Source organism: Vigna angularis, chromosome 1 (assembly GCF_016808095.1).
Source record: "Vigna angularis cultivar LongXiaoDou No.4 chromosome 1, ASM1680809v1, whole genome shotgun sequence".
Lineage (NCBI taxonomy): Eukaryota > Viridiplantae > Streptophyta > Magnoliopsida > Fabales > Fabaceae > Vigna > Vigna angularis.
Window position 1 is genome coordinate 44,906,299 of NC_068970.1, and position 72,089 is coordinate 44,978,387.

The 72,089-nt window shown below is 35.8% G+C and overlaps 1 protein-coding gene across 3 annotated transcripts; it reads right to left on the reverse strand.

Moving 5' to 3' along the window:
- Positions 1 to 3,808: 3,808 nt before the first annotated feature.
- LOC108347860 (protein CHROMATIN REMODELING 4) lies at positions 3,809 to 32,425 on the reverse strand. 3 transcript variants are annotated; one of them, XM_017587306.2, is made up of 13 exons: positions 31,973 to 32,425; positions 31,235 to 31,284; positions 29,442 to 29,691; positions 22,103 to 22,204; positions 21,227 to 22,000; positions 19,843 to 19,953; positions 19,690 to 19,720; positions 16,943 to 19,554; positions 16,066 to 16,223; positions 8,006 to 8,120; positions 7,478 to 7,560; positions 6,108 to 6,744; positions 3,809 to 6,003 (listed from the first exon to the last, which is right to left on the reverse strand). In XM_017587306.2, the coding sequence occupies exons 3-13, from the start codon at positions 29,673 to 29,675 to the stop codon at positions 3,979 to 3,981; spliced, it is 6,882 nt and encodes a 2,293-aa protein (XP_017442795.1). In that variant the 5' UTR covers positions 29,676 to 29,691; positions 31,235 to 31,284; positions 31,973 to 32,425; the 3' UTR covers positions 3,809 to 3,978. The 3 variants fall into 3 exon arrangements, with proteins under 3 accessions (XP_017442795.1, XP_017442791.1, XP_017442793.1); XM_017587302.2 differs by having other exon boundaries at positions 16,943 to 19,720; XM_017587304.2 differs by lacking the exon at positions 31,235 to 31,284 and having other exon boundaries at positions 16,943 to 19,720.
- Between the last annotated feature and the right edge of the window lie 39,664 nt (positions 32,426 to 72,089).

Consider the following 72,089-nt stretch of genomic DNA (forward strand, 5'->3'; position numbering starts at 1 on the left):
AAAAGTTAAAAAACTTTAACATAGGATATTTTTGGAATAAGAAAAAATCTGAGGAGGTGTAGGAAGCAGATGGGGTGGTGGAGGGAGTAACACTCATAAAGGACCCTATGTGTATATTAACACAAGGGAGATTAATCCCATATATAATTTTCAATATATTCAACATGGTATCAGAGTTATGGTTAAAGTCTATCCTAACGATATTTGTTGTTTGTTGGGTACATTGTTTCACCCGCTATCGAGTCGTTGTCGAACCACCCATTAATGTCTAGTCTCACGCTCGAGATGTATATACCTCGACATCAAGGAGTGTGTTGGAAGTTTCATATCGACTAGAGATAAGACCAATTAAAAGTATATAAGTGGGTGTAAATCTCACCTTACAAACCTGTTTTGTGGGGTTGAGTTAGAGTCTATCCTATATAAGTGGGTAGCCCGTATTCTTTTATTATAAATAAAGGACCCTATGTATATATTCAACACAAGGAGATTAATCCCATATATAATTTTCAATATATTCAACATGGTATTAGAGTTAAGGTTAGAATCTATCCTAGCGATATTTGTTGTTTGTTGGACATATTATTTCACCCGTTATCGGGTCGTTATCGAACCACCCATTAATGTCTAGTCTTATGCTCGAGATGTATATACCTCGACGTCAGGGAGTGTGTTGGAAGTTCCATATCGACTAGAAATAAGGCCAATTAAAAGTATATAAGTGGGTGTAAACATCATCTTACAAACCTAATTTGTGGGGTTGAGTTAGACTTAAAGTTCGCTCCTTAACAGTATAGAACTCAATATTAGGAAATTAGGAGTCTTTTGCATGTCATTGTGACTATATGAAAATGTTCGTTAAACATGTTGATAGCATTTTATTTTACCAAGGTAATTTTTTGTGTTAGTTTTAACTGGACTAAGGTTTGACTCTATTTTGTAATACTTGCAAACAAAAGATAGTACTTCAATTTTATTTTCTTTTCTGTCACGACCAAAATGTAATTTTTTCAATATGATTTCAAATACTTTATTAAGACGGTGTCTCGTATAGAATGGTAAATTTTATATAAGTATTATAATTTAAAGTAGTGAGAAAATTAGTGATTCTTCTTTGCCATTTATTAATTTAAATTTGACATGATGACTTTTTAAGATGTTAATAATTGAGAGATTCACATCACTGGTTTTCTTAACCTTGTGGTCGTGGGTTCGGGCCCCACGGTGGGTGCCATTTGTTTCGGTTTAATTGGGGTTCGAAGTTGTCCGTCTTCAATGCTAGTCTCTTCTGCCTGCAGATATGACCTTCACTATGACAATCTGTTCAGTGTTTAAGTTGTCTTCCCGGCCAGGAGTGGTCCTACAAAAAATAGTCTGACGCTCAAGTCAGAAAAAACTGTCCCTTGTGTATTCTGATGGTAATTTGGAATAAGATGATTTTACCTTAACATTAATATCGTATTTATTGGCCTCATAATTGTCCATTAATATTGTATTTATTGGCCTCATTATTGTCCAGCCCATTAATTATATTAATTATTCATTAATACAATATATTTGTGCAATATAATCTGTCAATCACCCATAAATACCATATACTTGTCTTTGATATGGTCATTAAATATATTAACTGGCCATTAATGACATTCATCTTACCTTGTTAGTGTGGATGACACTTCCCTCAAACGGTCGGCTACCCGAATATATTACAGAAAACAACAATCATACACAAGTGTAATGTTTGTTTATGCGTAATGCTTACAAATACTGTGATCAATTATTGTGCCAATTTTATAATATATAAACCAACAAATTCTTATCCAAATATTATTTTTTAATCTTATTATTATTATTTTAATTATTATTATTATTATTATTATTTTAATTATTTTAATTATTATTATTATTATTATTAAGTATTATTATTAGTAGTAGTATTAGTATAATCTATTACAGTTATTAATAGATATTATTACCTAATGATCCTTTATATTAGTTTAAAAAAATCAATATTATAAGAATTCTATTTATTTTTAACTAATTTATTTTAAAAGTATATCCATAATTAATTATTTTACTTCTTTTATATTATCTAACTCTGTATTTAAATATTATATTAATAATTATATAATTGTTATACTTAAATATAATGACATAAATGAATTATTTTTTAAATATAATAATAATTAATTAATTTTTTAACAAAAATTTAAAAAACTAACAGCAGTGTGTGGAGTCTATGACTAGTTTACAATAAAATGTCTTTTTTTTCTATTTATTTTATAGATCAGTACGATTATGTAATTAATGGAGGTGAAAAATAAAAAAAAAAATACGATGATTAAAAAAGTAAACATAAATTTACACATAATTGAATTGTAAAATGTGTAATTAAATTTATTTTATGTACATATTTTCTGAATAATGAGATCTACATGAGAAAATTAAGTAGAATTAAACTTATTAACCTGAATGAAAAAATATGTAATGAAAAAATTACAAAATTAATTGTTGGTATATCAAACAAATAACATTATATTTAAGAAAGAAATAATTTTAAATTTTTTTCTAAAGTTTCCAAGAAAACAAGAATGAACGCCAAGTTTAAAAAAATGGTTAAATATGTTTTTAGTCTCTAAACTATTAGCCGTTTCTGGTTTTCGTCCCTCTTTCAAAGTAAGGTACAATTTGGTCCTCATTCTTTTCAAAACGTTCGTTTTAGTCCTCGAAATTTTGGTTTTAGTCCTCATTTGTTGCTAAATGAAGACCAAATTTTTAAACAGTGTTTAATTTTCGAGGACTAAAACGAACGTTTTGAAAAGAATGAGGACCAAATTGTACCTTACTTTGAAAGAGGGACGAAAACCAGAAACGACCAATAGTTTAAGGACTAAAAACATATTTAACCCTTAAAAAAATGTCCTTTTTATTTGAATTAATAAAAAAGAATAGTGAAAAGATAGAATTTATAATATTTGATGAGAGGATGCAATAACAATAAAACATAAAATATAAGGTTAAGTCACATAAAGATTTATATATATTAAACTTTTTAAATCAATAAATTTATGTTTTTTATTCTGTTCCATTTTTTCATATTTAGTTAATATTACTGCCATTTTAGTAGAATGTTTTTCAAACTAAAACTAAATAAATCTTGCCTAGAAGTAACAATTTTTCAACACACACCGAATGGAATATTAACTTCATTATCAATTGAATAAAAAAATCAAACACAATTATCTACAATAATTTTGTTAAGTACTTTTTGCATATTAAAAAATCCAAAACTAAAAAATTATCCCAACCTAAATTTGCAGTTAATCATCCCCTGATAAATAATTATTATTTCATAATATATATGGATATAGGGTCCAGAGAATTTGAAATATAGTCCATCTGGGAAACAAAATTCAGAAAGTTTCTTAGTGATTAAGTCAATTCAATCAGATAGACACAAATAACAAGTTAAAAATATTTCTAGATCATTAATTTTGAAACAAAAATTCTATATCACTAAATATAGAAAAGTAATTGCTTTTAAATTCTGATTGAACATCAATGGAACTGAACTCTTGGTCAAAGATGATGGCTTCACGCCCTCACCTCCAAATTACTGTTGATGAACACGGCAACATTTGACCATGTCACGGCAGAACCATACTAATGTTGTTTTCACCATGCTTCTTACTCCATTCTTATGAAGCAATGGAGTAGTATGCATTGTAATAATGAATTACTATATTTATATCTGGTTCGAATAAAAAAAACTGCCATGCTAGACAAAAAGGGCAAGACACAATATCCAGCAAGCAACACTATATTTCATTTCACTTGGAGAAAAAACTTTACATGTTCTCAACAATCCTATATTTGCTAGTTCACTCACTGTCATACCTACAAAAATTCTAGCGCATTGGTGAAAAGGCTTCAGCAGCAAGAAAGAATTGGTTTCATCTTTTATCCAAAATACTACAGTTATGTTTCCTGATCTCTCACAGCATGGTCTGAGACAGTTCCCTCAGATGACACCTCCACTTCATCGGGCCGTTCAACCCGAGAGGGATCCGACTGAGTCTTGCTGGAATCTCCACTGTCAAGGTCGTGTAGTTGCTCTTTAGGTGGACACCAAATTTTTGGTGAAGCCTGCCTAGGATTCTTATTTTTAAAGGCACCTTCTGAGTCTTTGAATTTGGCCCTGCCAACAGGCCTTGGCAATGGATGCTTGCTGTCAAGAAAGTTTGAAGAACCGGTGGTGATCGGTGGAAGATGGGGGCCGGGAGCAACACAGGATGCAACCAACTGAAGAACTTCAGGAGATGGAGACATCCCTGAAATTGCTTTTTTTGAAGAGTGCGACGAGTTTGCCACTTTCAAATTTAGGGAAGGCAAGTTAAGGTCAGATTCAATCTGCTGAGGTCCTAGAGGTCCTGTCTGAGAAAGTAGAGGCAATGGCGGGCCCGAAGGAATTGAGCTTGAGGCACCATTATCAACATGGTGGCTGCTATGCAAGTCTCTGCTGTTTCCAGCAAAATCTGGAAGACCCCGATTGAACTTATGTGATCTTCTCTTCTTTTTCTTTTTGACACTACACCTGGGGTCCTTTGGTACGGAAGGAGGTGGTCCAGGAATCACAAATGGAGGAATTGTGGGCTTATCTTCCCCATATAACAGACGAACTGATTGAGCAATGGCTGAAACTGTGGGTGGCAGTTCAGGATTGGGAAGTTTGGCGGGGGAGCTAACAGCTTCTCGTAACCAGTGGGGAAGCTTGTCTTTTGAAGTACTGCTTCCACCCACTTCCTCTACTTTTGAGTGCAAAAGATCAGATCTTATGGGGTTAGATAACAATCCAGAGCTAGTAGATTCGCCATTAGCTACATTAACATGATTATCACGCATATCATTTGGTGATCCATCTAGAAGTATGGGCAATTTTCCACGCTTGGTGTTTCCTTGGTCATCCTCCTTCTGCTGTGCATCAATGCTGCCTGAGCAATTCAAACCTAAAGAGCCCAAGGTACTGGTTCCAAAAGAATTGAGCAGAAACGGTCTTTCAGTCAGTACACTGGAAGAAGTACCTGGTCTATCAGATGTTTCAGCAGAAGCACCTTCAGGAAATTTAGATCTGTTTTTATCATAACTCCAAGATGGAAGAGATACAAAGTGATCATTTTGCATACTAGGTCGGTCCAATGCACTAAAATGTGACAGACTAGATGCAGAATCACCTATCCCTAATTTCATGTCAGTCAGATGGTTATGAAATTTTGGTGGCAAGAGAAATTTGCTTCCATGCAAGGCCCTTTCCATCATGCCATCAGAGATTGGAAAATGTGCTGATTTGGTAGACTTTGTCATCTTGGAGGATCTTTGCGTAGGAAAAGGAGGCCCCTGAAAGACCTTTACCTGTTCCTCTTCCCACCTCACGGATAAATCCTCGGATGTTTTATACTTTGAAAACTTTAATTTGGGATCTCGGATCATGGCATCCCAATTACCTCTTCCGTGCCTACGAACACCAATCCACAGGGAATCAAGCTCATCTTCAGACCACCCATCGGATTTTGACTTCTTTTTCAATAAATTACTTGATCCAGATCCGGTTCTCATCATTATGTTTTCAAGCACCTTTCTATGGTTCTCTGGGAAAGATGAGAACGTGCTTGACCTTTGTCCCAAACCCAAAGTATGGGGTACATCCCTGTCTTGCTGATTATATCTGAATAAATCTTCAGGGGGTATTTTGAAATTAGGCAATGCTGGCATTGTCGGAAGGTCTTGCATAGATCCATTCAAAGATTCAAGTCTTCCTCCTATAGACAAATTAGGCAAAAGGTCCAGATGTGAATTTGGTATGCTCTTGGTTGTAAGTGGAAACCTGGCCAGCAACCTTTCATCAAATGGCAGGTTTGGCAATGCCACCTTCTCCTGAAAATGAGAGAATCTAGCACCTGAATTCTCAAATGCATCAGATTCCTTTCCTTGCACAGAGGGTGGAAACTGCAAAATAAAAACAAAAAGAAAAGGATACAAATCATAAAGACACATCCGTAATGCCAACTACAATTGACAATGAAATCCACACATGTATTAAGAGAGCATACTGGAGCAAATGGGAGACTGTTATCAGGGATGGTATGTTTGAAACTTGGGTGTAAATTTTCTGTAGATGTATCTGCCAGCTTGGTATTTGCTGCCACTTCCTTAATTCTCACGTCAGCATCCATTGATGCAAGACTGAATGGAAACTCTTGTCTGGATCCATGTCTATTTTGTCTCCAATTTAACTTTGAAGTATTGGTTTCTGATGACTCTATTTGTTTTGCATTGGGAGCACAAAGCCCTAGTACGGGCAATAAATTGTTGGTGGACATATTGTTCGTCATGCTCAGCCCCCCCTTAGGATGACTTGGAAGAAAAATATCAGGGAGAGAACGGCCTAGGTTACTGACAGAAGCATCAAAGTAACTGCTCATTTTATGTTTGGAAAGCTTGTCAATCCTTGATAAAGAGTCCGTGTTGCTATTCTGAGCTTCTGAAAGTTGTGTGTATTTGCTGTCCTCTAAGTTTATAGAAGTCAACTCTTGAACTGAGTGTGTTGGTCCAGCCGCTAGATCCCCACCTTTGGCAATGGCTGGAGAATGTGAGAGTAACTCATTACTTAGAAGACCCTCAGGATTTGCTTCTTTAATCGCCTTCCTTCGGGCAAGTACTTCCTTTTGCCGAGCTCGGAGTTTAACACTGTAAAACAAGAGTAAGTGAATATTCAGCATCAGAAGCCCATTAATCATAAAAGCTTACTACTGGTATACAGAATCTATCACTGCTGGAGGAAATATCTTGGTCCGCTAGTTTGAAAATAACTGATTAAAATACTTGAACCACAACTAAATAATCACATCAGTAGAGATAGTTCTGAAGAGGAACACCAATATACTATAAATTGTTTAGAGGAAATTAAAGCATGGGTGTTGAAACTACCATAAACAATTTATAAGCAGCATGTAGGACTTGCTTAGAGCTCTAGGTATATCTTTTCCAGAAGTTAAAATTAAGGTATTGGAGGATTATATTTACATATGAATTAAACAACTCCATGAAAAAAAAAGAGGGAAAAAAACTATATGCATTAAACATCTACTATATAGAAAAAAAAGAAGGAAAACAAACACGGAGGAACTCCTTGACAATTTATTAGAGCACACAGAAAAACAAACTTATTAATAGAATAATGCATTGTAATCACCCGCACATTGTCAAAAGAAACACTTGAAAGAATCCTATGTATTAGATCAAAACGAGGTCATACAGACAAACTAACCGTACCAATGACAGACACCCATTTCAAAATTGTATAAAACGAGGGGCTAGAGGAATGATGATAATAGATTGAAAAATGAACATGTATACATTTCCTTTAATAGTATTCAATAACAGTGAAGTAATTCAGAAAGTTCAAGAAACAAAGTCATACTATTTTGTCTTATGGGCCCGTCCTGCTGGTGTATATTCACGCTCAGGCTCTGGTTCTGGCTCTTTTTCCTCTTCACCGCCACTCTGGTTGAACAAGCACACCATTAGAAAACATTAAAATAATACCAACAGAGTTTCTAAAAGAGTTAAACTAAACGTAAATGAGCTAAAGTGATAAAACTGATTAACAGAAGAAAATTTCAGTAGTTAAAACATCTTTTTATTTGCATTTCATTATTTAAAAAAAAAAAGAAACTTTGACTTCCTATTTTTTTTTATCTTATTTTAATCCCTCGTTATTGAATTTCAGGGAAAAATGCTGAAATGAAAGTCCAAAACCCAATTAAACCAACATTTCAGTTTTATTAGCTTTATATATCTGATAAAACACATGGGAGGATACTTTTAGAAGTATGAGAAACAAAACTTCATCTCCCATCACTAATATGCAGAACCAAATACATAATTAAAAAATATTTATCTTGTAAACTTGAACGTTATACTGGTGAGTAGAATCAAAGCAAATCACCTCACTCATTGTTTCACTTGGATGTGGAGCATATACTTCCCTATAAGAAACAGCTTTCCTCTGCCGCTTCCCTCGGCCAAGAGCTGCTTCCTCTTCATTTTGATATTTCTCCCACCTACAAACCAAGTTAAGACAAAAATTGAAGGTAAAACATGTTAGTCATATCACTTGATAGCTAACTATGTCGTCAAATGCTTGACCATATATGAATTTAAAAAAATGTACTATCATCACTTGTAGAGATAAAAATTAAAAAAGTGGCTTCCAATAAGCATAGCTCCTTTAATATCATATGCTCAAGAGTTCATTGTCTGCTGCTTTAGTTCTTATAAATAATAATTATCCTACTATGTTAGAATTGTAGTTAGGATTTACATGGGTGCCTAAATCCTTTTTTAGTTTACAATGATATGCAATATTTGTATGCGTGAGTGTTGTGCCGCTTCATATAACCAAGACAAGACTGTAGCCAAGAACCTGTTCTTTAAAGATTTTAAAATGTTATTCTAAGTTACAAAAGGCTGTCAATTAAACTAATTTCATTTAAATTCATAAATTCCTCCAAATTTTGGAACAGGAAGGACATGCTGAATGGAAGCGAGAATTTCCACTGAGGATGAGAAAAAAAGTGTCTTTAAAAGAGGTAAAACGAACTGACATATTGGATCTTTCGGTAGTTGGAGAATAGCATTGGGATCTTTTTTGAAGGTGAAAATATTCCATAAAAACACATTTAATAGCCTTTGTAGAGAGTTTGTCTAAACCTAGAGAGACATTATCACAAACAAATAGAACCAAACACCACCCTAGGAGAGACCTGAAATAAAGGAAAATTTGGAAAAATAATGAAGTGACGAATTTGATTTTCAAGAGAAAGAAGGCATTCTATTTATTAGAAAACTGGCAGTGAGAACTACATCTCTCCAATGATACATAGGAAAACTTGTATTGAACATTAGAGAGTGTACAGTTACAATGAGATGTGTTAAAAAGTAGACTTTAAGCTTAACTTAACCCTATAAAACTGACTTGTAAAGTGAGATTTACACTCACATATATACTCTAAATTGGCTTTATCTTTAGTCGATGTAAAACTTCCAACACCCTCTCCCCTCATGTCGAGGTATATACATCTTGTGTGTGGGAATAGAAATTAAAGGAATTCCTGGAAAAGGTTTGTTATATGGTTCCAATAACTATACAAAAGTTGTTTGCTATTTAGATACTGATTAGGCATGATCTCCTTCTGATAGAAGATCTACCTCCGAATATTGTGTCTCCTTTGGTGGTAACTTGATCTCTTGGAATAGCAAGAAACAAAATGTTGTGGCAAAATCCAACGCAGAAGCAGAATAAAAAGCTATGGCCTCAGTCACTTGTGAACTTGTTTGTTTTAAGAAATTGCTTACAAAGTTACAATTTGAAGATGTCACTAAAATGACACTCATATGTGACAATCAGGTGGCTCTTCATATAAGTTCTAATCCTGTCTTTCATGAAAGGACCAAACACATTGAGATTGTCATTTCATTCGAGAGAAGATTGTATATGGAGACAATCAGATTGAGTTTGTTAACTGTTGTAATTTGAGATAATATCTTTAGAATCTTCCTAATTAGAGGAAATAAATATATAATCTTTTATTTTATTTTACTGTCCTAGTTTCCCTATTTCCATTTTTAGGAGAATTAGATTATTACAAATAGAGAGTATCAGAATGTATTTTTTATAATTGAGAATAATAAATCAGTCTTATTTTTCCACTTGGTATCAAAGCTTGTCTGATCCGCTTCCGCTGTCTCTGCTGTCTACCAGCCGGCCGCCATAGCTGCTGGTGGCCCCCTTAAAGTCTCTTCTTTAACATGTGTTTTTAATGCACTTCAATTGCCCTAGTCAAGTTCTGCCTTAGAATTCTGGCCTTTTTTGTCCAGTATTACCCAATAGAGAGTTCTTGTTTCTTTTCTTCTCCATGACTTCATATCTCTCTTGGCACATATCAGTCAACCACGCGCCAGGGCTCACCAAAAGTAAGCTTCTTTGGATGAGTTTCGCCCTCTTTTTGGGTCGCTGAGGAAGCTTGCACCCCTTCATGGCCAGAAAATCTTCCTCTTTCTCCTTGCTTGAAAGAGTGATGTAAAGCTTCGGCCACACTAGGGCTCGTTCCTCGCCGTTGTTACCTTCGCCGGCGACTTTTCCGCTCTCCTCAACCGAACCCCTCGTCGTGTAGTACCGGTCCTCCTTCTCTGGCGACGCTGATTTCCTGGTCTCGCCGACCAATGACCGGATCTCTCTGTTGTGCACCGCTGCTCTCCGCTATCAACCACCGTCTGCCGCCGGCCACCGTTGCACTTTCGTCCGATGACCAGCGGATCTGGACCGCCTCCTTGAGCGACAACCAACCCCGCCAGAGTCAGGACCAGACTCCGCTCAAGTCTTTAGCTGGTCTCGGGTGCGTGTTTGTCATGCGCCGCCTTCTCGGTGTCGGAATCGCAAGGCGCCGTTACCGGTCGTGTCGCTGGACCTCCATCTCTCTGTTCTGACCCTCCGTAGTAGCCATGGCTACCATCTTCGTTGTCTTCACAGCATCTTCATCTTCTCGAAGCACACTTCTGCATCGCCGAACCTCCTCTCGTTTTTTGTGTTATGGTTTGGTCTTTCATCCTACCCTTTGTCGTCCTCTCCGCTTCTTTGATGCCGCTGATGCCACAGTCGGCGCCTGCGCAGTCAACCGCTGCTTCCTTGCTGCTCTGCTGATTCAACTTGTGAGCCACTGATGTGTCTCCACCATCTGGTTACAACTCCGTGATTCTCTCTTGCAAGTGTTCTCCTATCACAGGAAAACAGACCCGGATGTTTCCTGTATGCACCACTTAATTCACTTTCTTGTCGGGTTGACGTTTTCAAGGTTGGGGGATCTCATTAGACCCCGGACTCTTTGGACGCCACTGCCTCACTTCATTGGTCTTTTGATGCCATAATAAGTTCTAAGTGTTTTGCTTTCTGCCATGTGAAAGGATCTTTGCACCGTCAATGCCTTGTTGTAACAACTCACTGAGAGTTGTTCTATGAGACCACCCGCTGATTTGACTCGTTCGATGTTAGGGGTTTCAGATTTGTCCCCAAGAAGTACGGATCGGTTCTCACTAGTTCTTCCACCTACACGTTCTGTTGTTCAGTCGTGAGGAGGAGAAAGTTCCAGCCGCTACAGGGTAGTGTAGTCTCTGCAGGATTGTTGTTGTTAGCCGCTACAGAGAAGTTCAGTTCTTGCAGGTTTGTTGTTGTTCAGGCAGTTAAAGTCCCTGAAGGTTTGTTGTTGTTCAGGGCAGTTAAGTCCCTGAAGGTTTGTTGTTGTTCAGGGCAGTTAAGTCCCTGAAGGTTTGTTGTTGTTCAGGACAGTTAAGTCCTTGAAGGTTCATTGTTGTTAGGGTAGTTAAGTCCCTAAAGGTTCGTTGTTGTTAGGGCAGTTAAGTCCCTAAAGGTTCGTTGTTGTTAGGGCAGTTAAGTCCCTAAAGGTTCATTATTGTAAGCCTTTGAAGACCTCCCATATGTTACTCATGGAAATCAAGTTCTTGAAGCTTTGTTGCTATTTGCCAGTATTGACGGCAATTTAGTCCCTGCAGTTTGTTGCGATTCACCACTACAAGCCTTCATCCATTCTTGCAATTTACTGCTGCAAGTCATCATCCATTGGTAACGGAAATCTCTCTTGTCCATTGTTGTCAGTTTCATGGTGCTAGTTCGCTCTTGTCCATCGCTGTCCAAGTTGAAGTTTCATGGTGCAAGTTCACTCTTGTCCATTGCTGTCCAAGTTGAAGTTTCATGGTGCAAGTTCACGGTTGTCCATTGTTGTCCATTATCTATGATTGGGTTTGTCTATTCCAAGCTTGGTTCATACAATCTTGTACCAGCTTGAGGGGGAGTGTTGTAATTTGAGATAATATCTTTAGAATCTTCCTAATTAGAGGAAATAAATATATAATCTTTTATTTTATTTTATTTTCCTAGTTTCCCTATTTCCCTTTTTAGGAGAATTAGATTATTACAAATAGAGTATCAGAATGTATTTTTTATAATTGAGAATAATAAATCAGTCTTATTTTTCCACTTTAACAAAATGATTAGTTACTAGATATTTTCACTAAGTTTTAAGGGGACCAAGAATTGATTAAATTTGTAATAAGCTTGGTACATACAATTTATACGCACCAACTTGAGAGGAAGTGTTAGATATATTGTGTTTTATGTTAATTAGGGAAACATACAACACAATATATCTAACAAGATATATATTCTTCCTCTATGCAATGTCATTTTGTTGAGCTGTGTGGGGATAGGTGATCTAACACAAAATACCTTGTAAGGACAAGAAAGAGAAAAAGGTCAATAAAAGGACATTTTTTTAGCATTGTCATTCCAAAAGATTTTAATTATTTGGACATGAATAAGGACAAAAATTCATGTACGCCTTTCATTAAATAAACTCAAGAACAACATAATAACTATTGTAATTAGAGGAAATATCTTCTTAATTAAAGAAGATATCTATAGAATCTTCCTAATTAGGGAAAATAGATGTGTAATCTTTAGTTTCCCTATTTTCCTATTTTAGAAGATTAGATTGTTACAAATAGAGCAAAGGAGAATGTAATTGACATAATTGAGAATAATAAAATCATTCTTATTTTTAACATAGTATCAGGGCTATGGTTAGAGCCTATCCTAGCGATATTTGTTGTTTGTTGGGCATGTTATTCCACCCGCTATCGGGTCATTATCAGACCACCCACTAATGTCTAGTCTCATGTTCGAGATATATATATACCTCAGCATGAAGGAGGTGTGTTGCAAATCCCACATCGACTAGAGGTAAGGCCAATTTAGAGTATATAAGTAGGTGCAAACCTCATCTTACAAGCCGGTTTTGTGGAGTTAAGTTAGGCTTAAAGTCCACTTCTTAACATGGTAACTAGAGCTCTTCTTTTTCAAATGTTTGTTCCAAAACATTACTAGGGAGAAGTTGTGTTAATTGCCACATATCTCATCAACAGGTTACCCACTCGTATCTTAAATGGCATTAGTCCTATAGAATCTCTATTGTCTTTTGTTCCTTCTTCTCCCCTAATGACGAGTCTACCTAGTCGAGTCTTTGGATGTGTTGTTTTTGTTCACTCTCATCATCTTAACCGTGGTAAATTAGATCCCAAAGCTCTTAAATGTGTCTTTATTGGGTATCCATCTAATAAAAAAAGGTACAATTGTTATCATTCTCAGAGTCGTCGCGTCTTTATCATCATGGATGTCACCTTTCATGAAACACAATCCTTTTATGTCAGTCCACTACTTCAGGGGGAGAAAGCACTTGAAGTGGAAGAACTCTCCTTGTCATTACCATATTTGTCTTTGCAGAATGCCCAAGATCTGAGTAATGAAGCTACGATAGTCCACCGTGAGGAAGAAGAGGAAGAAGACTTTTTTTGGCAAAAAAATATGAAAGAAGAAAACAACCCACTTTGACTCTCGAGCAAGAAAAATTGTCTAATCTGGAGGTGAGGATCCCTGAAGATATCAATGAGGAGGTAAGTATCACTGAGGATTTACCAATTGCATTGAGAAAGGAAAGAAGATCATGTGCTAAATATCCTTTTTCTCAGTATGTTTGCACTAACAATCTCTCTGATGAGCACAGAAGTTTTATTGCTGCCATTAATGCCACAAAAATTCCTACCTCAATCCAGGAGGCCATGAAACTTAAACATTGGAATCAAGCCATGAAAGAAGAGATGAAGCAATAGAAAGAAATTCAACTTGGGAGATTGTTGATAAGCCAAGAGACAAGAAGGAAGTAGGGTGTAGCTGCATATTCACAGTAAAACATAAGGTAGATGGGACAATAGAAAGATATAAAGCTAAATTGGTGGCAAAAGGATATACCCAAACATATGGGATTGACTATGAGGAGACATTTGCCCCAGTGGCAAAGATGACTACAGTTCGAGTTATTCTCACTTTGGCTGCTCATTTTGGATGGAACTTGCACCAACTAGATGTGAAGAATGCCTTTCTTTATGGAAATCTAGAAGAGGAAGTGTACATGGAGGTTCCCCCAAGTTTTGAAGTGAAAAATGAAAGAAACAAGGTATGCCTCCTAAAGAAAGCATTGTATGGTCTTAAGCAATCCCCTAGAACATGGTTTGGAAGATTTACAAAAGCAATGGTTTCCTTGGGAAACAGACAAAGCCAAGGAGATCATATTGTATTCATAAAGCACTCTTCTATAGGTAAACTCACTCTATTGCTTGTCTATGTGGATGATATAATTATTGCAGGAGATGATGAAACAGAAAAATTGGCATTAAAAGATAAATTGACTGCCTAATTTGAAATGAAAGACCTAGGAAAACTCAAATATTTTCTTGGAATAGAGGTTGCTTACTCCAAGACCGGGATTTTCATCTCCCAAAGGAAATATGTACTAGATCTCCTCAAAGAAACAGAAAAGCTGGGATGTAGAACCTCAACAGTTCCTATAGAACAGAATCACAGAATTGGAAGTGAGGAAAGTGCTCCTATAGAGAAGGCCCAATATCAGAGATTGGTAGGAAAATTGATCTATCAATCACACACAAGACCAGACATTGCTTATGCAGTTAGTGGAATGAGCCAATTTATGCATGATCCAAGAGAGAGAGACATGCAAGCAGTTGACAAAATTCTCCGATACTTGAGGTCAAGTCTAGGAAAGGCGCTATTATTCAAAAGGGAAGACACATTGACTATGAAAATATATATTGATGCTGAGTATGCAGGTTCTATTACTGACAAAAAATCTACTACTGGGTATTGTGTGTTACTTGGAGATAGTCTGGTAACATGGAGAAGGAAAAAGCAAGATAGAGTATTTCGTTCTAGTGAGAAGCTGAATTTCGAGCTCTTGCTCAAGGAATGTGTGAAGGACTCTAGATGAAAATCATTTTGGATTATCTTAAAGTCGATGGATAACCCTATGCAACTACACTATGACAATAAGTCTGCCATGAGCATAGCCCATAATTCAGTACAACATGACAAGACCAAACACATTGAGATTGCCAGTCATTTCATCAAAGATAATCTAGACAGAGGCTTTGTGATTACAACTCATTCCTACAAAATTTCAAATACCAGATATTTTTACAAAAGGGCTCCCTCCGGGTAGATTTCAAGATCTTATAGGTAAGTTGAGAATAATTGATATTCATTTACCAACTTGAGGGGGAGTGTTGTAATTAGAAGAAATATCTTCTTAATTAAAGAAGATATCTATAGAATCTTCCTAATTAGAGAAAATAGATGTGTAATCTTCTAGATTATTTTGTTTTCCTATTTCCCTATTTTAGAAGATTAGATTGTTACAAATAGAGCAAAGGATAATGTAATTCACATGATTGAGAATAATAAAATCATTCTTATTTTTAACTATAACTAACAATCATAACAAATGCAATACCCTTCTAACAGAATTGTAACAGAATGAAACTAAGTTATTGGCTGTCACGTGGCTTCCTTATTGATTTCCTATATCAACAAGTTCTGCCAAAAAGACGCTGACAAGACCAACAGCAGTGGTCCAGTGTGATTCTGACATCACAAAGGCAGCACACAGGACACACAGCCTACTGATGGGCTGACAGAGATCAGCATATGACGGTCTGTCATGAAGCTTTTGGTGTACCAACCACTGGGGATTGCTCTTGCCGCTCAAGGCACACTTAACCTTGACTTTTCTGGACAAAACAGTGGTGGATGGCAGCCGGAAACAGTGGACAATTGATGTCTGATGATAAGAGAAGATAGATAAGGCCCTCTATACCAACTTGAATTAGGATATGATAAAAATCAGTGAATACCTTTCCCAGCTGATGTGCATTTTATATATACGGAAAAGAATAATATAATACAAGGAAAAGTTATATATATCCTATAGCACTCAACTCAGTTACATATACCCAAAAAGAAGCATTATAGAAGTCGTACATTATAATAACAATAATAATTTGAACAGAGACAATAATGCTACTTACCTCACACGCAGTAGTTTGTCCCATTCATTTTCTTCATTGACATTCACTGTGTTATCCTCTCTCTTCTCAGAATTTTGTGGACACATGTCATCAGTCCCATCAGGAGGAGATTCACCCACTACATGCTCTTCAGTTGGTTCATCATTCCACTCAAGGGCCTAAATAAGAAATTTTAAGTCACAATTGGGGCAGAGCTTAAACATTCAATTATATCTAACCACAAGAGCACAATGACACAATTTAAGAAAAAACAAAAGGGAGGACTTAATTATTCAATTAACGTGATAGAATCAAAGCTTATGAGAGAAAGAAACTTGAAGAAAAAGGGAAACACAGTGCATGAGGCTCCCAACAAGTGCAGTTTGGGGAGTGTATACATGCACAGTCTGACTCGCACAAGTAGATAGATTGCAGGATTTAAACACATGACAACCATTTCACCAAGGCTTGCCCTTAGAGAAAGAAATATGTATCATATTAAAAATAAATGGAATAGATTTCATAGAATTAAGTACACAGGGGAAAGAAGCATCAACAAATTCTTAGTTTAGATTGTTTACATGTTAATCCTATAGAAAACTAAAAAACCATGTATAGGGTAAAGTATAACCATTAGTGACAACAGGAAAACTTCAATCATCATATAAGCACGCAAACTTTAAAGAAGCTTTTACAAAGCAAAGGTACCTAATCTAAGAAAGGGAAAAAAATAAACCCCCCCAAGAGAAACAAAAACACAGGATAACGAACAAGAATCCAAGAATGCCCAAAAGGCCTGCCACACGACTAAATTTATTGCCCCATTGGTAATATTCTAGCTTCTACTGAAAGTCCAAAGAAAAATACTTTATCAACTAGAGTTAATCAATTATCTCACCTTCACTGAACCCAGCATATCATTCTCAGAATCCCCTTCAGCATTATCAGTTGAACCATCTTGAAGATTTGAACGATCAAGCAATTTTAAAATAGCATTTTCATCCCACAAAATGTTGCTGTTGCTATCAGTACACTTATCCTTGTATACATCTCCCAGACCACCAGTCCTCTTCCTATGCTTATGTTCTACATCTGCTACAGGCTCATCTTTGCTACTATTGTTGTTTTCACTCATGTCTTTCCCATTCAGTCCTGGAGAATCGTTGAAGAGTTCCTCAGTTCCCCACTTTAAAATATCTTCTACTTCTTTTTGTGATCCAGACTTATTTACAAAAAGCTGGTCAAGCATCAATTTCTTCTTAGCAAGCTGCAAGATGCGCTCTTCAACACTAGCACGAACCACAAGCCGGTATACCAAAAGCCTATTAGATTGTCCAATTCTGTGTGCTCGATTCATTGCTTGGATATCTGCATGGGGGTTGAAATCAGAATCATAGATGATGACAGTGTCAGCAGTTGCCAAATTTATTCCAAGTCCACAAGAGCGAGTGGATAACAAGAAAACAAATCGACTTTTGTCTTGGTTAAAGCGTGAAATTGCTGTCTGGCGATCAGCTACAGAAACAGATCCATCTACCCTCTCATATGTTTTAGGCCCAAATTCTATAGTCAAATAATCCTCCAGAATGTCAAGAAGCTTGGTCATTTGAGAGAAAATAAGAACTCTGTGACCTTCCTTGTGTAAAATCTTTAGCATAGAATGTAGAAGAGTCAACTTAGCTGAAGCCTTTATTCTCATTTCATGAAGGAACTCGACAGAACCAGATTCAGGCTCAGTTCCTGGTATGAGGTATGGATGATTACAGACCTTCCTCAATTGCATCACAATGTTCAGCATAGACTGTTGGGCAACCCCTTTTCCAATATTCCGCAATATCTGATAATTCTTTGTAAGCATTGCACGATAATATTCAGCTTGGATGGATGACAACTCAACAGGAACCATTCTTTCTGTCTTGGGAGGGATATTTTGCATGGCATCCTTTTTAAGTCTCCGAAGCATGTGAGGAGCAACAAGTTTTTTCAATTCATCAACTTTCTCTGCAGTCGTAAGATCATTAAATTTCTCCTCAAAAGAAGATAGAGAAGGAAATGAAGCTGGCTGCAAGAAGTTGAGCAAGTTGTACATCTCGCCGAGGTTGTTCTGGAGAGGGGTACCTGTCAACAGTACACGGTGTTGGAAAGAGAATGTATTTAGCAAACTGAAAAGCTTACTTCCAGAATTCTTCAGTCGATGGCCCTCATCAACAACAAGAACTTCCCAAGGAACTCCACGTAAATGGGAATAATCAGCAAGAACCATTTCATATGTAGTTAAAAGCACATTGAATTTATAGGCTTCAGTTTTCTTACTCAATCCACTTGGATCATTAGCATGCCATTCATACTGGCGAATTATGGCTCTAGCCTTAGCACAGCCATGATATTCAACAACGTTCACATCTGGAGCCCACAGTGAAAATTCAGCAAGCCAATTAGGCATTGTAGAAAGTGGTACCAAGACCAAGCAAGGAAGTGAAACTTTGAATTCAAAATACAACGATGAAATAAAAGCACAAGCAGATACTGTTTTCCCAAGTCCCATCTCATCAGCAAGTATCACATTTTTGGACTTATACCAGCATTTGCGCAACCAGTTCAGCGCCTCAAGCTGATGAGGAAACAAAGAACCACCTTTCAAATCCTTAGGTTGCTCTGTAAGATTGAAAATATCATTTTGATGGTCATTGTTTCTCCTAGTTGAATTTTCCTTTGAGGAATCCTTTTCCAACGTGAGAGTTTCAAGCTTATTAAAAAGTGTAATCAAATGAGAAGAATTTTGAAGCACTGGTTCATCTAAACTTTCCCAAGTGCATTCATCATAAGGCAGTCCACTCCACTTTACAAATGCTTCAGATGTTCCATGTTTGGAAGTTTGAAGGGCTAGCACCCGCTGAGGCTGCTTCCAGCGCTCCTCACAAATATTAATTATTGCCATCCCATACTTTGCCTTATAATTTTCTAGTTTTCTCTTTGCAAGAACTTTTAACTGGGATTCAGAAATCCAACTATTATGAATATGAGACTTTCCTACCCATTTAACTAAAAATTCATAGAAAACCTCCTCTCCATTTGGACCAGCACAATCAATTGCATTAGCATCCTGAGCTTTTTCATCAATATTGCCAGTCATCCCCTTCTCCACATTCATTTCCTTTTGTTCTGTTTCAATAGAGACATGTGTTTCACAATTTTTTGGAAGCTCGCTGTTATCCTTGCTTCCTAAAGCAACATTAATGTTCTCCTCTATCTCAAGCTTGTCATTTGGTTTTTTCAACTGTTCAGCAGATACAGCAGAATCATCTTGATCTATACCATCCCTGGCACAGGAACCTAAATCATCAGTGGCTTTACTCAATGAATCAATAGGATTTCCTTTCTTACTTTCTTTCGTTACTGATCTTCTGTATACATGAATTGTTTCCACTCTATTAGTGTTTATCAACATTCCTTCTTCATCAGAAATCTTGACGACATTTTCACGATCATCAACATGATCTTCAGTTGATTCTGCATCCAAATCATTAGCACAAGTAGAATTATCCTCTAAAAGCCTGGTCTGATTTTCGGATATGACCAGATCACCAGAAGACGAGCCACCCTCAATGTTCAAAGACAAATTATTTAATGAATTTGTATTCTCACCATGAATTCGACACCCTAAAACCCGATCAACCTGTGAGATGGATATGCAAGTAGAGTGAGTTATGATAATCCCATAAAAGGTGCCAGGTGAGGTATTTTCTTAAACATACAAAAATGCAAATCATCAGACACAAGATCTTTTTAGAAGGCTACCTGCAGAGACTCAACAATGGCGGTACTATTTTCATGCATCAAAGTTTCATCTACACGATTTTGTGCTTTATCCAGTTCATTTGATGTGTCTTTCATTACCCGAAGAAACTTCTGCATCCAGGAGAAAACAAATCATGCCTACAGTGTAATAAAAATATAATAGAATCTCAACAATTATAATACTAAACATATTTTAGACAGTATATTTAATATAAATCAAGGATAGGAATGTAGAATTTGTTGTAATTAGAGGATATATCTTCTTAATTAAAGAAGATATCTATAGAACCTTCCTAATTAGAGAAAATAGATGTGTAATCTTCTAGATTATTTTGTTTCCCTATTTCCCTATTTTAGAAGATTAGATTGTTACAAATAGAGGAAAGGAGAATGTAATTTACATCATTGAGAATAATAAAATCATTCTTATTTTCAACTAATACATTAAAATAACAGACTAAACATAGCTGATCTGGTACCTATAAAACACACAACTACTGTCATCCTAAATCCAACCCAATGTAGCAAAACCTTGCATACTTTGAGAAACACTTATGCCTCATTTTTCTTTTTTTTTCTGCAGTGTGTAATACACCTAAATTTTGCTCACAGAACAAGTGTCTAAACGGAACAATATTTAAAATTTATCTCCTAATAAACAACAGTACATTTACACAAATCGTCTAATTCAATAGTCCTTTATCATATCCTAGTATTTGGCCAACAGTAACGTCACTGTCAGCCTGCACCATTATTCCTTATGTTTGTATTCGCCAATTTTTCTTTTGCATTTCCTAGCTTATGGCTTACAGTGGCCTAAGAGATTTGGACAATACATATATATAAATGAAATGTTGGCTAAAATTACCTACTAAAATGAAATTTGAGTTCAGGGTGAGTTATGCCTTGTAAGGGTTTCAAAATGCCACACAAAAAAACCTCTTCTATTGCCCATTTGAATCACCATAATTTAAGACTACAATAGTTAGACCCTTTATCATTTAGACGTTATAATGTATCTGTAATTAATTTCCAGAAGATTCGTAAACTATAGAGCCACTAAACCTATGTGATAATTTAAAATAGTCATGCTTTAACAACAGCACTGTTTAATATAGTATATCATGGTCCAGAATTGATGTCAACAGAGACAAAAACAAAATGCTCAAACTCAACATATTTTAAGATAAAATGGAAATTTGAAATATAATATGAATCAGATTAAATATGTTAAGTTGGTATTAAATATACAAACATTTTTACTCCATAAATATAAATGTCAATATTATTATGACAGGATTAGTCACTGTCAATATTATTAAAATGATATCCATATTTAAACTAACAAGTAAATAAAAGTGTTTAATAGAGGAGGAACAGGTACCTCATCTTTCTGCTGGACTTGAGAATTCTTGTTTCCAACATCCTCTTTTGGTATAGATGCAGAAATGCTATGGGTTATAGACTTCTGCTTCTTGTGTACTTTATTATTCCCAGACTTGGACTTTGTAGAAGAAGGATTGACAATTTTTTTGCCCTTTTCAGTCTTTTGCTTTTTTTGACTAGTATTATCGTTAACAACTTTATTCTTCCTTTTTCTCACGTCCTCTCCACTAGCAGCAATAGCAAGAACAAGTGTTTTCCTTAAAGGAATCTTATTGCAAGGTGAAGAAGTCTTACCCTCTAGTTGTTCATCATTTGCTTCTAAATCAGTAATTTTAGAGAGCGTTAAAACTATCTTGGCTGGTGAAGTTGACTTCCTGTCTACAGGGGAGTCTGTTGGGGACAAGCTGGATTTCTTTTCATCAGCATCCACACATGACGAAGTTCCTTCCATAGGACTCCCAAGAGACGGGTCAATAGGTTTGTCACTACCAGTTTCATCAACTGAGGAAGACAACAATTTCTTTCCAAAAAATTTGACTCCCACAGTTGAAATAGATTTCCCTTTGCTTGAGGACCTTTTCTTTGAAATAAGTTTGCTTCCAAAAAGTCCAGATACTTTTTCAAGGTTAAGTGAGTTGATTTGGCCTTTTGATTTTGTAGGGACAGTCTTTGTCCTTGCTCGTTTTGAAATTGGATCCAGGTGGTTTATGGGCTTTAGTTGATCCTTTTCTTCAAAGCAACTTGGACATTGCCACTTCCCATTAGGAATGCGCTTCAAGAGATAAAATCACAAATGGTCTCAGATTCAAAAAATCCCAAGAATCAAGACTTTATAGTGAAAGAAAGCATGGCATGAAACCAGAATTGAACATACCTTAAGAGGGGGATCAAGACACTGTAAATGATATGTGCGAGGACAGCTATCACAGCACAATAAGTTGCCACCAACATCACAGATCACGCATTCATAGTAATACTGGATCATAAGTTTATTATATTATGTTAGAGCAACTAAATGGAAATAATAATAAAAAATTCTAGATTGGAATCCCAAAATATTCTTCATATAATAAATAAAATATTATTTAAGGAAAGTATGAAAATTGGAGACTGATGATAACGCAATACAATACAAACATATTATTGAGATGACAATAACATCCAAATCCAATCCCATTGTATATATCCCAAAGATATTTTACTAGAAGAGATTATGTGAGAATGATAATAAAGAGGCGGAAATAACAATACATGCTCTAAAAGGTAACAAGAAAGACTAGACAAACATAATAACATAAGGAAAGCAAGTACACCATGGCCCTATGGGCCCATCTGGTTAAACTTCTCTATATGCTTTTAGGAGAAGAAAAAATAAATAAACTTCTCTATAAGCTAAAACCAACTTTGCATAACTGAAAATATGATTTTGGAATAGCTAATATGCAGAATATACTTCTGCTTCAAATATTTTTTCATGTAATTCTTAATCAATATCAAATAAATGCATAACATTGACACATACATCTTAACTAAATCTTCTAAGCTATACAACGAAAATTGTATAAGGGTATTTGAGCAACATGATACAATCCTATAAAAATTAGAGAATATGCTGAATTCTGCATATCCAGGTAGCACATTGATCTCATTTACAATGTTATTACAATCAATCAAGAAGTAATCAAACAGCTGATTAGGATCTATTCAATAATTAATTGACAGCAATGACTGTAACTAAAGGTGACCATATATGTATATACACACATGCACTAAATACCTGTATATCGGCAAATCTAACTGTTAGATATATTATATCTTTTATCTTTTAGTTAGTTTGTTATTATTTCTCATTTGTATTTTGGGCTTAGCCCATATTTCTTCTATTATAAATAGAGAACCCTATGTGTGTATTTAACACAAGAGAGATTTCTCCTAATCTTCTCCACTATATTTAACATGGTATCAGAGCAAGTTCTCTCATCTTCTTCTGGTGGTTTCTGCTGTTTGCCAGCGGCCGGCCGCCATGGCCGCCAGCAGCCCTAAAATTTCAGTGGGCAGTCTACTTCTTCTCTTTGTTCTTAAATCTCAGCACCCAGAATCAAAGAGACCTAAAGCCTCCTGGGAACAGTCGTCGTGAGCCACAAGCCAGACCCAGTGTGCCACTGCTGTCGCCGCCACTTTCCGCCGCCGGCCACCGTCACAGTTTTAACGGGTGACTTGCAGATCTGAAGCGTCTCCTCGAGCGACGGCCAACCCCGCCGAAGACAAGACCAGACTCCTCTTCACGCGCCTCCTCTTTCCGGCAGATCTCGAACGCGTGTTGCACGCGTCGCCTTGTCGCCGGCCACCGTCAAAGTCCCGTCCGGCGACCACTGGATCTGGTTCGCCTCTTCGCGCGACGACCAGCCCCACCGGTGTCGGCGTCTGATTCTTCCCCACGCTCCGCCACGCGCTGCTTCTATGTGCGCTGCGAACAGGCGCGTACAGCCCACGCGCTGCCCTCTGGCCACCGAAAAGTCTCCGCGACACCTCCATAGCCGTCGTCTGGACCTCCTCTCTCTGTTCAGACCCTCCAGAGCAGCCATTGCTGGCATCTTCGTCTGTCTTCTTCTCCGCCATTTACCGCTGTCCAGGTGCCGTTTGCCGCTGTCCAGGTGCCGTTTGCCGCTGTCCAGGCGCCGTTTGCCGCTGTCCAGGCGCCGTTTGCCGCTGTCCAGGCGTCGTTTGCCGCTGTCCAGGCGATGTTTGTCGCTGTTTGACATAGTTCGTCATTGTCTGCTGCTATCCGTTGTTTCCCACCTTCCGCAGCTGTCCGTTGCCGACCACCTTCCGCTGCCAACTACCGTCTCAGACAGACGCAACTGCGTCAGTTCTTCTTGGGCTAGAGTTTAGCCCGATCTTCTTGTGATACACGGCTAAGTATCACCACTTGGGAGTTGTCCAGCAAAGAATTTTGGACCTCCAACATGTCTTTAAATCTTTGATGCCTTTGTTTCAGCATTGTAGCTTAATATTTTGTTTTGTTTTAGTGGTCTAGCAACTGTGATATTTCACATTTCCGCCCTTCACACTAAGGGGGAGTACGTTTCCAAGACACTGCAAGTCACATAAATATGGGTGTAGTCCCTTCAGTTTTGTAGAGTTCAGCTACTACTGTTGATCCCGTCACCCATCCATCATTGATGAGGATTTAGTGTAGTCCCTGCAGTTTTGTAGCTCTTAGCTTTCAGCTACTACTGTTGATCCCGTCACTCATCCATCATTGATTGGGAATTAGTCCTTGCAGTTTGTCATTGTCCACCACTGCTCTCCTTCATCCACTTTTGAAGTTGAAGTTTCACGAGCTGCTGTTAGTCCATCTATGTTTGCCTCACACTCTTGAAGACAAATCATCTAGTTCAACACTGAGTTCATCTATTCCAAGCTTAGTTCATACAATTTGTATGCTCCAGCTTGAGGGGGAGTGTTAGATATATTATATCTTTTATCTTTTAGTTAGTTTGTTATTATTTCTCATTTGTATTTTGGGCTTAGCCCATATTTCTTCTATTATAAATAGAGAACCCTATGTGTGTATTTAACACAAGGGAGATTTCTCCTAATCTTCTCCACTATATTTAACACTAACATAACATTCCTTTTCAAGCAAGAGCATGCATATAATGTATGTGCTAAACTTGTTATGAGTAAAAATCAACCCAAGGCTCTCTGTGACTAGTTTTTTTTATCAGTCTGTGTGACTAGGTAAATAAGCCTGCTAGCAGGCGTCAGGTAGTGGTACTGTAGGTTATATCCAGATCTTTATTTTTCTGATGTGAGACTAGACAATGGTCAGAGCTTCAGTGGTCTGGTGAAAGACAATAAAAAAATAAAATAAAAATGTTAAATTCAAATGGAGAAAGAAAATACAGTTGAAGACGTACACTTCGGCGCTAGTTTGACCTGAAGGTGCTTCACCCAATGTAAGGGTAATTCAAGTTCTGTGTAATCATATCCCAGTGCTAACAAGGCTATACATGAGTTTGGCATGTTTCCATACAAAGATGTCAAATGCACCCATGGCCAGCTTCAGAGAGTAAATTCAGCAGTAGGAAAACCATGCAGTGGGTAGACTTAAAGCTAGGCATGTTGATACCGGAGAGAAGGCATCAGCACCCACTTCAAAAAGATACTTGCATGGCAATGCATGACAAGTGGCAGGATTCTTAACAGTTTTAGAAGCAGTCAGAACTCTGAAGAGACATTCTGAATTTAGGTCCCAGGTTTCAAAGGCATTTATGCCTCCATAGTCATTATCATACCAGAGGGAGCAGCAGTTTGAATGAGCTTTTAGCTGTACTCAGACCAAGATGATGGAGCTGCTGCGCATTCAGCAAATGAATCACACTATCACGTGTAGACTACACTACCTCCTGCACCTCAGTAAATTGAGTAGACTGAACTTAAGTACATATGGGTAGAGGATTATCTGGAACAATGATTTTGGGCTAGTCTATGGAAGAACCAGGTTGAGAACATGCCTCAGACTCCCTTATGCACCAGTGAGGAATGACTGGTCAGATTTCAGTAACTCACATGTGGTGACACATCAAAGGAACATCAGAGATCTTCCAGTAGTTGAGTAATTTGAGGCAAGCAAACAAGATTGTTGGATCATTCAGAGTGAATAAAACATCCATTAGGTGTGGGTGCAGAAGTCAAATCATGAGGAATAGAAGAAAGTAGCCAAACACCCATGAAAGGAGAGAAAAACAAGCTTAACAACTGATTAATGGAGGAAAGAACTTCGAACAACTGTATATTGGAGGTAAAAAAATAAGGTTCCAGTGGCTAGAATTAGTTCACAATGGGAAAGTAAGAACCATCAAAAGAAAACCATGAAAGAGAGTTCGATAGTTTTCAAAGTGGAATAGTGCAAGAGTACGTCAGAAAAATATTGCTTTCATACCATGCAAATAATTAGAGTATGGAGAATTATGTGTATCAGGGTTGAACTCTAATCAATTGGTTAGTATATGGCAATCAATAAATGAGCTAAATTATTAGCTCATTTGCAGCCTATCAGTGACACACACACATCAACATTAAAGTTGCATTTTTAGACAAGCTAAACCTAACACTTATTCTTTTAAAAAATTACAAGAAGCAATAATATCATTACTTACCCCCCTCTTTGGACATCAGAATCTAGAAAGCCCCTCAATGGTGAAGTTGACACACCAAACATGAGAACAAAGGAACGTAGCAGCAATTGTCTAGACCCAGACAAAAGAGAAAACCCATACATCAAATGATGCACTAGGAAATATTCAAATTCTCAAAATTAGCACTCAAATTATCCCAAGGGTTACAACCACTATTTATTATAATAAAGCATTTGCTACTAAAAAGGAAAGGATAAATAAAAGCCCAACACAACTTTATGACATTCTACAATTTTCAGTTTTAAATTATAATAAAATCTAGCTCCCAAAAGGACAGCATAAATAAAAAAATTAGCATAATACCATAATATTCTCAATTAAAATAAATAGCCTACAGACGTGTTGTAATATAGCCTAAATTTAGCATTATACATTTTGAGAAAGTCACAATCAATTTCCTTCAAATATCTATATCTCTGAATCATTCTAGGTCAGAAACCACTTTCATTTAAACTACATTGATAATACAAAAATGTTTGTCTTAATAAAGTCCCAAACGCTGTTTTGAAAAAAGCTCTAGTCTTAATAAGAAAGCTTTGCCTTCTTTTTCTTTAGTTCACCCTGCTATTTGGGGTCCCTCTCATAGTATTACCCCTTTAGGTTTTAAATATTTTGTTACATTTAATGATGATTATTTTAAATGTACTTCAATTTGGCTAATGAAGCGTCAACCAAAGGTCTATATTTCAAATGTTATCTAATGAAATAAAAACACAATTTGGTATACCCATACATGCTTTTAGTAGTGACTATGCTCGTGAATATTTGTCTAACCAATTCATGAAATCTAGTGGTACCCTTCATCAAAAGCACAAAAACAGACATTTTATTGAAATACACTTCTTCATAGTCATCTTCCTCACCATTTTTTGAGGGGATGTTGTCCTTACAAAAATGTTATCTCATTAATCGGATGCCATCATCTGTCCTTAATGATCAGGTACCCACTCTATCACTTTTCCTTATTTGCCTCTATACAATCTTCCTCCACCTGTTTTTGTTTCCACATATAACCACAAAAACTTTCTCCTTAGTCATTCAAGTGTGTCTTTGTGGGATATCATCACTCTCAAAAAGGGTATCAATGTTTCTCTTGATATCTCCATAGGTATTGTGTCTTTTGGCATCTCTTTCTTTGAGTTTGTTCCATATTATACAACTATTCATTCAAATGATGACATATGTACTCACATTCCCACTACCATCAATCTTGCTTCATCAAAACCAGATGACTCTACCATAACTCGAGATGCTTCTCCTACACCACTTCAGGTATATCAACATCGTTCATGACCTATTGATATTTCAGTATGTGATCCATATTCAACAGATATAGTGGATGTCATGCTAATGTTTCCCGAAGCCATCTCCCATATAGAATTTGGTCCATCTAAAACTGATTGGCCAATTACTATTTGGAAAGGTACACATTTTACCAATAATCATTTTCCTGCTATACAAACCTTAGTTATCATAGGCTTTCCCCCATACAATATACTTGTTTGTCTCCATTCATGTTTCTAAGTATCCAAGTGAAGTTTTATCTCAACCAAAGTGGCGATAAGTAATGATTGATGAGATGTTTGACCTTCAAAGTGATGGTACGTGAGAATTGGTTCCTCTTCTAACTAGCAAATCAACTGTTTGGTGTTGATGGTCGTACTCTCTTAAAACAAGACATGATGGTAACATTGATCACTATAAAGCTTGATTGGTTGCCAAAGGACAGACAAAAATCCAGGACCAAGAATACACTGAAACTTTCTCTCATGTTGCAAAATTGACATCTATTTGACTTCTCTTTTCCATTGCAATTATTCACCACTAGACTCTATTTCAATTAGACATCAAAAATGCCTTTTTACATGGTTACCTTACAAGTCTACATAGAGCAATCTCCTGGATTTGTTGCTTGGGGGAAGTCATCTAATATGGTATCTCGCCTACTTAGGTCCCTATAGGTCTCAAGCAATTACCCCATGCATGGTTTGGGTGTTCTCGGACTGTCATCTAGCAGTTTGGAATAATACAAAAGTGATGTTTATCATTCTTTGTTCTATCATCATTCTCCCCAAGGGTGCATCTATCTCATTGCAAATGTGGATGACATTGTTTTCACAGGTAGTGATAAGGAGGGTATTGTACAATTAAAACAGTATCTTGCACACAAGTTCTTGGACACCTAAGGTATTTCCTTGGTATAGAAGTGGCACAATCCAAGGAAGGTTGGGTCATATCTCAGAAAATATTCTCTCAAACATTCTAGAAGAAACAGAGATGATAAATGCTATGGATCCAAGTGGCAAACTTGTACCTGACCTAGGAGAACGTAATTCCAATCCTAGGATATACAAAAGGTTAATTGGTAAGCCAAATAAAATTTCATTTCCGACCAGATGAGTCATCGGTTCCATAATTCATAACAGAGTTAATGACATCATCCCAAGACACATGCATTCCCAATTTGATATTCTCAAATTTCAAAGGAATAATATTCTACATTATTGTTTCAATTAAGAGGTCATTGGACCTATAACCTGCTGCTGGTTAGTTTAGGAAATTAAGGCAGATAATTCTAAGGAGACAAATCCCTGTGATTATGGGTGACTAAATACATCAACCTAGTCTTCATAGTGAAATACGATGGAGATAAAGAATAAAATTATAACAAACATGAAACATAAAACATCCTAAAATACAGAATGAGCACCACGATTTTAATATATAATGACCAAATCACCTACAAGTCCAGTTTCCAGTTAAACTAGTTGAACCAGCCAGTCCAGTTCGAGTTTAATAACATATCTACATAGATGTCAGGTATTTCTTACATCTATTGCTCTATATTAAGACATTATTTCACACAAATTATCACAAGTTACATTGGTCACATGCCATGGTATACTTAATGACAATACTAAACCATTTTACTCTTCATAAGTTGGGTTTCCAACATCCCCTCTTTTTGCCTAATGCAATAAATAAATTGGACTCAAAAAGTTAACTTACCCCATCATTTCCTTTCTTCTTAGATGACATTTGATCAGTAGGTACTTCAGTCTTTAGCGCACGTTTAGCTGAAGCATTTCTAGAAGATTCAGATGTTAGTGAATTTTCCTCTTTACTATTGGACTGGTCTTTACCAGAGGACTGATCTAGTCCAAAAGGAAGCTTTCTCCGCTTACGCTTTAAAACCCAGTTCCTGTTCAGCATTTTAGGTGCTGATGATTTGTTTTCCTTCATTGTTCATAGATGCATCCTGCATAAGCAATCAGCACTCTGACCATCAGCATGTCATCATGAGAAAAATGAAAATTCAAAGCATTTTAGCTTATAAAACAGCATTAAACATGCTTGCTCATTAACAGAGTGCACAGAAAACAATTAAAGAAAGTACTACAAGCAAATAACATGGAAATAAAACAGAAAATAGTTTTGAGCAATAACTAAAAATTAAATTAGCCCTGGTAATCAACCGTGTTTATCATAGTATTATAAGTAAAGTTCAACCATACCAAAAAACAAAAAAAAAAAACTCAGATGTGTTCTCAACTAGAGAAACATTCTTTTAATATATTCAAAGTATAAATGTACTTTATTTAGATAAACAAAGAATTTATTAAGAAATAAAGGAGAGATATAAATGCAAGTGAATAAGAAATCCTAAGAAACTGAAAACTACACCATGAGAGAAAAAAAACATGAGACTAGGAACATTAAACATGTAGCATAACATGCCTATCTCTCTGATGATCCTTCAAAGATGTCCCCTTAAAAAGAACTTTGACATAACACTACAAACAACTAACATGCATTCAACCTTTTTAAAACATTATTCATCATATCAAAGACACTATTCATGATCACTTAATATCACTCAACATGGGAAGCATGCAAAAAGGATTCAAGAGAGAATATGATACCACATTTCATAATCACTCAGCAGGATTCAAAATATCAAGTTTTCATTTCAATCTATTCTTCTTTCCCCCAACTGCGATCATCAAAAACTGTCTCTGATCAAGTATCCATCAGCTGATTGAACAAAGTTCATTCTCTTTGAAAACAAAACCAGCATAATAAGAATTTTTTTCCTTAAAAGGAAAGGTTTGATGGTAGCTAAATGGGAATCAGTCCAAAAAGCTAGTCTTGAGTTGAAGCTTCAGAACTCATGTTTGAGACTTTAGCTAAAATAGATGGGCTTTGATTATAGTCAATGCAGTCTTATCCAAGATTCAACAACATTACAAGAAATTATATGCAAATCCTGTCATCTGAGGTGTGACTTATCTAACAAATTTGGAAAATCTAGCCTATTTAAATCATGAGATAGGCCTTAGGTAAAACTGAAACCGGGGATAGTTGAAGTGAATAACATGATTGCTGTTGATAGAAAAATGATTTCTAACCTGCCCATTGCTACGGCAATGAGTCCAGTCAAAGCAAAATCAATTGCAGCAGACAAAAAACTGTGAGCGTGTGGTTGGAAATCATGTTAACATCAGGTAGCAAGGCGTAGCAAAGAATGTAGCAATTAAAAAGGCCAAGCAGCGGTGCATGATGTAACAATGACAAATCAAAGAAAAGAGATACTTCGCATAAGAATGATAATTTACAGCATCAAAAAACCAATCAAGCCTTTTACACTTAGGAATGAACATTTCAGGACCAAACAAATAAATTCTCTCCCCCATTGCCCCAGAAAAATATCAAACACAAGCCATTTGATTATCATTTATCACTCAGAAATATTTGGACGAAACACTTATTCAAGGATAGATTAACATGAATAACAGCATTACCTTCTACTACAAGAAAGTTAGAAACATCGAATCAATCCCATACGCCAATCCTGTGACAAATGTTAGCATACGGTAGTCCTCAATGCGCAACCACATTCATTACAAGCGAAAAAGACATCCAAGAATAAAACATGCCATTGTCCCTAAAAATGAATTCAAAGACTATACAACGATAAATTTCCTCAGCTTCTGTAGATTCACAACTCAATTGGTATCTACATTCATTCCTCAATCAAAACAAGATCAGATCATTCAATTAGCACAGACAGACTACTATCACGTAAAAACTATTAATCATGATGAATCTGAATAAGCATACACAATCTCTATCAAAAGTAAAACAAGCAGCAGCATAAACAATGAACAAAAAGTCAGAGTATGTCCCAGCACACCAGAAACAAGAAACACAACAAAAGCCACCAATCCACACCCAACAAACGGTGAAGCATTCCGCACATTCAACTCACAAAAAAACCCTCAAGTCCCTTGGAGGAACAAGTGGAGTCAGAAAGCAACACAAAATTCAAGTAACAATCCTGCTCATTGAACCAACAAAATCTGCAAGCATGAACAACAATCACAGGCCAAGTAGCTTGAAAATCAAGGGACTCAACTAACACAAAACCAACAGACCCAACTGAAATTGAACATCAACAAGAGGCAAACACAAAACCCCAGAAGCCAAATTCGAGCCAAAACCACAAATGAAGAGCAAAGATGGAAAATTGAGAAGCATACCAGGCTGGGCTACGGATCAAATAGCAGCACGAGCAAGGATTGCATGAGAAGGAAAAAGGGAAAGTGGAGAATAGGGAGAGAAGGTATTAGGGCATGGATGCAAGGAGATGAGAGATACGAGGAAAGAGAGAGAGAAAGAGGGCAGACAAATGAATAAATAGAGAGAGAAAAAGAGATAGCTGTTGTTGTTGTTTGTTGATGTTGTCATGTAGAGAGAGAAAGACACACAAATACGGATTCGCCGGGGTCATAGGACGGGGTTACTCTCTGACATGGCAGGAGAGAGAGAGAGTTGTTGTGCTCTCTCTCTTGCTCTTTGTTGAAACCCCAAACCACTCTTCCACTCCAACCATGCCACGTGGCACAACCACGAGCCTTTGCCTTTCTTCTTGCATTCTCCTTCTTCCCTCACAACACAATCTCTTTCTGTTTCTTCTCCTCATCACATTCCCTTCTCTTGTTTCCTAAATCTCATTCTCTGCATTATCACTTTTCGCATAATCAATTTCCCACAAATTTTCCTCAACTTTTCCCTCCCTCACTCCTTTTTTTCCTTCACAAAATATGAACTCAGGGACCCAGCAAAAAGACCACTTGAAAGTTGGTTAAAATTTTCGAATTTGAAGATCCTTCAAAAATATCGGTAAAACAATTTTATCTTATTCGAGATAAACAGAATTATCTCTAATTTAAGATATATCATAAGATTATTTATTAACAGCAAGTCTCTCTCAATCTTAAATTAGAAACTACTAGGTTAGTTTATCAAAAGTAACTGTTTTTTTGTTTGGTTTCTTCATGAATTGCTTGTGGGTGTCATTTATAATGTCGCTGTTTTATTAATTTATGAGGAAAATCTATTTCAAACTGTCAATTAATACCGAAGCTAACCAGCACTTCTACACTTAATTGAGTTTCTGAATCCAACAACTATTTCGAGATTGTGTTTTCAACCTCGTTGTTTTTTCTCTGTAACTGCTTTTACTGCTGAATGTATATCACTGTCATAAAAAATATAATAATCTAATTAAGACGTATTTAACGTTTAATTTAGTCACAATCTATGGTTACTCAACATGGTATTAGTGGAACTACTCGTGTCTCCAGCAGTGAAGTATTGGAAAAATAATGCAATCATTATATTTTTCATAACAATGCAATCATTTAAGTCATTTTTTTTCACTAAATGTGGAATTTAATCTATTGGAAATATGTTAAATACCACAAAATTTACAGAGTATATTAGAAATATATCCTGAAAGATATATTTTCTTTCTGAAAAGATAAATATAATAATTGCAAACATTTAATATTCCTTAAAGAATCAATAATCATGAATATAAAAATTTAAAAGTGGTAAAAAATTAAATTCGCACGTGGTATTATCTTTATCGCCCTTCTAACTAATTTAGAATATTATTAAATCGATAATAAAAAAAGAAATCAATGCATAATTAAACTTTTCATTTAATACTTCTGTCAATAGAAATGAGAATTAGGGAAAAAGTTAAAAAATAATAATAATAACATTAAATTGTGTATTTCTTTTTTCCTATCTCTATTTAGTAGGTTATTTATGGTAAGGCCAAACGAAACAAAAAGCATTGTGGAACGCTATAGAGAATGCAACTAATAAAATCAGTAGTTGATTAGTGGAATCCACGTAGGTATGTGTGTTATGATTATAAAATATAAAAATATGGTCAAATTTATAAAAAAAAAATTATACATAAAAATTTAAAAATTTATAATATTATAATTATAAAATAGGAAAATTTGTAAATTTTCATAAAGACAAAAACAAAATATTTATAAAAGATAATTGTAAAATATTTTAATTTCTACTTAAAAATATTATTATAATTATACAATAAAAATATTTTCAATTTTGTGGACAGTTTTCTTAGATAATAGAAATTAGAAAGTTAGTGAATGAATATAAAAATACAAAGGAAAGAAGATATACAAAAAGTGTGCACCAATAAATGGTTATAAGATTTAATTCCATTATTAGAGGTTATAAATTATGGTTTTTACTGAAATTTTACCATGCCAAAGTAAACCACAAACAAGGAAACAAATTGCACGTAAAATTTACAATATGTTAAATCCTTCAAAAACAAAAAGTTTCACCTTCCTCTTAAAGTATTAAAACCGCATTTCTTATATAGTTATCCTATTTTATTTATTGGTGAAGTATATTTTTGTTATCTTAAAAAAATTGTTTAGAAAGTAGTTTGAAAAAATTCTATTACTTTCTTTTTCTCTGCCATTATTTTTGAAATTGTTTAGAAAGTGTAATTCTTTTAATATTTGTATTTTGTTTCGGATAAGGAGTTGAAGTCCTTTATTCAAGAGATCAAATGAGCTTAGTGATGGTCATCCATCATTCAAGTTATGTTGTTCGCTTTTTCTCGTTTTTGTCCAAGCTATGTGGGAGTACTTGTTAAAGGGACTCCGACGTTCAAGTGAACAATTTTGCAAAATAATGTTGTAATAAAGATGAGTAATCAAAATATATCCCCTCTTAAACATATTATAATGGTCTTACAATTAGATCTGACTCATTAATTATCAATAAATTGCTTTCATTATTTCTATTAATTTTCAATTAATGACTATTATTGTTATTAACCTGTTATTACTTAAATTAATTATCAATTAATGATTGTTCCAGACCGATCGGTCATCTCCTCGCTGGTTGGTCAACCACGTGGTTCTTGCTTGACCGGGTGGTCATATAGTACATAGGCCCCCAAGCCCAAGCATGATATAATGTGCGAAGGAGTTTTAGGTAGTCTGCTCCCGATGTGAATTAGTTTTACCTTCGACCCTTGTCTTTGTGTGCTATTGTATGTTGACCAAGATTTTGAGCTTCATCGACTACTCGTTGTACATAAGACCATAGTTAAAAAGCATTCTTTGACTGCTCGTGGATGGCTTAATAGAAGTTGAAAAAGTCAGGAGTTGAAAATCGTTCCCTGACAACCTATGAAGGGACTGATAAGAGTTTGAAAAATGTTCTCTACTAGTTGGTTGAAGGTAAGTCAGGAGTTGAAAAACGTTCCCTGACCACTTGTGAAGGGCTTAGAAGGAATTTGAAAATGTTCTCTTCCGGCTGGTTGAAGGTAAGTCAGGAGTTGAAAAATGAAGATGACGACGATCTCCATGTTGATGTGGATGTGGGTGCTCAACTTGACGAAGAGCTCATACATTTGACCAATATTGGTTTCATTGTCGTGGGAGTAAAAGACAGTGGACTTAGTGGTGGGGTGACGAACGTAGACGATGATGATCTCCATGAGCAGTAGCCCCGTGGCCTCCTTCTTCACTAGCTTGTACAACGGTGGACTTAGAGGGGAAAATGCCAACTTCGCCGCCATTGAAGAAGTCATACCACCAATCTTCTTCTTCCTTCCAAAAACTGACTCACTCACTTTAGTGGCTTCGATTCTCACATTACACAGTAATAGTGCTAGGTCTAGGTAACTATTTTCCATTGTACCGCTCGTCTGGTTCCTTGTGGCTACAGGGGGTTGCCGCTCAGCCCCACGGTGAGCGCCAAAATGTTTCAGGTAAGGTGTTGAGGTCCCTTACTCAATGCACTCAAAGTTGTCCTGAAAATAGGATGACCTTCTTGATGATCTTCCATCATCTAAGTTACGTTGTTCGCTCTCTCTCCTTCTTATCCAAGAAAAAAGTAATTAGAAGATTTAATACCTAGTTTGGTCCCTAGGTTTGGTAGGTTTGTCTAAAGTGGTCATACCTTTTTTTAGATGTTCATAGTTGTCCCATATTTTGTAAAAACGGTTCAAGTTGGTTGTTTTTACTTATGGCGTTAGAAACGTTAATGGTGTAATTGTCCCCTAGCTAAAATTGAATGACCTATCCAATTATTGATTGTGTGGTACACTGAGGTCAATTGAGGTGTAAATTTTAAAAATAAAAGTTAATGACGTGGGAACGTTAAAGTTAAGATTAAGGAAAATTACAATTAGGCAAGATGACATATTCCAAAAATCCTAAAAGCACAAGATTAGAATACAATTGCAGATAATCCCAAAACGTGAAATCAGAAAACAAAACCCTAATTCGAAAACCCTAACTTCCAAATCGCATTAAGAATCTGCGGAGGAGAAACAAGAGATAAGAAATTCCCACATCAAAACCCTCAACCCCAAACAAAAACCCTAAAATCCCCAAATCATAAGATCACGAAGAACCCCAACCATTGTGTCACCAACCTGCAAAGAAAACAAAACAAAAACACGAAAATAGGTATTAAACTTAATCAAAATTAATTACATAACCTCCCCTGTATTATGTAGTGCTGTCAAAATGGGTTGTAACCCGCGAGCCAACCCGGCTCACCACGGGTTGAGCCGGGTTGGGTTTGAAAAAAAATGTAATTTTTTTATGCGGGTTAGTTTTCAACTCGGCTCACTTAGAACCTGACTCATCTGGGTTGAACCCGTGGGGAGCTGAGTTGGCTCATCAGCCCACCAAATTTAATTTAATTATTTATTATTTTGTGTTTCAACATTATTAGCTAGCATTTTTTTTATTATATTGTAGATGTGGATAAAAAAAATGTTTCAAAAGAGAAAAATATTATAAATTTATCTATTCAAGACTCTAATATTATAAATGAACAAGTGATACAAAAATTATCAATATTAAAAACTTATTTGTTCTCCTTTTGGGTTTGTTTTTGGATTACGCTTGGATGGTATGATATTTTTTTTATTTTGAATTATATTTGGAGTTTAACATTATTTTAGAGTTAAATTTATTTAGATTTGAATTAAAAAAAATTATAATTTTTTTTATTTTAAAAAAGAACTTATAATTAAGTGAGCTAGTGAGTCAACCCGTTTAACCACCAACCCGTGATAGGTCGGATCAGGTTCGAATTTTTTTTGGCTTACTAATAAGTGAGTCGGGTTAGGTTGAGTCACTAAGTGACTAACCTACGGTGAGCCGGGCCAGATCGAGCCAGGTTACATGTTTTGAGAGCTCTAGTATTATAAGGGGATTATAATTAGATCTGACCCATTAATTACCAATAAATAACTTTCACTATTTCTATTAATTTCTAATTAATGATTATTATTCTTATTAATTGTCCATTAATAATTGTTATTACTCAGATTAATTATCAATTAATGATTGTTTCCGAACCGGTCAGTTAATATATTATAAATGGTAAAATAAAAATTATGCACGAAAAATAAAATTTGTATCTTCTAGGTATAGATTATTAGCAAAGATTTCTTTTTTTCAATTATTATTTTTATTATTGTTAGATATATTATATCTTTTATCTTTTAGTTAATTTGTTATTATTTCTTATTTGTATTTTGGGCTTAGCCTATATTTCTTCTATTATAAATAGAGAACCCTATGTGTGTATTTAACACAAGGAAGATTAATCCCAAATATAGTTTTTCACTATATTCAACATGGTATCTAGAGTATAAGGTTTTTTTGTTCGTTGGTCCTGCCCACTACAACCGTCGTTGCTGTTAGAGTTGTCGTCGCTGACATTAGTGTCGTTGTCTCCATCGCCGACCACCTTGATTGGGCCTCTTTTGAGTTCTAGGTTTTGTACTCTCTTGCTTGTTCATGGTTTCTAACCCGTCCATATATGCTAACTATGTCAAGTGCATTTATCTATTGATAAGTTAGATGGTACTAATTATGCGACTTGGGCATCAGACATTAAACTTTGGCTTAAGAGTCAATGGTATCTTGATCATATTACTCAGAATGTGACAACTATTGATTCCGCTGCAGTTACCCATTGGTTGAAAGTTGATGCTCAGTTATGCATTGTTCTCAAGGGTACCCTTCATTCCTCTTTAAAACAAATTTTTCGTTCCTACGAAACATGTTTTGAAATCTAGGAACACGCTAAATTATTATACACCAATGATACTCAACGTCTTTATGGTGTTTGTCATGATCTTCTCAATGTTCTTGCTCCTCAGCGTCAGGACTCTATGAGTGATTATATGGGTAAAATTCATGCTCTTTTTCATGAGTTTAATGAATTATTGCCTCCTGCTTCTACTCCTGCCAAAGAAATAGAGCAACGGCCAAAGTTCTTCATGTTGCTAGCATTGCACGACCTTGCTGATGAGTATTCTCATGTTCGTGATCAGATTTTGGGTTCACCTGTTGTTCCCACTTTGACTTCTACTTGTTCCACTCTTTTGCGTGTACCTAGTAGACCCATCAATGATACATATGTTTCCTCTACGTTATCATCTCAACGTCATGAATGCAATCACTCTCACAAACCAGGAAAAGGACGTCTCCAGTGTAACCATTGTGGCAAGGTAGACCACACGATTGACAGGTGTTATGCATTACATGGTCGTCCTCCTAGATCTGTTGCAATTGTTCAGACTACTTCTTCGTCACAATCACCTACTGGGGATCCTGCTTCATCTGATATTAGTGATGACTCTGTTATTTTCAGTAAATTTCTCAAATGGTATAAGGATCAACAACCTTCTAGTTCCACTGCATCTATAGCACACACATGTACATCTTTTATTGGTCTGAGTCCATCTTCTTCTTTTGACTCTTGGGTTCTTGACTCGGGAGCCACAGATCACATTACTGGTAACAAAACTTTGTTTTCCTCTTTGTCCTCTCTGAATCCTTTACCTTCTGTTATAATGGTTGATGGATCTAGAGTTTTAGCTCATGGTGTTGGGATTGTTAACATTTTTCCTTTTTTATCCATTGATAATGTTCTTTATGTCCCTGGGTCTCCTTTTAACTTATTATCTATCAGTCGTCTAACTCGTTCTCTTGATTGTGATATTTCTTTTGACAAAGATTCTGTTTGTTTACAGGACCAGAGTTCGAGACAGGTGATTGACACCGGATGTGAGTCTCGTGGTCTTTATCATCTTCGCCCCACTACACATATTAGGTAGTTATGGAGTCTTCATCTCTTCTTCATGCTTAGTTCGGTCATCACAGTCTTTCCAAACTACAACAACTTGTTCCTAGCTTATCCAAGTTGTCCAATTTGGTCTATGAGTCGTGTCAATTAGGAAAACATATTCGTAGTTCCTTTCCTCGTAGTGTCTCACAACGTACTTCGTCTCCTTTTGCCTTAGTTCATTCTGACATTTGGGGACCTAGTCGTGTTAAGTCTAATTTAGGTTTTCAATATTTCGTTACCTTTATTGATGATTATTCTAGATGTACTTAGTTGTTTTTAATGAAAAATCGTTCTGAGTTATTGTATCATTTTCAAACTTTTTATAATGAAATTAAAACTCAGTTTGGTGTTTCTATTCAAATTTTGCGTAGCGATAATGGTCGTGAATATCTTTCCCATTCTTTTCAACAATTTGTGGCTTCTCATGGTATTCTCCACCAAACTTCATGTGCTTATACACCTCAACAAAATGGGGTGGCTGAGTGTAAAAATAGACATCTTATTGAAACAACTCGTACTCTTTCAATTCATGGTAACATTCCTCAATATTTTTGGGGTGATGCTGTTCTTACTGCATGTTATCTCATTAATCGCATGCCCTCTTCTGTTTTAGAAAATAAAATACATCATTGTATCTTATTTCCTCAAGAACCTCTTCACCCATTACCTCTAAAAGTTTTTGGGTCTACATGTTTTGTTCATAATTTTGGTCCTGATCTTGATAAGCTAGCTCCTCGATCACACAAATGTGCTTTTTTAGGCTTTACTAAATAAATGAAAGGATACAAGTGTTTTTCTCCTTCTCTTGATCGTTATTTTATATCTACAGATGTCACCTTCAATGAGTCTTCCTTTTATTTTAATGATCATTCTTCTTCTGATATGTCTCCTTCTAATAGTATCAATATTCCTGTTGTTTGTGATCCTCCAATTGTGCCTAGTTCACCAGATGTTTCTCAAGAACCACTAAGTGACTCAATTGAAGTGCCAACTACCTTGTCTCCTCCGGCTCCGACAATTGAGTCTACCCTTCCAATTGCCCTTCGAAAAGGTATATCACTACAAGAATAATTGATATTACCGACGATCGTAACTCATCGGTAATGTATAAAATCCGTCGGTAATTGTCGTTTACCGACAGCTTACCGACGGTCAAAATACCGATGGTAAAACCGTTGTCGGTAACCTTTACCGACGGCCTTTTCAGCCGTCGGTAATTACAGAAGTCTTTTGGCCTTCGGTAAATCCGTTGGTAATTACCGAAGGCTTGTGGCCTTCGGGAAATCCGTCAGTAATTACCGCGATCTGGTTCATCTTCTTCGTCTTCCTTCCTACCTCCGTGTCATTTTTTTTCGTTTTCATGAACTCCGCCACCAAAAATGCATCACGCCAATAACAAACTCATTTCCAAACAATCAAACAACCAATTTATTTTCAATAGTTAAAATCATAGAGAATCATAGAGAGTATCTCTGTAATTCTCATATTCGTAAGAGAAAGAAGATGTTATTAGGACCGATGATGTTCCTAATCGCACAGATCAACTTTGCAATGGCTCGCCGGAAAAGTTGAGCTTGTCGGAAAGACTGAAAAGTGGACAATGGTGGGTTGCAACAGTGGCGAGCCTGCGATGGTGAAGAGCAACGGTGATGAGACTACGTGACGGTAAGCAAAAATTACAAGGAGAAATGACTAGTGGTGGCAAGAAGTTCCGGTGACCAAACATTGGAGGGTGGCACTGTCGGTGGAAAGAAGTTGTACACTAAGATGGAGAGAAATGAGAAGGAGAAAAGAGTGTGATGTTTACCACACATATTGGCACTATAGGCGAAATTCGGGCTGGAAAATTCCTGTTCTTTTTACCGACGGCCACAAGCCTTCGGTAAATATGTCGGTAACGTCGCTAAGTGAAATAAGGGGCGGGAAAATTCCCGCTCTTTTTACTGATGACCAAAAGCCTTCGGTAAATTCATCGATAACGCCGTTAAGTGGAAAAAGAGCGGGAAAATTCCAGCTCTTTTTACCAACGACCCAAAGTGTTCGGTAAATCCGTCGGTAAGTGACATACACATTAACGATGGCCAAAAGCCTTCGGCAAATTCGTCGGTAATGTGCATTTCACTTACCGATGGATTTACCGAAGACTTTGGGCCGTCGGTAAAAAAAAAAACCGTCGATGAATATATATTCGTCGGTAAAAATCTGTTGGTAATATTAATAATTTTTGTAGTGTACGTTCTACCCGTAATCCCTCTCCACATTATCTTACTTTAAGTTATCATAGATTGTCTTCATCTTTTTATACCTGCCTTTCTTCTATTTCTTCTGTGACAATTCCAAAATCTATTACTGATGCCTTAGCCCATCCTGGTTGGCGTCAGGCCATGCTAGATGAACTAAGTGCTCTTCAGCATAGTGGAACTTGGGAGCTTGTCCCATTACCGTTTGGGAAATCTGTTGTTGGTTGTAGGTGGATTTTTGCTATCAAAGTTGGTCTTGATGGAACTATTGATAGCCTCAAGGCTCGTATTGTGGCCGAAGGTTACACTCAAATTGTTGGTTTGGATTATGGTGATACTTTTTCTCCAGTGGCAAAGATTGCATCTATTCGTTTATTTATAGCCATGCGGCTCTTCAACAATGGTCTCTTTATCAATTGGATGTCAAAAATGCATTCCTTAAACACATGTCTTAAATTTCATGAAAATTTGCAGTTGTGTTTTGTATTGATCTTCAGGTGCATATTTGATTGTGATTTATAGTCACTTTCATTTCGTGTAACCTAAAGACTAATGCGAAATGCTGGAAAAATTTCGTGAAATTTTAGATATGTTGTGATGGACGAACGACTCCAAGGAGAGGCCGATTGAAGTTGCGCGAACACAAACCTGACCTCCTCGAAGCTTTTCCGACGAAGAAGGATGCAACGGAATGTTGAGGAACTCGAAATCGAAGAATGACTCGAATGAAATCTAAGGAAACCGAGAGTGAACACAATGAAACCCTAGACCTAGGTTTAAACGGTGGAAAATGGATTTTAAATGATGAGAAAGGTGTTTAATCGGTGGAAAATGATAAACAAGGTGAGGAGAGGTTTTTAATCGATCCAAAAGCTAGATCAATCGGTGAAAATGAAGAAATGGTGAAAAGGATGTGGAATCTGTGAAGAGAATGATGTTTATAGATGATGAAGAGGTGAATCTGTGAAGATAGAAATGGAGTAGAGGCTTACTGTGATGATGATGCATTTGAGAGGGAGAAACCCTAGCAGATGAGGTTTCTTGGAAGTGGAAAATGGGAGAAATGAAGATGTTCTCTGATGCGTGAGAGAGAAAATGACGAGGCAATGACCTCTGATGCGTGGTGAATGAAGATTGGTTGAATGATGTGCGCGAGAAGCTGGCTTGAAGTAATGAACAGTGCGTCGTGGAGGAGAGCATTAATGGAAGCACAATGGAGTAAAATGGAAGAATGAAAAAATAGGAAGTGTGCTTGGAAGGTGGCTAGAGGGAGTCTTTGGACTCTCTAGCCTGACTTTCTAAGAGAGAATAGTTTCTGATTCAGAAAACTCAATTCTCATTAAGCTCAAAAGTACCAATTACAATAAAAGAGTTGGGTATTTATAGTAATCCATGCTCCTTAAGAGCTAAGCTATGAAAGGTAAAAATACAAAAAGAGGACTACATCAGGCAGGATTCCATCATACCCTCCCTCTTAAAAAAAGATTTGTCCTCAAATCTGACAATCGCCTTATGAAGAAGCTCCACACAATCTTTGGGAGCATCGCCATCTTAGAGCAGCCTTATTCTTTTATATCCACTTTTTCTTCCTCCTGGATCAAACACAAATCTACAATAAACAACAAATATACTTTCAATTAATATCAATCCAAGAAAGAAGTTTTCTATAAAAACAAGGAAATAAGGACTTCTAATATTTTGTTTTATCACATTTGGAAATTCTAGAAGTCCAAATTCACTTTTGTCTTGAGTTAATTGTTTTAAAGATAACAATAACTCAAGATTTGAATTGTCATATTTTGAGAATGTTTTCATAGAATATATAATGACAATTGGTTTGAAAGAGAAGTTAAAAATTGAAAAATAATCAATTATTGGAAAAGAAGTAAAGATTTGGAAACCTTCCCTTTTAGGTTCCATAGTCTTTGAAAGAATAGGATTTGTCATCAGTAACAATTTCTCCTTTTCTTTCTTCTCTCTTTCTTGCCTTTCTCTCTTTTATTCTTTTCTTCTTTTTCTTGTCTTTCTTCTTCTTTTCTTTTCTCTTCTTCTCTTCTTCTTCTCTCTTCTTCATTCCTTAATTCCTCTTTTCTTCTCTCTTCTCTTTTCTCGTTTTCTTTTCTCTCTCTCTTCTCTTCTTCTTTCCTTTCTTCCTCTTCTTTTCTCTCAACCTCTCTTTCTCTTTTCTTATTCTTGAGCTCTTTAAGTCTTGCCCCAAACTCTAATTCTCTACGAAGAAACCCATGATCATTTAAACTCTCAAGAAATAGTTTTCCATCATCAATATAATCCCTAATTAGTTCTAGGTTTCTTTTAATGCTTGAAGGCACAAACTTTCTTCTCATGCAAACTTTTAAATCATGCCAATCACGTATGGAGGACTTTCTACCTTTCCTAACATAATATTGTCTTTCATCCCACCACTCACTTGCATGCTTTCTAACTTAGAGAGATATATGCTAAGGACATAATATTCACTCTCTCCATAAAACCAAGGATTTATTTTATCAATTTCTTTTTCCCAAGCTAGGTATGTTAATGCACCTATGTCTTTACCAAAGAATGGAAGATTCCTAGCTTGTTTAAACGTTTCATCAACATTATCTAACCTAGAAGACCTATATGAACTATAACAAGACATCTTTGTTTTTAAAAGTTTTCTTTGTGTGAAAGGTATACAAGATTCACACTTAGACAAGTCCTGGGTAAGAGAGGTGAGTCATGAAGACTGCTTAAGTACCAAGTCTTACCTTGCCAGAAATGTCTTAGGTTACTACTAGTTACCCTTTAAACAAAAATCACCTTTAAAATCAAAGGACACAACTCACAAACAATCACAAACAATCAAGCACAATTAAAAGACTAGACTCTCGGACTCTAATGTGATAAGGCTTAGAGTTTAATCCCTTTTAGCCTAAATCACCCCTAAACGTAAAACACAAAGCAATTCAATATTAAAGTCTACTCCTATGGTGAGGCTTGTTGCTTTGTCTAACAAGACACAATCACCTGTCTAGTTATGCTAAAATTAAACCAATTAAAGTTGCCAAGAGTTTGAAAGAGCACCAAGAACTCTTTCAAAGCACTTGGACTTTATAAAAGGCCTTTTTACATGATATGCAATGTTGGCGTAGAAGCTTTTTCCCAAACGCATGTATATGAAACGATGTCCACTAATGTAGAGACTCCTTTGTATGTGGGTTCAACTAAGTTCACACGGTTGTCATCGATGTTAAGACTCATGAATTTAAAGGCGACCAATGGATGGACTGATAAGAATTTTACAAAATTGTTGTCGCTATTGAATGAAATGCTGCCATATGGAAATACATTACCCACTCGTAATTATGATACAAAAAAAAAATTCTGATGGGTATGGAGTATAAATGGATACATGCATGTCCGAATGATTGCATATTATATAGGAATGAGTATGAGGTTTTGACAAAGTGTCCAAAATGTGGGTTATCACAATACAAGTCAAAAAACAACAGTGAAGATAGTGGTCACACAAAAAAGAATGGTTCTGCTTGGAAAGTAGTTTGGTACCTTCCACTCGTGGCTAGACTTAAGCGTTTGTTCGCGAATCTGAAAGACGTTAAAAACCTAAGATGGCATGTAGATGAGAGAAAAACTGATGGGTTGCTTTGTCATCCAGTTGATTCAAAGAAATGGAAAAATATTGACCAAGAATTCCCCCAATTTGGTCAAGAATGTAGAAATCTTAGGTTTGGTTTAGCTACTGATGGAATGAACCCATTTGGTAATTTAAGTACCAATCACAGTTGTTGGCCCGTTATATTGATAATTTACAACTTATCTTCTGGATTGTACATGAATAGAAAGTACATGATGTTGTCAATGCTGATATCTGGTCCAAAGCAGCTTGGAAATGACATAGATGTTTATCTCAGGCCACTAGTTGAAGACTTGAAGTTGTTGTAGGTTGATGGGTTTGAAATATTTGATGCCTTTGCTTCTGAAAATTTCATGATGCATGCCATGTTATTTTGCACTGTTAATGACTTCTCAGCTTACGATAATTTGTCGGGTGATAACAGTTGAAAAACTGTTATTTTCATGCTTAAATTTGATACTAAAAGCAACCTTTAACACTTAGAAACTAGCTTGAAATCATGTTTTTGGTTATATTTTCAGAAATAAGAGAGATGGACAGGTTTATGCTTGATTTCAGTGTTTTATGTAGGTTTTAAGGTGAATTTGGTGAAAGAAGTGAAGAAGAACAGGAATGGAATCAGAAAAGACATCAAAAAGTGCAAGAAGAAGAAACTGCAACCACCGCTCAGCGGCAGTTTACCGCTGAGCGGCACTCAGTAACTCGCGTTGGCTCCGCTGAGGGGTGAAATGGGCGCTGAGGGGAAGAATCGAGCTCGCGCACTTACCGTTGAGCGGTAGTTTACCGCTAAGCGGCACTTTTATAGGCTTGGGCCTAATTTTCTGTAATTTACGAATATTATATAAGCTTTAGGTTTTCCTAGGGTTTGTATCTTTGGCAGAAACGAAGCAAACACTCTCTCTTCCACCCCTTTGAAGGAAGATCTTGGATGCTCAGGCTACCTCTTCACCTTTCTAGGGTTTTATCTTTCATTCTTTCATTATTATTCATCTAGTTTCACCATGAATATGGTGAACTAAACCTTGTATTGTTGTTGGGGAATCAATGTAGTCTTGTGAAACTCTCATATATGGAATTTGTTTTTACATCTTATATTTAAGACCTATGCTTTCTTTCATCATTAGTTAGGGTTTTTCCTCTTTGCTCAATGCTTGCTTTGTTTAACTCATTCAATGCATGATTATTGATTTTGTCGATACAGGAACGTACGGGGAAGTCTAGATCCGGGGAATTTCTCCCAATAGTATATTGGTTGTCGTTAAGCTCCTGCACTAAAAGAACTAATTATTAGGAATGCTAGGAATCGTATGAACTCGTAATTAGGGGTAGGCCTTCTTGAAAGGTAATTTAGAGAGTGGCATTAACAATGATGAAAAGAATGTTGAATTCCTAAAGTATATGAGAGTGGATAAGATGAAATTGATAACCCAACAACATACTCATCCATATATTCCATTGAAGTGTTTGTATTTTGTTTTAGCCATTGATCACATTCATGCATACATGTTTATTTTTTGTTTTGCATATTAAACTCCACTTATTTCGTTCTTAAGTCTTAAATAATCAACAAATCACATAACTAAACTAGGCCGTGAGTCCTTTGGGAGAACGATACTTGGTCTTACCAAGTTTATTACTTGAAACGATTCGGTCACACTTGCCGATTGTACAACAAGTTTGTGGCGCCGTATTTCGGTGTTCATAAATTTGTCATCATCGGGGTATAGTGTGAAGGGTCATAAAGCATGTCCTATATGTGAAGAAAACACTCCAGCTCATCAATTAAAACACAGAAGGAAGATAGTGTATATGCGTCATCGGAGATTTTTAATATCTAATCATCCATATCGAAGGTTAAAAAATCATTCAATGGACAACAAGAGAAAGATGATGCATCAATTCCACTTACTAACCTTAAAGTTGTTGAAAAAGTTAGTAAAGTGCGTCTTGTATTTGGGAAAACATCCAAGAAGTCATCTGTAACGACCCCTTGGAAGAAGAAATCAATATTCTTTGATCTTCCATATTAGTCAAAGTTAGACGTTAGACATTGCATATATGTGATGCATATAGAGAAGAATGTGTGATAGCTTGATTGGTACACTACTCAACATCCAGGGAAAAACAAAAGATGGAGAGAATGCTCATTTGGATTTGGTTGACATGAAGATCCGAGAAGAGTTGGCACCAACAAAGATTGGTAAACGTACTTATTTGCCCCCTACATGTTACACAATCTCCAAACAAGAGAAGATAAGTTTTTCCTTTGTTTAAAGCATATCAAGGTACCACAAGGATACTCTTCAAATATCAACAGTTTAGTGTCAATGCAGGACTTAAAGCTTGTTGGACTAAAGTCTCACGAATGTCACGTCTTAATGCAACAATTGTTACCGGTGGCAATTCATGAAATTTTACCCAAAAAAGTTAGGCAGACCATAACTCGATTGTGCTCATTTTTCTCGTTAATTTGTAGTAAAGTCATAGATCCTACAAAGTTAGATGAACTTCAAGGCGACATTATTATCATCTTGTGTCAGCTAGAAATGTTTTTTCTCCATCCTTCTTTTTACATCATGCTGCATTTACTTGTTCATTTGGTCAGAGAAATCAAGTTGTGTGGACCAGTATACTTAAGATGGATCTATCTTATTCAGCGTTATATGAAGATATTGCAAGGGTATGTCAAAAATCAATATTGTCCAAAAGGTTCAATGATTAAAAGGTATATTGCTGAAGAAAGTATCGAGTTTTGTCTGATTATATGACTAAAGCAAATCTGATAGGAGTTCCTCGGACATCATGGTTAAATAGATGTTCTACAAGTAAAAGCATCCGAGTTGTTAATGTGTTGACAATAAGAGTGGTGTCAAAATATATGAATCTAGTATGATACTAGATGATTTTCGAAAGGTTGGTTATGAAGACGAACCGTTTATCATGGCATATCAAGCAAGTCAGGTTTTTTATGTCAAAGATCATGTGTCTGACCATTGGTATGTCGCTCTTCAAGGAAAAAAACAAATTGAAGATAAAGAAGAGAATCTAAGTAATCTTCATATTACTGACAATAAATTTGGATGACGACCCTCTGGTTGATGATGTACATGCAATTCGGGAAGATCATAATGAAGGATTGTACATATGACCAATCCATATGATTATGTATGAATTTCACATTTGTGTAGAAACTTATGGCTTTTCTTAAGTAATATATTTTATTTTATAAGTCTTTTATTAATTTTTCATCTTATTTATTGTGACAAATATATGGCTTAGGCACCGCATTCATCAGGGGATGAAATCCCCACTTCTAAACCCACCAGAGGAGCGACGAGGTTAAGACAACTTATACTTAGAAGAAATGCAGGTGAGAGGACACTTGTCATGATTGACGTGGTCATCGGAGTAGCATTTGGACCAAATGTAGATTTTTTTAGGTATTACCTTGGAGTACTAGCACAAGATCGTATCTTTATCCTTACTCCATCATTTGACCATGTATCTAAGGTTGATCGGAATCTAATCTGGCAAGATCTATTAGTAAATTAATCAATATTGCTCCAAATTCTAGTTTCATTATATTGATAAATTTATATTGATATAAGGTTACTACTTTCCTTACTGTAGATGACATTTGATATTCCAAATGTCGCGAGCCTAAGGAGTAGGCGTTTATCTACAATTGCTGAAAGACTTCGGGGTTTTAAGACAAAATTGACATCAATATATATATTTGGAGCAAAAAGAAATGAAACTTCATGTTCAAAATATTCTGCAATTGACGAAGAAACTTGGCGTCAATTTGTACAACTTCGTTCATCCGAGTCGTGGCAGGTAAATGTAGGTAAAATCATTCAATTCATAATTCCCCCAATTTTATAAATTAAAGAATGTTTCATTTTGTGATAGGAAACAAGGTCTAAAGCACAGGGTATAAGTGGTCAAAATGAAAATCCACACTTACTATCTCGTGGTGGATACATGAAGCTTGAGGAAAAAATAATCAAGCAGAAGTTAGATAGTAGGCTTCCACTTTCTGAGGGTGGTGATGCTCCTCCTCCTTCTTCACCGCCATCTCTGCACGAGAAGTGGAAGTTAGCCCGTCTAAGATCATCGGGCTCCTATATTTCTGACAGTGCCAAAGACATATCAGAAAGACATGTAAGATGTCATTTCTCTTATTTTGACAACATTTTTGTTATATTACATAGATCTTTAAAATTATTTTGAAGTTTTGTTATGTTACAGGACTCCTTGGTTGAGTAGAGCTCCCAAGTTCAATTCACACAAGAAGGTCGTCAGGATATTCTTGCTAACTGCTATTGGACGACCTGAGCACCCAGGACAAAGGCGTTCTGCTGGAACTGGCATAGGCATTAGACTGTTCTTTGGGTCTTCCTCGTGTCCATCTTCATACAGATTAAGTAAAGAGTATGAACAAAAGCTGAAGCAGGACATCACGCAGGAGATCACAAAGAAGGTCCGGGCAATATTGTATGATGAAGTCGCTGAAATGGTTATGCGTCAGTTCTAGCAGTATGAGAGTTATGGCATGCGTCCGCAGTCATCTCCTGTAGCGGAACATGTTGTGCCTCCTACAAGTAAACTTAATAATCATTTTTTTTATTAATTTACTTTTTGTATAACCTAACATTTAATTTGATAAGTAGAAGCGGCAAAGGAAGTTGCTTAGTTGCTAGTGCCCCAAGGGATGACATGGATGACACTCGTCCATGTCAGCTATATATTATCTCTCCTACCGGGACCATGCTAGTGGCTCGTGGCACAATCTATGAGACAATCACTAGTGCATGTATGGAGCTAGGAGAAGATGTGGTTAAGGTCACGGTCGATGAAGTTGTCGTACCATATGCCTTTGTTCCTATGCCTACAAAGGAGTTTGTCACTGTGGCACAGGCATTTAAGTGCTTCACTACCTGGCCTAGACATTTGGTTGGTGTTGTATCCCCCGGTAAACACTCTTACTATATACTTCTCAATTTTAAACTTTACTTCTTATTGACGTCAGAACATAACCATTTTTTCATGTAACAGTAGATAGAAAAAGAAGGAAGTCCTACACCGAAGAAGACTCATCTATTTGAGGACAACCCTCTTAGTGCGTTAGACGAGCTTTGTAACATCATTGCAGATGCACCGATGATTGTACCATGGGATTCTACTACATACTGAAGAATGCTGAGATCCCATTGTACTTGCATCAGCAAGATGTTAAGGATCTTGCGTCGGGGAGAGAAGAGATCAATATTTCACTCATTTAGTTGTGGATGATGTAAGTTTATGAGAACTTTTTTATATAAAATTGATTTATCAAGTTACTTATATCAGATCATTTCTTGATTTCAGGTATATGTTTGGTGTAAGTAGCAAGATGGGGTTCAATGATGTATATGGGTTCATTGACCCCCAAATGACTCACGAATGAAATAAATTTGATGACATCCAAGCATACATCACCAGTTGTTTTGCAATGGGGAAGGAGCTATATTTTCTCCCTTATATACTTGGGTAAGTGAAGTTTGTTAACTTTAAAGTTTCATTTATGATTTTAGTATATGCCAATTAAGTTAATACTAATTTTAAGCGTCATTGGCAGCTACTCCATGTCGGAGAACACTACTATATGGTTTTGTTCATTGCACAAGTCTCCTCTCAACCCTCTTAGAAAAGTAGTAGATTGGTAAGAACCTCAATGTTTGAACTTTCTTTGTTATAGAAATGTATGCTAAAGAAATTTTTTTTAATAGTTCCCTTGCAGCACATATGATGTTGTTTGGGAGATCAACTGCTAAAACTAAAAAGCTTGCATGGTTGGCCCTTAAGGTTTGTTATTTTAGTCCATACTTTGTTACATTTTGTACCATTCTAATGATGTCACTTAACATTTTATAATTATGATGATATATTGTAGTGTAATAGATAAATTAGGTCATATAAGTGTGGTTACTACATCATGTATTGGATGATGACTACTATTTGTGCACATGTTATTAATGGATGGGAAATAGTAATATTTTGGTTTGAATTTTAATTTCTTTATAGTTTAGATTTGATATACACTAATTGAAATCATTGTGTTTTATGCAAAGATTCAATTTTACTACTTCAATTCCAGAGAAGTCACTTAAACACATAAGGAAAGCACTTGTTAAATATATAATTCAAATGTATAATAGTATGTAGATATTAGAATATAGTAAGTTCTACCTTAGTATATTTATTATTAGTTTAACTTTGTAAATTGGATTTATTTATGCTTCTGAGTTGATTTATGATTATATTGAATGGATTTATGTTTTAATATAATATTTATTGAAAATATATGATTCCTGATTGTGCTGGACTATTCTGGGTTATTAAATATATGCAGGTTTGTTTTTGTAGTTAGGAATGTAGCAGAAACATACATGTTCTTAAAAACGAACAGGGGAATACACCTCAATTGTAATCATAATCGAGGCAGAAAGTCCTCTATGGCATCGGTTAATGTCACAACCGAGGCAGAAAAGCTGGCGAAAAAGCAAAAAAATAAAATAAAAAGCACTCTTCTACCTCGGTTGAGGTACCAACCGAGGCAGTAGAGTTCGAAATACTGCCTCGGTTCAGTAGGAATCGAGGCGAAAAGTCTGTCGGAAAAAAAAAGGAAAAACTTTCAGTTACTTGTGAACCGAGGCACAATCCTACCCCTTTTTGCCTCGGTTCTAAACCGAGTCAAAAAGTGGTAGACTTTTTGCCTCGCCTGTATATGCCTTGGTTGTATATGCCTCGGTTCAGGAACCGCTGCATATAGGCCAAAATAATCGTTGTCGTTTCCCTTGACTGAACCAGTGGCCATTTGTTCTTGCATGTTGATGAAAGATGTGATGCAATTATCAATATGATATGAAATTAGATCATGAAAAAAATACAATGCATGCATATGCCTCAAGAGACGTTTGTTCATGATTTCATTATGGAAGATGTCATGTAGCTATTAGGAATGTATAAGAATAGGTGAAAGATGAAAGACTCAACAATTTATCTTTCATGCCTTAGGAAAGGTTTGACGCTTAAAGGTCTAAGGAAAAGTAGATGCTGATAACGTTTGAAAAACCGTTATTTTTATACTTAATTTTGATAATCAATCAACCCTTTTTGACTTAGAAACTTGCTTTAACTCATGTTTTTGCTTTAGTTTTGTGAATAAGAGAGTTGAAGGTGAATTTAATGGTTTTGTGCTAGATTCTTTTGATTTTGTAGGTTGTTGGAATGATTTGAAAGAAGAGTTAAAGTATCGAATGATTGGAATGCAAAAAAGTCAATCAGAATGTAGAAAAGTCAACCAGTCAACCAAAAAAGTCAACCAGTCAACCAGAATGCAGAAAAGTAAACTAGAGTGCAGAAAAAGTTGCGCTGAGCGGTAATTTCCGCTGAGCGGCAGTTTTGAAGTGCCGAAATCACTGCTGAGCGCCAGTGTCGCACTTACCGCTGAGCGCCAAATTCCGCTGAGCGCTATTTTAAGTGGGTTTGGACCTATTTTCTGTTATTCTTATGGGCTGAGACCTGTTTTCTGTTATTTTTATGTTCTATTTAAGGACTTGCACGTCCTAGGTTTTGTGTCTTTTGATGGCTTAAGCACAGAAACACACTTTTCATTCTAGGGTTTTTTTTTATCTTTTCCATTCTTTCATTCCATTGTTCATCTAGTTCTTCCATGACGATGGAGAACTAATCCTTATTTGTTGTTGGAAAAGATGTAACCTCTTAAACTCTCATGTATTTGAATTGATTCTTAATTTATATGATTTATTCATTATTTGTTAGGGAATTCATCTGTTTCTAATGCTTGCTCTATTTAACTCATTTAGTGCATGATTTATGAATTGCATGAGTGTCGGGAGGTTCCTTACAATTCAGCTTCTTCTTGAATTCTCCCAAGGGTAATATTTCTCAGGGATGAGGGTATGAGTACTTGGTCGTCTTAAGCTCTTGATCTTCAGACTTAATTCTCTAGGAACGCTAGGAATTGCACGGCTAGGAATTAAGGCAGGCTTATTGCGCCGAGGGATCGGGTTCTAAGTAATTTAGTGAGTGACGTTAACATTAATGCATAAAGAGGAATTCTTATATACATGAGAGGGAACTTGGTGAAATCAAACCCCAACAACATATTCATCTCATATTATCAACTTCATCCATTCATTCTTGTGTTCAGCCACAATTGATCAAATTGCATTCATGTTTATTTTATTGCATTTGCATTCAAAAACCCCAAAATATGTTCTTTAGAGTCTTAATTAGTTGAGTAATCACATAATTGTTTAGTGTTGTGAGTCTCTTGGGAAACGATACTTGGTCTTACCATTTATTATTACTTGATACGATTCGGTACACTTGCCGAGGTCTTAACAAGTTTTTGACTCCGTTTTCGGGGATTAAAAATTTGTTTATGACATGCACAGTCACAAGGATGATTTTCTAAACTTAAGGATCAAGTTCACTAGAGTTATGGCTCTTTTCACATCATTTCCAATAGTAGTTTAGTAATCAACTCAGTGTGGAAACACAAATGAAAAGAACAGACTCTAGTTGGGATTTCACAATAGCTAAATACGAAGTGGATCCTAGTCGCATTGTTACATAACCCCGTTTAATTCGAAGTTGCACTTGTCTCTAGCATATTTAATTAAATGGCTCGAGTCTCTAGCAATTCCCCAATGAAGTCGTCATCTATCGCAACCTAAATTGCATCCAAAGTAGTATTAAAATGTTAAAATAAAAAAAAGTATTAAAAGAAAAATAAAAGTTGTAAAGATTTAAATGGAAGCTTAACTTAAAACCAAAAGGTTAAATCGTTTCATTGGTCTCCATTTTTGTATTCAAATCGGAAATTAGTCCTCGTATTTTTATTTATCTCGATTTGGTCTTTAATTTGTAAAAATTGATGCAATCAAGTCCTTTCCGTTAGTACTACATTAATGCAATTAAAGAAGTATCATATCTCAGTTTGTGTTTTTTATATAATATTTTTATTATTATTTTATTTTATTAAAAATATATAAAAATTTGTTACATGTCAAACAGACTTGTGTCACATGGCAATAACAGTATGATGTGGTAGTGGTAGTCAGGTGTCACTATTGTAAGATATAAGAAAAGTATCTATCGAGAAAGACGATGGGTGTGAGTATCATGAAATAAAATAATGAAAGATAAGTATTGTCATAGTGAAGTATAGCATCGATGGTTATAACTTCTTGTTATAGGTTGGTGGTCATGTGTTTGATTCTTGTTGTGTTCATAATATATGTTTATTAGTTTTAGTATTTTCTTATGTGCAAGTGTGGTATGTATTAATAATTATAATATTTGTGTGTGTGATTGATAAAAAAAATAATTAAAATGAGGAGACTGAAATTAACGAATTAATTAAAGTAGTTTAAGAAAAACTTAAAATAAAATATATTATGCGTGGATTTCTCATAATCAATAGAATAAAAATATTAAGATAAAATATATTATCTATGGACGTATCCGAATTATTAAGATAAAGATAATTTTATTTTAACATATTTTGAAAATAATGGGTTTCTACAAAGATTTCAGAAAATTAAATCCAAAAGGGTCAGGTATGTCTCCTATTTATATTATGTTAAAATAGAAACCATAGCATGAGGAAAAAAGACAAAAAAACCCTATGTAGTCGTGAGAGAGGTTTGAGAGCGAATCATTATTTTTTGTCAAGGGAGAAGACTAGGAAGTTGTTAGGGGGGCTTATCTAGAATTCTTTGCTGGATTAGAGGTAAAGGGAGCTAGACTTTAATATCTATGTTTGAGTAATTATGTGTGAGTGCATAAACATTTTGTTTATGTATGTCGTGAAGGTGAGGACATGTATGCTGTGTAGAACATCATTTGTTTTAGCCAAATGTCATTTTGTTGCATGTGTTTTGTTGAGTTATGTTTATTCTATTAAAAATTTATTACGAATGGTTTTTAAGGTTTTGGGCTTTTGGATGTTGCATGAACATGAGACATAATTTTTGTGTATTATATGTTGTCATGGTGTTATATATGAAGCCGAAATATTTTTATATGATGTTGTGGTATTATATATTAAGTTGTAGTATTTTATATGTCATTGTCCTACTTTATAAGTCGTAGTATTTTTATATAATACTTTAGTCTTGTATATGAAGTTGTAGTTTGTTATACGTTGTTGTGGTATTTTATAGGAAGTCGTAGTATGTTTATATGATGTTTTGATGTTATATATGAAGTCGTAGATTTTATATGTTGTCGTGGTATTTTATATGAAACCGTTGTATTTTAATATGATGTTTTGGTGTTGTATATGAAGTCGTAGTTTTTTATATAGTGTCGTGGTGTTTTATAGGAAGTTGTAGTATTTTTCTAATGTTGTGATGTTTCCCAATGGTGGTGTTAGATATTTGGTGTGCATTTTGGAAGTGTTCCGAGGAAATCGATGATGATTGCAATGTTGTGTGCCTATGTACCATGATGTGTGTTGGTTGTAGGGACAATTATTTGGTAAGTGGTAGTGGTTAAATGCATGACCCGTACAATTGTTCTTGCATGGTGTAGTAGCCAAGTTATTTGGATTGTGTGTCTAATGGAACATGAGTTGGTTGAGTTGTTGTTTTCATAAAGGTTGTTTGATAAGCCATGCTAGGGGGTGATGGTGAGTCCTATGTTTTCTTACGTACTATAATGCGAGGAAGTTCTACATTGGTGTGTAGACCTTGTTTTGGTGAACAGGAAAGTCTTCATTGGTGCATGAGCCTAGTTTTGTTTGGGTTGGAGTTGATTAACAATGTGTTATTGTGTTCTGAATTTGATTTAAGTATGAGTGTTTGAGCTTATTCCTTAATTGATAATTATTGTAATTATATCATTATATGTGATTAAGATGTTGATTTTGTTATCTCACCCTTACATTTGTGGTGGTGGTTTCCACCTGCGATGATCGTATTTATACAGGAGCAGATGATTTTACAAAGAAGATTGTTGATGATATTGAGGCAGTGTAGAACAAAAGACAGGTGGGAAATTATTTTCAGGGTTTTCAAAAAGTTACTTTTTTATTTAAACAAATTATGTTGAAAAGTTTTAGTACGTTATTTCACATTGTAATTCTTGCATATTTTTATTTATTTTTACGATAACGTAATAAAGTTTAAAATTTTTCCTATTATGTGATGGTATTATAGTTTTATTTTCCTAAATAAAGAATGTTCTTTTACTCACACGTGACATCCTAAATTGGTGTGTTATATAACTCTCATGTGAGGTGTCATTGACTTAGTCTCGGTTTAGTCCCTCTATTTTATTTTGTCTCAATTAAATGTCAACTTAAAAAAATGGAGTAATTTTGTTTCTTTCCAAATTAAAATGAAATTTAATTTTTGTATAAATGTTATACAATATTTTTATTAAAATTAATTTTTTTATTAAAATTAATTTTTTATTAAATATTTTTATCAACATTATTTATATTTATATTTTTATATTGAACTTTATTTAAAATTGTTTTTAAATTTCAAATTTATTTGTTTGAAATTGTTTAAAATTATTTTAAAATTTTGCATTTAAATTTGTAAAATTGTTATTTTTAAGCGAATTCAAACATTTGTATATAAACTATTGAATTTTATACATTTTAAAAAAAAGACAATTATTTAAAAGAATTGAAAAACTTGATAAATTTATTTTATTTTATGAAATGCAATTTATAGACAAAATTAACATATTTTTTATTTAGAATTAATTTAGAATTTATTTCTATTAACAATTCTTTTTATTAATAACTTTAAAACAATTTTAAATAAAATTTAATATAAAATATAAATATAAATAAATTTAATCTGTTAAAATGTTTAATAAATATATTTTATAAATTGATATAAAAATTAAATTTTATTTTTTTTTAAAGAGAGACAAAATTATTTCATTTAAGAAAATTAGAACTATTGAAACAAAAATAAAGATAAAAAACTAAATTGACACAACAAAATAACATCTAATATAAGACTGACTGACACGTGACATTATCGTTACTACATCTTATAGTCACTCGCACATCTTTAGTTGGCACACATTACTAGTAGAATATTTGCCTTTAAACTCGCACATTATACCTCCATTTATACAAAACCGCTGCGTATCAAAACGCGGTGACAGATTTGAAATTAAGTTCAACTTATAGGTCTCGGTTGCGTGGCAAACTGAAGCATAACGGAGTAACCACCTCGCTGCTTTCAGAACCGGTGCCTAAAACCACCTACCGAAGACTCTACTACTTCGGTTTCTTGGAAAACCGAGGCATAAAGCCTCTGCACCTCTGAACACACTGAACACGCCAACTGACAACTTTATGAAAAGGCTATACTGCTTCGGTTTCTCTCAGAACTGAGGCATAAAGCCTCTGCCACCTTTGCACCGTACCACTTTTTGAAGCACTTTTCGAAGTTTCAATCCATTTTGTCCAAGAGTTACAACCTCGGTTGCTTTAGGACCGGTGTCATTGGCGTTTTCGGCTTCGGGTGCTCTTCTGATCGAGGCATATTGTCCTATACCACCTTTACACCGTACCACTTTTTGAAGTTTCAATCCATTTTGTCCAAGAGTTACAACTTCGGTTGCTCTAGGACCGGTGTCATTGGCTGTTTCGGCTTCGGGTTCTCTTCTGACCGAGGCATATAGTCCTCTACTGCTTCGGTTGTTTTGAAAACCGAGGTGGTATGGTTTATTAAGTTGGAAATTTTCAGCTTCCGTTTCATTTTTCTCGCGCTGCATGTTCGTTCTACTTCTACTTTCTCTGCTTCTGCATTTCTCGCTGCTTCTTCGCTGCTTCCTCGCGCCGTTGGTCGTCTGTGCCGCCACCACTGTTGCTTTGTCACCACCGCGAGTCGTTGCCGCTATGCTGCCTTCATTTTCGGTGCTGCCTTGGTCGCTGCCGTCGTAGTCGTTGCTGCCTGCGCCCTCACTGTGCATCACGGTAAATTTTTGAAATGTCTTTAATATTAATTTGAGTTGTTCTGTTGATTGAAACTATTCCAATCCCTTCTCTCTGTGTTTTGCTTTATAATTTGTTATAGAAACATCTACTTATTCAAAGGAACAAATTTGGTATCAGAACTTTAGGTTTAGATAAGCCTCACTATCGATTTGGAGTTGGCACAATGAGCTTCAATACACTTTTAGAACCAATTTTCAGAACCCACCAAAAACAACTCGGATATAATGTGGTTATTACTTTAATACTATTAATAATAAATAAACAAATAAATAAATAATGGCTAATTAAAGCTTTGAATATAAATTGATGGCTAATTAAAAGGAAAAGTTAGTCTTATATCAAATAAGATGAACAAATTTAATTCATTATATTTAATTAATGCAAATTAATAATATTTAAGAGTAAAATATGAACGGATATGATACTTTCAAAACTAGCATAACATATTTAATTGATATATAACTTTAATTCTTTTTTTTTATCTAAACCATTTTATTATATTACCGATTTGATATTGTCATTTTCATATAAAATTGAATATATACTTAATTTATGTAATAATAATAATAATTTATGAAATTATAATCGTCGTATGAGTGGAACTATGTGCTACAATTTGAAAGGTAGTGGAAGGCAAGGTTCCTAATAGTTTGATTATTCTCAAGTGAAATCCTGAAAATATTATTAGTTTGTGGCATAAGATATATATACACAACAACTTTAATACTTTTCTTCTCAATTATATATACAGAACAGCTTTAAATATATTACATGTTGCATATGTAATTATTAATTTGGTAGAATATATTACATGTTGCATATGTAATTATTAATTTGTTTGAATATATTGTTGTTGTTGACAATTAGCCTTAGATTCCCGTTTGAGATTCAATACAAAAATTATTTACTATCTCCAGATTTTTTGAACAAACGTACTTTTTACAAAGGAAAATAGAGGAGATGGTAATAATAATTTACAAGTATTGAATCTTGAATTGTCCGGTTGGACAGTTTAAGAAGAGTAATAACTTTTTCATAGTTTATTATAACATATCAATTTTAATATACATGTCTTAAATTTCATGAAAATTTGTCGTTGTGTTTTGTATTGATCTTCGGGTGCATATTTGATTGTGATTTATAATCACTTTCATTTCGTGTAACCTGAAGACCAATGCGAAATGCTGGCAAAATTTCGTGAAATGTAAGATATGTTGTTTAAAATTGATATGTTTAATAAACTAAAAAAAGTGAATCTTCTTGAATGGGATAGGGTCACACCTTGAATACAAACACGATCAAAGTAATCATTCAAGATTATTGAAATTGTGTAAACAATTTCAGTAAACATGCGTACGGATAGAGGGTGGATTAATTTACCACGCATCAGCACTGAGTACGAGAGAGGGGTAGAAGAATTTATAGAGTTTGCGCAACGTAATGCGAGTACAAGTGGTGATGATGAAGTCAAGTTCAGATGTCCCTGTGTGAACTGTTTGAATGGGAGGAAGTTGAACGCAACTGATATTAGGGAACATCTTATCTGTGATGGTTTCATACGAAGTTATACAACATGGGATATGGCACGGCGAATTAATAGACTTTCCAACTGTCTCTCCAACTGAAAATGTTTATGATTCCACAATGGATATGGAAGATCAAGCAGAAGAAGACAACTTAGAGGACATGATCCACGATGTTGGCGTAGAAGCTTTTGCCCAAGCGCATGTGTATGAAATGATGTCCACTGATGCGGAGACTCCTTTGTATGCGGGTTCAACTAAGTTCACACGGTTGTCAGCGGTGTTAAGGCTCATGAATTTAAAGGCGAGCAATGGGTGGAGTGATAAGAGTTTTACAGAATTGTTGTCATTGTTGAATGAAATGCTGCTAGATGGAAATACGTTACCCAATCGTAATTATGATGCAAAAAAAATTCTTTGTCCGATGGGTATGGAATATAAACGGATACATGCATGTCCGAATGATTGCATATTATATAGGAATGAGAATGAAGTTTTGATAAAGTGTCCAAAATGTGGGTTATCACGATACAAGTCAAAAAACAACGGTGAAGATGGTGGTCACACAGAAAAGAATGGTTCTGCTTTGAAAGTAGTTTGGTACCTTCCACTAGTTGCCAGACTTAAGCGTTTGTTCGCGAATCCCAAAGACGCTAAAAACCTAAGATGACATGCAGATGAGAGAACGGCTGATGGGCTGCTTCGTCATCCAGCTGATTCAAAGCAATGGAAAATTATTGATCAAGAATTCCCCCAATTTGGTGAAGAATGTAGAAATCTTAGGTTTGGCTTAACTACTAATGGAATGAATCCATTTGATAATTTAAGTACCAATCGCAGTTGTTGGCCCGTTATACTGATAATTTACAACTTATCTCCTGGATTGTGCATGAAAAGAAAGTACATGATGTTGTCAATGTTGATATCTGGTTCAAAGAAGCCTTGAAATGACATCGATGTTTATCTAAGGCCACTAGTTGAAGACTTGAAGTTGTTGTGGGTTGATGGGGTTGAAATATTTGATGCCTTTGCTTCAGAAAATTTCATGATGCATGTCATGTTATTTTGCACCATTAATGACTTCCCAGCTTACGGTAATTTGTCGGGGTACAGTGTGAAGCGTCATAAAGCATGTCCTATATGTGAAGAAAACATTGCAGCTCAACAATTAAAACACGAAAGGAAGACAATGTATATGTGTCATCGGCGATTTTTACAATCTAATCATCCATATCGAAGGTTAAAGAAAGCATTCAATGGAGAACAAGAGAAAGACAATGCACCCATTCCACTTACTGGACTTGAAGTTGCTGAGAAAGTTAATAGAGTACATCATATATTTGGGAAAACGTCGAAGAAGTCTTCTGTAACGACCCCTTGGAAGAAGAAATCAATATTCTTTGATCTTCCATATTGGTCAAAGTTAGATGTTAGACATTGCATAGATGTCATGCATGTTGAGAAAAATGTTTGTGATAGCTTGATTGGTACACTACTAAATATCCAGGGAAAAACAAAACATGGAGTGAATGCGCGTTTGGATTTGGTTGACATGAAGATCCGAGAAGAGTTGGCACCAAGAGAGATTGGTAAACGTACTTATTTGCCCCCTGCATGTTACACAATGTCCAAACAAGAGAAGATAAGTGTTTGTCTTTGTTTAAAGAGTATCAAGGTACCACAAGGATACTCTTCAAATATGAAGAGCTTAGTGTTAATGCAGGACTTAAAGCTTGTTGGACTGAAGTCTCACGATTACCACGTCTTAATGCAACAGTTGTTACCAGTGGCAATTCGTGCAATTTTGCCCAAAAAAGTTAGGCAGACCATAACTCGATTGTGCTCATTTTTCTCATCAATTTGTAGTAAAGTCATCGACCCTACAAAGTTAGATGAACTTCAAAGCGAAATTATCATCATCTTGTGTCAGCTAGAAATGTTTTTCCCTCCATCCTTTTTTGACATCATGGTGCATTTACTTGTTCATCTGGTCAAAGAAATAAAGTTGTGTGGACCAATATACTTAAGATGGATGTACCCTATTGAGCGTTATATGAAGATTTTGAAAGGGTACGTCAAAAATCAATATCGTCCAAAAGGTTCAATGATTGAAAGATATATTGCTGAAGAAAGTATTGAGTTTTGCTCTGAGTATATAACTAAAGCAAATCCGATAGGAGTCCCTCGGACATCATGGTTGAATAGATATTCTACAAGTAAAAGCATCCGAGGTGTGAATATGGTGACGAAAAGTCGTGAAGAATTGACGCAAGCACATCTATACATATTAAACAACACAGATGAAGTGATCCCATTTTTGGAAGCACACAAAGCCGTTGTAAAGGACAACTATCCACGACAATCAGAGAAATGACAATTGATGGAGCATAACAGAACATTCTTGTCCTGGTTCAAATCTGAAGTTTCGAAAGAATCACGGTCCTCTGAGACTTTGTTGTGGTTAGCAAATGGCTTGAAGTTTGATGTTGTATGTTGTACAGGCTACGAAATTAATAATTTCACATTCTATACAAAGACTTTGGATGATAAAAGTACAGTACAAAATAGTGGCGTCAGTCTAGAATTTGAGTCGCTACAGTTTTCCACATCCAAAGATCAAAATCCTGTAGTTGGATCCATGAGATATTATGGTAGAATTGAAGAGATATGAGAAGTTGATTACACTAAGTTTTCCATTGCACTCTTCAAATGTAAGTGGGTAGACAATAAGAGTGGTGTCAAAATAGATGAATCTGGAATGACACTTGTTGATTTTCAAAAGGTTGGTTATGGAGACGAACCGTTCATCATGGCATATCAAGCAAGTCAGGTTTTTTGTGTCAAAGATCCTGCGTCTGACCATTGGTATGTTGCTCTCCAAGGAAAAAGGCAAATTGAAGATAAAGAAGAGAATCTAAGCAATCTTCATATCGCTGATAACCATCCATTTAAAACGAAAATAAATTTGGATGACGACCCTCTAATTGATGATATACAAGCAATACGAGAAGATCATAATGAGGGAATATATATATGACCAATCCATATGATTATGTATGAATTTCATGTTTGTGTAAATATTTATGGCTTTTGTTAAATAATATATGTTATTTTATAAGTGTTTTATTTATCTTTCATCTTATTTATTGTGACAGATATATGGCTGAGTCACCTCATTCGTCAGGCGATGAAGTCCCCACCACTTCTAGACGGACGAGAGGAGCAACAAGGTTACGACAGCTTATACTTAGAAGAAATGCAGGTGAGAGGACACCTGTCATTATTGACGTGGTCACTAGAGTTGCATCTGGCCCAAATGCAGATGTATTTAGGTCTTACCTTGGAGTACTAGCACGTGATCGTATCTCTATACTTACTCAATCCTTTGACCATGTTTCTGAGGCTGATTAGAATCACATCTGGCAAGATCTATTGGTAAGTTAAGCAATATTGCTCCAAATTCTATATTCATTATATTGATAAATCTGTATTGATATAAGGTTATTACTTTCTTTGTTGCAGATAACATTTGATATGCCAAACGTCGAGAGCTTAAGGAATAGGTGTTAATCTGCAATTGCAGAAAGATTTCGAGGGTTTAAGACAAAATTGACGTCTAGATATATATTTGGACCAAAAAGTAATGAAAATCCATGTTCCAAATATTCAGCAATTGACGAAGAAACATGGTGTTAGTTTGTAGAGCTTCGTTCATCCGAGGCGTGGCAGGTAAGTGCAGTAAAATCATTCAATTCATCATTCATAATTGTCTACTATGACAATTGTTTCATTTTGTCACAGGAAAAAAGGTCAAAAGCACAAGGAATAAGCGCTCAGAATAAAAATCCACACCTACTGTCTCGTGGTGGATATAGGAAGCTTGAAGAAAAAATAATGAAGCAGAAGTCAGATAGTAGACTTCCACTTTCTGAGGGTGGCGACCCTCCTCCTCCTCCTTCACCACCATCTCGGCACGAGAAGTGGAAGTTAGCCCATATAAGACCATCGGGCTCCTACACTTCCGAGTCTGCCAGAGAAATATCTGAAAGAATTGTAAGATGTCATTTCTTATATTTTTACATTAATTTTGTTATATATATTACATAGATCTTTCTAATGATTTTGAACTTTTGTTATGTGACAGGACTCCTTGGTTGAGTAGAGCTCCCAAGGTCAATTCACACAAGAAGGTCGTCAGGATATTCTTGCCACAGCTATTGGACGACCTGAGCACCCAGGACGGGTGCGTGGTGTTGGGACTGGCATAGGCATACGACAGTTTTTTGGGTCTTTCTCGCGTCCATATTCATACAAAAATATGAAGGAGGACATAAGAAAAGAGATGACCAGGAGATCACAAAGAAGGTTCGGGCAGAGTTGTATGATGAAGTTGCTGAAATGGTTGCGCGCCAGTTCCAGCAGCATTATGAGGATTATGAAAATCGTCCTCCGCCATCTCCTGTAGCGGAACATGTTGTGCCCCCTACATGTAAACTTATTTATTTTTGGTTACTAATTTACTTTTTGCATAACCTAACATTTAATTTGACAAGTAGAAGCGGTAAAGGAAGTTGTTCAGCTGCCGGTGCCCCAGGGGACAAGACATGGATGAAACTCGTCCATGTCAGTTATATATTCTTTCTGATACTGGGACCATACTAGTGGCTCGTGGTACAGTTTATGAGACAACCACTGTAGTTCATGGTGTACAACTTTCAGAAGATGAGTTCAAAGTCACGGTGGATGAAGTTATCATAGCAGATGTCGTTCTTCCTGTGCTACAGATGAGTTCTTCACTGTGGAAGAAGCATTTAAGTCCTTTGTTGCCTGGCCTAAACATTTGGTTGGTGATGTATCTAATCCCCCGGTAAACACTCGTACTATATACTTCTCAATTTTAATATTTACTTCTAATTGACGTTATAACATAACCATTTTTGCATTTAACAGTTGATAGGTCAAGAGGGAAGTCCTACACCGAAGAAGACTCATTTATTTGAGGATGACCCTCTTGGTGCGTTAGATGAGCTTGCTAAAATCATTTCAGATGCGCCGATGAATGTACACTGGGATTCTACTACATTTGGAAGAGAAGCTCAGATCCCATTGTACTTGCATCATCAAGATGTTAGGGAGCTTGCGTCGGGTAGAGAAGAAATTAATATTACATTCATTCAGCTGTGGATGATGTAAGCTTATGAAAACTTTTTTATATAATTCTATTTTATCAACTTACTTATATCAGATTATTTCTTCATTTTAGGTATATGTTTGATGTTAGAAAGAAGAAGGGGTTCAACGATGTATATGGGTTCATTGACCCCTCTATGACTCATGAAAAAAATAAATTTGATGATATCCAAACATACATCACCACCTGCTTTGGAATGGGGAAGGAGATATATTTTCTCCCTTATATACATGGATAAGTGAAGTTTGTTAACTTCAACACATTCATTTATTAATTTTGGTATATGATTCATAAGTTATTACCAATTTCAGGTGTCATTGGCAGCTACTTGTGATCTCCATACCGGAGAACACTGCTGTCTGGTTTTGTTCATTGCAGAAGTCTCCTCCCAACCCTCTTAGACATGTAGTAGATTGGTAAGAATCTCAATGTTTCGACTTTTTTGTTATATAAATGTATGCTAAAGGAATTGTTTTAATAGTTCCCTTGCAACACATATGATGTTATCTGGGAGATCTACTGCTACAGCTAAAAAGGTTGCATGGGTTGCCCTTAAGGTTTGGTATTTTAGTCCATACTTTGTTACATTTGGTTCCATTCAAATGATGTTACTTAACATTTTATAATTATGATTATATATTGTAGTGTATGATAACGGTTGAAAAACCATTATTTTTATGCTTAAAATTGATACCAAAAGCAACCTTTAAGACTTAGAAACTAGCTTGAACTCATATTGTTGCTTTAGTTTTGTGAATAAGAGAGTTGAAAGTGAATTTAATGATTTTGTGCAAGATTCCCTTGATTTTGTAGGCTAATTGAATGATTTGAAAGAAGAATGGAAGTACCGAATGATTGGAGTGCTGAGAAGTTAACCAGAAACCAGAAAAGTCAACCAGTCAACCAGAAAAGTCAACCAGTCAACTAGAATGCTGAAAAATCAACCAGAACGCAGAAAAAGTGTGACCGAGTGGCGCCGAGCGGTAAAATACCGCTGAGCGGCACTTTTCAGGTGCCAAAATCACCGCTGAGGGGCAAAAACAGCAGCTGGGGGCAAAATGGATCATGCGGTATTACCGCTGAACGGTAAAATACCGCTGAGCGTCATTCTAAGTGGGCTTGGACCGGTTTTTTGTTACTTTTATGGGCTTGGGCCTAATTTTCTGTATTTTTAGAATAATATATAAGCTTTAGGACGTCCTAGGGTTTGTATCTTTGGCTGGGAGGAAGCAGAAACACATTTTTCACCCCTTGGGGGTAGATTGGGAGATGGTGACGGCTCTCCTCTTCTCTTTCTAGGGTTTTTCTATCTCTTCCATTCTTTCATTATTGTTCATCTAGTTTCACCATGAATATGGTGAACTAAACCTTGTATTGTTGTTGGGGAATCAATGTAGTCTTGTGAAACTCTCATATATGGAATTTGTTTTTACATCTTATATTTAAGACCTATGCTTTCTTTCATCATTAGTTAGGGTTTTTCCTCTTTGCTAAATGCTTGCTTTGTTTAACTCATTCAATGCATGATTATTGATTTTGTCGATACGGGAACGTACGAGGAAGTCTAGATCCGGGGAATTTCTCCCAATAGTATATTGGTTGCCGTTAAGCTCCTGCACTAAAAGAACTAATTATTAGGAATGCTAGGAATCGTATGAACTCGTAATTAGGGATAGGCCTTCTTGAAAGGTAATTTAGAGAGTGGCATTAACAATGATGAAAAGAATGTTGAATTCCTAAAGTATATGAGAGTGGATAAGATGAAATTGATAACCCCAACAACATACTCATCCATATATTCCATTGAAGTGTTTGTATTTTGTTTTAGCCATTGATAAAATTCATGCATACATGTTTATTTTCTGTTTTGCATATTAAATTCCACTTATTTCGTTCTTAAGTCTTAAATGATCAACGAATCACATAACTAAACTAGGTCGTGAGTCCTTTGGGAAAACGATACTTGGTCTTACCGAGTTTTATTACTTGAACGATTCGGTCACACTTGCCGATTGTAAAACAAGTTTGTGGCACCGTTTTCGGTGTTCATAAATTTATCATCAGTGTAATATACAAACGGGGTCATATGAATGTGGTTACTACGTCATATTTTGGATGATGACCATTATTCGTGCACATTACACCAGTGGATGGAAAACGGTATTATTTAGGTTTGAATTTTATTTTCCCTATAGTTTAGATTTCAAATACACTAATTGAAATCATTGTATTTTATGCAGAGATTCAACAGGACTGCTCCAATTCCAGAGAAGTCACTTCAACTTGTGAGGAAAGCACTGGCTAAATATGTAATTCACTTATATAATAGTATGTAGTAGATATTAGGATATAGTAAGTTCTAAGTTTATGTTTCTAAGTTGTTTGATGCTTTTCTACATTATTATTCGTTTAACTTTGTACATTACATTGATTTATGCTTCAAACTTGATTTATGATTACATTGGATTGATTTATGATTCTAAGAAGTTGATTTATGATTCAATTGAATGTATTTATGTTTTATTATAATTTTTATTCAAAATATACGTTTCTGGATTATTCTGGACTGTTCTGGCTGTAAATATATATGCATGTCTGTTTCTGTTGTTGGAAATGTTGCAGAAGCAGACCTCATTTTTAAAAAAAAAACAAGGATATATGCCTCGGTTGAAGTCAAAACCGAGGTAGAAAAGCACCTTATGATCTCGGTTATAACCACACCAGAAGCAGAAAGTTCTGCGATGAGAAAAAAAGGACTCTATTGTCTCGGTTCAAGCTACAACCGAGGCAGTAGGATTGGAAATACGACCTCAGTTCCAATGAACCGAGACATATAGTCCTAAGAAAAAAAAATAAAAAATCCAAAAACTCTACTGCTTCGGTTATGGTAGAACCAATGTCAAATCTCTTCCTTTATGCTTCGGTTCACACCCGAGGACAAAAGTATTACACTTTTTGCCTCGCCTGGATATGCCTCGGTTCGAGAACCGCTGCCTATAAGGAAAACAAATCGCTGTCATTTCTCCTGACTGTACTAGTGCATCAATCTTTTTAAATATAAAAAAAATAAAAATTAAAGAAAAACACACACAAATTAAAATAAAATTGATTACATCAAATTTTCCAAATTAAAAAACAGAGGACAAATAAAAATACGGAAGTTGATTTACAGTTTCATTACAAAAGTGAAGAACAATTAAATTATTTACCCAAAAAAAAATAGTATAAGTAATGAAATATAGGGAATGCAAGTAGTAATTTCAAATAAGGTGGAGTGCAACTAATTAAACATGGAGGTGCAACTAGTAGGAACTTAACGCAAACAAAGCAGGTTATAAGGAGCAAAACGTGGGAGATGCACGAAGTAAACAACTTGCCAAGACCCAATTTTTCTTTTATTTCCAAAACCCAAAGACAGCAATGGTCTTCATCTTCTTCGAGAGTTACTCCCTCCACCATCACATTGTTCTTCCTACACCACCACACCCTTATCTTCAATTTTATTTTATTTCAAAACTACACTTCAGTAAATTTATTTCTACTTTTACCCTATTTAATCTAAAAAAACCCTAATCTTCTCTCCCTTTCTTTTGCAGCCGCTTACCCCACATACCACACCCTACATAATCTCATTTCTCTGTATTCTCTCTTCTTCCTACTCTCTTCATCTTTCTTTTATTTTTTTTACATCCACTTCCTCCATTCTTTTTGCTTTCGTGCCTGCATCGTGTGCTTCCATTTCGCTGTTTAAGGTTCGCGAGGAGGAGTGTGAAGTGGAGTGTGGTTTGTTCTTGGTTTCCTTTCTTCGGATCCAGGTTGGTTTGTTATTTAGGTTTTGTATGTGTTGTGATTTTGGTATGTTGTGTGTTGTGTTGTTGTATGTTGTATGTTGTGTCCATGAAATCACTGAAACCAAAAGGCCAAAACGGATATGGAAGATCTGTTTGGCCTTTAACGAATGTTAACATCCGTCGACGGATGTTCACATCCGGTGAAGGCCAAACGGATCTTCCATATCCGTTTTGGCCTTCCGATTTCAGTGTTTAATTTTTTTATTTTTTTAGCTTTATTTATAAAATATCTTTATGTATTTAATTTTTTATATATAATTTAGCTAGAGCACAATACTGTAAATGTATTTTGAAGGTATGAATCGGTGTTTAATTTTTTTTTCGCTTTTAGTTTAATTGTTTTAGCTTTATTTATAGAATATATTTATGTATTTAGCATAATGTACAATAGCACAGTGGAGGAGCAAAGAAATAGAAGAATGAAGGAGGAAATGTGGGGGATGCATTACATTTTATAGTGAAACGGCTTATAATGGGTGGTTGGAGTTGGTGCAAAGAAATTTTTTTTACCAACTATTTTTAACTCTCTGACAGAAGTAAATGAAGGATAAACGAGGAATGTGGTGGTGTAGGAAGAACATTGTGGTGGTGTAGGGAGAAACCCTCATCTTCTTCTCTCTCGTTGAGGGCACCCCACACCTTCCTCCATCTGTGACAAGGGCACACCCGAGCCACGTCCATCCCCGTCGTGCCACGTACTACCGATGTTGCGCACCGCCGTCGCTATTGGAGGTGTCGCTGATAGGGAACACCACCAACTTCCTCTTCTTCCACAAGAACTCCTTCATTGCTACATTAAGGTTGTTCCCACCCGTCATTGCAAAAAAAGCCACCGTCACTCTTTTCTTCTCCTATGTAAGAATCTTGATCCCCCTCTATTTTCGCGAGTTGTGGAGCCAAGGCACTGTAACCTTTCCTCACTGTTTGTGTCGGAGTCGTATGTCACTGCCAACGTTGTTGCCACTCTACCAAAATAAATGAACTAGCTTCCTGGATAAGCGATCGTGAAATCCGGGAAATGCTATATTTAGCTTAACTTTCGTAAAGTACACAAATTCTACACGGGTTGTTCTATCTTATATAAAATAATACCCTAATAATGTTAACACAATAATGATTAATTTGAAGCAATGAAACACTTCAAGTAAGTCTAGAAAACACCCCACATGAACTTAATATATTCAATGTTATGATCGGATAAAATTATAAACTTTAAAAAGTTTTGTGATTTACTCCCATCATAAAAAATCTAAATAAAAGATAAAGAAGAAACATCTCTTAGAATTTTTATAAAATAATTTTTTTATAATTGAAAATTATTTATAATTTTAACTTTTTATCATTAAAATGTGTTATCTTTTAAAATTATAGGTTTAATACATCATTTGGTCTTGTTTTTGGGGGTTTGGTTCAAAGTGATCTTACCTCTTAAAAAAGTTCAGTAAGGTCTCATATTTCGTTAAAAAAATGTTCAATAAGGTCCTTTTGGCTCACGACGTTAAAAACATAACGGTGCAAATGTCACCGTGGCCAAAACTGAGTGACCTGTGCAGTTTGATGAATACGTGGCAATGTGAAGTGCAATGACTTGGTGGAAATGGTTAAAGTTTAAGTTATTGGGTAAAATAAAAGGGTTAGTTAGGGTTCGTGCAACTTGTTTCCTTTTTTGAGCAAAGTGGTTGTGGGTACATAGAAATGGCTTCTTCCCAAGGTTGTTCTTCTTGTTCCAATACAGGGTGGGAAAGAAATTCACATTCCTCAAATGATAGTGGTTGGAGGGGAGGTGGGATAATCCCTTGTTGCAAATGTGGTGATTTTGTTGTAAGCAAAGTGGCGAGAACTCCACAAAATGCTGGCAAACAATTTTGGGGATGTCGTCATTACAAGGTTTTCTGAATACCCTTGTCCCTTTATTTGGAATTTATTTCTTCATACATTAATGAGTTAGAACCAATTTTGGTGGCTTATTTGGTGAATAACATGGTGGATCTTCAAGAGGGATGTACTGTAACTTTTTCAAGTGGTGTAATGAAGAAAAGAATGACGAAAGAGATGGTGAGATTGTCAAACAAAGGAGGAGGATATGTGATCTGGAAATTTTAGACAAAAAGTTGTAGAGAAGGATAAAATTGTTAGTTGGAGCTGTGTGTGTTGTTATTGCGATGAATATTGTCACAATGTGGGTCTGTTTAGGTTGATCTTCGTAGGTGGGTCAATGTTTACATTCAAGTCTAGGTCAGTGTTTATGTTCATGTAATGTGAAGGTGAAGCTCAATGTTTACGTTGAAGTGTAGGTGAATGTTTTTGTTCATGTAATGTGAAGGTGTTCATGTTCAATGTTAAATTTAGTTTCCCCTTTCATTTAAAAATGTATAATGTGGTCCCCTTTTGAATTTAAAATTGTTTACTTTTGGTCCCAAATGGATATCAACACATGAAAGATATCTGCCATAATATAGTAACACAAGTGTATGTCATGAATACATAATTAAAGTGCACCATCAAAGTACATAATAAAACTTGATCAAATTGCATGACAACCAAAGTACATAAGTGAAATAGTTCATGAAAATACAAGTGCAGCAACAAAGTACATAATTAAGGAGTTTTGTCTAAGTTCAAAATACATCCAAAGTCTTTGTAATTGACATCTAAACTTTTCTTCTGACATCTAACTTCTTCCTTATGATTGGTGGACTTGAATGTGGAATGGACTCCTAAGTAGGTTGTGGTGGCTGAGGGGATTCGGGACATGTTTGTTGTGAGGCTAAGGGACATGTTGGTTGTGTGATGTCTGGTCGTAAAGGGCAGTTCTTTTTGTTGTGTCCTAGTTGACGATAAATGGTACATTTCTTTCTGTTGCCACCAACACACATTTGAGTGGCATCCTTAGTTAACTCCCATGCCTCCAACTTTCTTTTTTTTTCTTTGGCCTCCCGAGCATTTTTCGAATAATTGGTGGCAGCACATCAGGGAAGCTTATTCTCTCCCATAGCAAGTACCCATTGACAGGATAAATGATAGAGGCGTACGTCTCTTCATATGTGGATCTTGTGAGCCAAGATGGCATAAAATTTTCTAGGTCTTCATTTGAGTAATTCATTGCTGCAATTGCATGACAACATGGGATGCCACTTATCATCCACTTCCTGCAGCTGCAGTGTTGACTATCTAGGTCCATTGTGAACTTGTTTGCTAGTGCTACAGTGTGTCTAACCTCAAACATCTTTCGTCCAAACCAGCTGACAAAAACAAAGCACATTCCAATAAATGAACAATGGACATCAACATAAATCAGATTGCATATAAACATAAATAACAATATTACCTTGGGATCTAATAACGGTTGATTTCACCATTATTTGGGATTAAATTTGGATAATAAATTAACCCTTTTTGACTTAGAAGCTTGTTTGTTCTCTTGTTTTTAGCTTATTTTGGTGAATAAGAGAGTTGATGGTATACTTGAAGATTTTATCACTAAATTCCCTTTATTTTGTAGGAAACTGGGATGAACTGGAAGAGGAGTTAAATGTCATAAAATTGGAACTCAGAAAGGACAGAAAGAGCACCAGAAGAGAAGGTTGCTAAAGGTCGCAGGATGCTTGGGTGCCCTCCTTTGTGGCCCTAGCGTAGGAGTCTTGCATTCACGCCTGAGCGCCCTTTTAGAGA

Excerpts from the sequence above, each read along its gene's own strand:
- LOC108347860 (XM_017587304.2), bottom strand. The coding sequence starts at position 29,675 with ATGAAGGAAAACAAATCATCAGCACCTAAAATGCTGAACAGGAACTGG. Across the intron at positions 22,001-22,102 it reads GTCTTGATCCCCCTCTTAAG|CGCATTCCTAATGGGAAGTG; the intron begins GTATGTTCAATT and ends TATCTCTTGAAG. Across the intron at positions 6,004-6,107 it reads ACAGTCTCCCATTTGCTCCA|TTTCCACCCTCTGTGCAAGG; the intron begins GTATGCTCTCTT and ends TTTATTTTGCAG.